Source organism: Hemibagrus wyckioides, linkage group LG16 (genome assembly GCF_019097595.1).
Source record: "Hemibagrus wyckioides isolate EC202008001 linkage group LG16, SWU_Hwy_1.0, whole genome shotgun sequence".
Classification (NCBI taxonomy): Eukaryota; Metazoa; Chordata; class Actinopteri; order Siluriformes; family Bagridae; genus Hemibagrus; species Hemibagrus wyckioides.
In genome coordinates, this window is record NC_080725.1 from 11,678,678 (window position 1) to 11,739,625 (window position 60,948).

At 38.8% G+C, this 60,948-nt stretch overlaps 3 protein-coding genes and 2 long non-coding RNA genes across 7 annotated transcripts in view; 2 read left to right on the plus strand and 3 right to left on the minus strand.

Moving 5' to 3' along the window:
• Window positions 1-9,377, minus strand: part of pdlim5b (PDZ and LIM domain 5b) — a 56,317-nt gene extending 46,940 nt beyond the window's left edge. For 2 of the 3 annotated variants that reach the window (XM_058411308.1, XM_058411307.1), the window contains exons 1-2: window positions 9,246-9,375; window positions 3,960-4,123 (exon numbers count right to left, since the gene is read on the minus strand). In XM_058411308.1, the coding sequence (XP_058267291.1) occupies window positions 3,960-4,058 (99 nt within the window). In that variant the 5' untranslated portion in view covers window positions 4,059-4,123; window positions 9,246-9,375. Of the gene's footprint in view, window positions 1-3,959; window positions 4,124-9,245 lie in introns of all 3 variants that reach the window. The other variant, XM_058411306.1, reaches the window with a different exon arrangement.
• A 112-nt stretch (window positions 9,378-9,489) lies between these two features.
• Window positions 9,490-12,965, plus strand: LOC131366665 (uncharacterized). The gene is made up of 3 exons (XR_009206850.1): window positions 9,490-9,999; window positions 11,327-11,423; window positions 11,537-12,965. It is a non-coding gene; the product is annotated as an uncharacterized LOC131366665 (long non-coding RNA).
• A 556-nt stretch (window positions 12,966-13,521) lies between these two features.
• Window positions 13,522-24,031, minus strand: opn4xa (opsin 4xa). Its single transcript, XM_058411309.1, has 9 exons — window positions 23,892-24,031; window positions 23,214-23,347; window positions 22,113-22,316; window positions 21,577-21,748; window positions 19,598-19,759; window positions 18,367-18,474; window positions 18,086-18,260; window positions 15,986-16,132; window positions 13,522-15,866 (listed from the first exon to the last, which is right to left on the minus strand). Exons 1-9 carry the CDS (start codon window positions 24,017-24,019, stop codon window positions 15,714-15,716), a joined length of 1,383 nt encoding a protein of 460 aa, XP_058267292.1. The 5' UTR covers window positions 24,020-24,031; the 3' UTR covers window positions 13,522-15,713.
• A 15,573-nt stretch (window positions 24,032-39,604) lies between these two features.
• Window positions 39,605-51,896, minus strand: LOC131366646 (uncharacterized). Its single transcript, XR_009206848.1, has 3 exons — window positions 51,622-51,896; window positions 43,314-51,240; window positions 39,605-42,695 (listed from the first exon to the last, which is right to left on the minus strand). It is a non-coding gene; the product is annotated as an uncharacterized LOC131366646 (long non-coding RNA).
• A 1,265-nt stretch (window positions 51,897-53,161) lies between these two features.
• Window positions 53,162-60,264, plus strand: gdnfa (glial cell derived neurotrophic factor a). The gene is made up of 3 exons (XM_058411374.1): window positions 53,162-53,724; window positions 54,790-55,011; window positions 57,490-60,264. Exons 2-3 carry the CDS (start codon window positions 54,816-54,818, stop codon window positions 58,026-58,028), a joined length of 735 nt encoding a protein of 244 aa, XP_058267357.1. The 5' UTR covers window positions 53,162-53,724; window positions 54,790-54,815; the 3' UTR covers window positions 58,029-60,264.
• The last annotated feature ends 684 nt before the right edge of the window (window positions 60,265-60,948 follow it).

Below are 60,948 nucleotides of genomic sequence, written 5' to 3' on the forward strand. Positions count from 1 at the left end.
CGTCCTCTCCCTAGTCAGGACACGTCAACTGTGGCCTCTCCATCAGGGACGTCCAGCAACCTGCCTCCATCAGTTACTTTATAAACTAAACAGCGCTTTCGGGATCCAGGCCTGGCTTGGAGAACTGGGAAACAAAGAGAGCTCTGTGGTGCCTGAGCTCGTGGACGCAACAGTGTTTTGCTGCAGCTCCAAGAGCAACAGAGGCAGCTGTCTCGGTGCACCTCGGACTGCACGGCTCCCGCTCGGGATGGGATAAGCAGCAGTGAGAGTAGTGTGGAAGAATACACAGAGTTTATGCTTTTCAACGGGATGTGGCTTAGCAAATTAACCGGAATTCCCACCAAGCTACTCACTGAGTTACCCTTATTATGTTGGCTTGAAAAAGCCAACATTCTGTTTTGCTTATTGAGCATTACAATTCATTTACCCACAACTCGGGATGAATGGCTTTATGTGTGTCTCATGTATGTGAAACTCCATTTACTCACCCAGTTCGATCTATACTATCTGGCCAAAAGTATGTGGACACCTGAGCACCTGGGCTTTTCATTAGATTTTAGACCATGGCCAAGTGGATTTGTCCTTAGTCCATAGGAGGACTAGAAGTCAGGCAAAGATGTCAGGCATGATGCCAAAGGTGGTCATCCTGAAGGGGTTCGGTGGGATTGAGGTCATGACTTCTTCCAAACCATCTTAACCATGTCTTAATGGAGCTCATTTTGTGTACAGGGGCACTGTAATGCTGGTACACATGTACAAATCTTAATGCTGCAGCATACAAAGACATCTTAGGCAATTGTGCGGTTCAAAATTTGCTTGGAAAAAACTCACGTGTGTTTTAAGGTCCACCTACTTTTGGCTATACAACATAGTTCAGGCTCGTTAACCAAAACATGCGAAGCAGTGGTACTCTAAGATCTAAGAAACTCTACCCTGAGAAGGAAACACAAGGCGGCCCTTCACACATTTTACTGTTACATGAGAGCTGGCTGTTTTTACTGAATGAATCAGTTTTTTTTGGTTGTTGGAATTTATTCATGTCTATCACTAGTCACTACCAAATACCCACGGAGAACTCCTCCTACTGGACCCTGTAGTGTTATATGCTGGGAAAACGACACATGTACTCACTCAGCAGTGTTATGTCATGCTGTGTGTTGAGAAAATACTTAGTCCGCAGATTATGAAGCAGAAGGAAGGTAGTGACTATTTTTCTGAAGACTGTGGCAACATAGAATGAGTCAACTGACCACACAATGACTCAGCTGATCACAGAAAGACTCAATGCAGTGTTGTTTACTTGGGTATAGACTTCACAGGCAATGGCAGGAAGTGAACACCGCACCCAGAGAAATGCACCTGAAAAAAATCATAGCACAGCTTACTGATTTTACAACCTCCATTATTTAAGGAGTCTTTGAGGATTACCGCAGGGTGCGAGTCATATTACGACAAGATGGCAGGAATCGAGTCGTATCGCTTTGCAATTGCTTGAGAATTTCGCTTTGCTGTCCTAATCCTGTCACAGCAGTTGAACCAGGTAATGAATCAAACACATTATATCTCTGTCTCATTTTCTGTAACTTACACTGCCCTTAGGACCGCACCAAGCCAAAGCCACAGACAGAAGTTAATTCAAGTTTTAATTTATCAGCAGCTCCTGTTTCCATTTGCAAAACCTTCTTCAAATCCTTATGGTTGCAAAAACGATCTTTATACTCACAGAATTATTTTTCTTGGGCCTGAGATCAATTCACAACGTGTGAAATACGAATTGGACAAAGATGCTAAATGTCACAGTGATACACTAAATGTTGCATACACCCACAAAGCAGAGACTGAAAGGTGGTTCTGGGTTTGGCACGTTTTTAAGCTGTTTTATGAGTGTGAAACTCAAGCATGTGCTTCAGGCCTTAACACATTCAGGGTGCGGCTCCACACAGCCATCATCCTGGGAACACAGGCACTTCAAACGCTGACACAATTTAACACAGCGGGTGCTGTATAATGGAGCAGAGAAAAAGGCAGAAATTTTATTTTACACATTTCCTCCAAGCTTTAAGGCCAACTGTGCACCACCAGGCCATATAAGGCATTTCAGGAGAAGAAATGAAAGACAATTTTATTTTAATTCTTCTCAGTGATCCACTCTTGAGTTTAACGCCAGCGTCTTTCCATCTTGCCCCATTTGTGCCTGTCTGGAGAGTATAAATAACTTCCTCTGACAGGAAGAGCCATTATCTTCCATACAACTCGCCTCTTGTGCGTCACAATCCTGCTTTCATGGCTCTGTGTGTCCTTGTGCACTTAGAGGGTGGGTTTTATGGCGTACAAAGACACGTTATACAGCCACAGGATGGCCAGTCACATGTTAACATTAACCAGTCCATCTGTAAAAAGGTGAAATCAGAAGTCACCTGAAAATCTTCAGAGCCTTAACTATACTAAATACTTTCAGGAGATAGCAAAGAGTAATGCTTATTTCTATAACGCACCACATTAAAATAGGTTTAATTCTCAACACAATATGCATCCACACTGGTTTTCCATAAAAGGGTTCCAGAAGCCAGTTGGTATGCTTCCACTGCTGTCCTGACCACCCTGAAAACAGGGAGTGCTCAGGAGCATGAGGAACATCTCCGTCTGGGTGGGCTATCCATGTGCAAGATTCCATCAATGAATCCCAACAACTGTGTAGATATTGGAGCAGGTATGCTTTAGCAAACATGCATGTAAATTTCCAAAATCTTTCTCTTGCCGCTTTCCCCACCACACACACACATCGTACTTCCACAGACAGATGTTTATGTAAGACCTGTCACCTCACATTGCAGGCTATTATGTTGAAGAAATGCAGATCTACACCTTTAGGCAAGACCTGTATCAGCCATGTCTAACTGAGGCTCAAATCTATCCTCCCACACTGTACAAACAGACACACTCAAACTCTAGCCATTCATCGTCCATTCTGCACTGAGAGCAAGCGTGCCAGTAGCTCCGTGCTCTCCTCGGACCAACTAGCACCGGCTGCCAGAGATGTGCTTGGATTTATTGGAGCACCCAGGCTCCTCACTGTATACAGGGTTTCCACATCAGCAAACAGAACAAGGCTGACCTTAAAGAGTTCCAGTGCTGCCTCTGTAGACAGATTCATCTCAGATACCAAAGCTGAAGCCAAGACTAAGACAGATTTAGGGCTCCTAATTGAGGAAGCCACTTCCAAGAAAAAGGAAGTTTCCTCCACTGTTTGCGGACATTAGGTGCAACAGTCAATCACAGGAATAACAATGAGCCAGATGCTGCGAGCTTGAACCTCGCTCTGAAGGTGAGAGTTTCTGGAAACAGTTTACAAGCCAAAATAAAGCCATGTTGAGTTAAAGAAACCTTCAAACATGTTCATTTTCACTTTGACTTTGACGTGCCTTATTTTATTCGAGAATAAACACCGGCTTGACAATGTCCAAAGAAACAGAACACACAAACACAAACAGGCCTTCCTGCCAGAAATCCCCTGCTGCCAAAAAACTGGCTTTGTGAGAACTCTAAAATCAGCATGAGGCTTTTTATAGTGCTTCCATGTAGCACCTAGGAAGTCCCTGAAATGACAAATATACCAATTTTCTGAGAATAGGCTTGGAGCTGTTCTTCCAGGATGGATCTGGATGATAAAAATGGAACATGGGTGAGGGGGGAGATAAATGGGAAAAGTGAAGAGTGTGATGGGAGCTGCATAATCTTTGGGATTGTGTTTGCTATTCTTGCATTCTGAGCATCATGGAGCTGGTTATGTGTGTAGCTTTTGTGTGTGAGCATCATGTTCTTATAATAAGCATTGCTTATTTAAGTGGCAACATTGAAACATCAAATGAATTAGTGAAATTACAACTGAGGTTCATCCACGTCTCAAAAGCCTCCATTGTGAATTAAAATTTAAAAGAAATGCACTGTCAGATACTCACCCTGGAGATGGTAAGAGGCATGCTAAAGTCTTTGCCCCCCTGCAGTCTGAAGCCCCAGGGCGAGGGTCCGATCAGGGACACGCTGTAATTGCTGCTCATGGTGGTCTAGTTGTCAGGGTGTGTGTGTCTGTGTGTGAGGGATCAAGCACTTCCAAACTTAAAACCTGTGAGGCAATAGGAGAAAAAAAGATTAGGTTTTTGTCAGTCAAGCAGAGGTCATTTGTCCAAAAAGCAATAACAAAGTGCCCAAATGTGGTTTTATGTATTGAAGCAAGCTTGTCACTTAAAAATCCCAACACTCTTCATTCCACTCAGACTGAAAAACTAGAAATTCCAATGTGAACAAAAGTTGTGTAATGTGGATTATTTTCCACTAGCAGCATATCCTATTTTATCCACATTTTACTCCTCTTATACTACAGCAATAATAAAAGTTTCAATTTATTAATAAACAACCTACTTTTTATCTGTGAAACATTTTTCCTTAAGTAGTAGAAACAATAATTTCCTTACCAGCCTTTCTTTATTCATTTCTATTGACATTTTCCATACAAAAAAAAAACTTTGTGGTTTCTCGCCATCTCAAGGACTTTCCCCATGTCTGAACATTTACTGACTTACTTTTAAAAAGCACTGGACACTGGAGACTCCTTCCATGTTAAATAAACCCTGACCCTTACAGAAACCTTTACCTATTCACGATTAAACTGAATCTGTTTCTTATTAGCCTTAGTCCATGATACCTCAACAGCTTCTGACCAAGCAGTTTCCAGGGGTATACAGAAAATCGAACTTCTAACAAAATACCTACAATGGATGTACGAAGCTGGCTAAAACAGTGGGGTAAGAACTGTTTATGCTTCCTCGGGTGCAACCGGGCTAGTATTTCCGGCGTGGTAGCAGCTCAGAGGTGCTGTTGTGAAGGCGAATCCTTGACCAAACATAAACATACCAGAGGGGAGGATTAGAGAAGCTCGACGAAGGAAGCTTGACGAAGAATGTTTCCTCAGCGTAATACTGATGATTATAGAACTACAAATTTCCTGTTCAATGGGATTTGGGTAGTTCAAGCCTTGGAGAGGAGTTCATGCTGAGTGACTTTATCTCAAGGTTACAACTGCAAAACGCTGCCAACCCAGGGAGCCTGTTTCCCGAATAAGCGCTAAGGGTCATGACGATATTTTAAAGTGTCTATTCCTGAAAGAACAGACATGACCTGGAGGCAGTTTCATTCTTTACAAGTTGCATAGAGAAAGAAACATAATGGTGCTGAAAATTATTCATCATCAACACACAATGTTGTTTATCATGGACAGTTCGAAATACAACAAACACAAGGACTCGGATGGCAGGTGTTGCTACCAAACAGATTAAAAACATGCAAAAATCATTTCAGTTTGTTTTCTGGAAGGAGTCTCCACTGTCAGTGTTTTGCAACAGCCCGAAGTAGAGTTACTATTAAGAAGAAAGACTACGTAGTGCGTGTTAACCCTATAAAATGTTACACAATTATCAGAATATGAAAATATGGCTAATTACACACTGCTGTTTTTGAGCAGCTGTGTTTCTTGGTGTACCAGATGTTCCTCTGTCGAACATGCCTCAGGCTTTATTGTGGCTTTAATGAGAACAAAAGTCAGCATTGACATGTGTTAGGGCTGTGGCTCTGATAAGGGTCAGAGGTCTGCTAAATCTAGTGAAGGGATTTAAATGGACGGCTCTCCAGCATCTGTGTTCAAAACCGAGGCCACGCATTCCTCAGAAAGATGCATCACCAGATATTTAGCAATTCATTTCCACATATTTTACACCATCAGTGTAGAAATGGGAAGAAGTTGCTTTAATGTCTTTGGTCATGGACTATTCAGCTCATCAGGTGCTCATTTTGTAGTTTCTTTTGAAAGAAAAAAAAAAGTTTCCCGCTGCAGTTTATTTCATCATTCCTCTTCCTGTAAGGGCAGACACAGAGCCATTGCTCTGAGAAATAAGCTGAGCCAAAATTGAATAAATGCTTTTCTGGTGTGTGCAGATTACCGGCGTCGGCTTTCCGCACCTGACTAATGATCTAACCTGCCTTGTCTTGGGTTGATCTCATCTAGATTAGGAACTCTCCTGCTCTGATGGCTATTCGGCCCGAGATGCAGAGACACGATAAGCAGCGAGCTCCACTGCGCCTCTGGGAACATTCTAGCACAAGAATCCATGTGTAATTAAAGGACAGAAAGACTAAGTGGCTTACTTTAGCTCCACAATAGAACATATGCTGAAACATGATCCAGGACATTATCTGTGGAATGAATAAATTGCTGAAAGGGTGGATTTGCAAATGTTTTTTTTTTTTTTGCATTAAGTTATCCATTAAACTGTAAAATAAATTTGACAGAGCAAAGATTAGACTCTTAGCTATGTATTGTAGACAGAGTTTTTTACTTCTATTTTTTTTCCCTAATATATTCTTTGCTAAACCCTAATTGCTAGCTATTAACTATCTACCAACCAGAGAGGGCAAGCGCTAACGTGCTTCCTCTGAGACACGTGAAGACAGCCAACTGCATATTTTCAGACTGCTATTTACACTGATTCATGCAACGTAACACTCTCAAAGAATCTTCAGCATACATGAGCTGACAGAAAGCCATGACTGTCTCTGTGATTGACAGGAGAGAGAGAGAGAGAGAGAGAGAGAGAGAGAGAGAGAGAGAGACACACGATTCTAAAAATAATAACTTAATTACGATTTAACCCTAACCCATTCGCAAATAACTCCTATACTGACTTCCCAGGCACAGGTCACGAACAAGTTTATGCTGCCAAAACAAAAGTCGTCTTCTTCCCTACAGCGTCCCCTATGATCAATCAGAAGGGGGGGGGACTGGCGTGGCCTGAAATAGATGGTTTTATGTATCTGTCACCATGGCCATAACTAAGCTACAGCTGTGTGAAAGCGGGAAGGCGCACTTACAGTTCTAATGCAGTCGGCATTTCTGGGGTAAAGAGTCAACGTGCTGCCAAAAGGCTCGCCGCAGAAAGCCGGGGCTTTACTGGATCTGAGCTTACCAACAATGACCACATTTCTTTGAGGGGGGATTGGAGCTGGTGCAGTAATGGCAATAATAACTAACCCCCGATGTGCTGATGTACAAACCTAGCCAAGAATAAAATCTGCCAAAAATAGCAGGTTCGACTGATCCGGATTCAGTAAGGCAGCGTTTCGTTGAAGAGCTGTATGTGATTAATTTCATCTTCAGATTTTAAACTATTTTTATATGATAGAGTTGTTTCAGTAGGAATGCTGCTGTTCTTAATTCCAGGTTCACACTGGTGTCATATCCTGTATCTGAATGTTGTTTGTTGTTGCACAACACAATGGACATCCCTGGTTAGTGCATAAAATTAAGAAAACTTTCAGCCCAGCAGGTCACTGTTAAATATTTACCTGGCCTGTTTCAGGCTACACACATTAACACACACAAGGACTCATTTATAACCCAAGCAATGCAACAATATGCTGACTGATAGGGGATTTTTCCAAGCAAAAATATCATCACCATCTTCCTTGACTTGCTATGTATTTGTGCATTTGCAATGCTTTCAGCCTTTAAAAAAAAACACATACACACACAGGAGATTTGTAGCAGGTTTAAAAGCAAAAATGCCTTTAAAAAGGCATTTTCTTTTCCTTTTGCCACATCCCTTTTTTTCTACTTCCTGCCACTACCTGTGTCTACATCTGTTTTAGTACTCGAGTACATCCCTGTTGTCCCTTTTCTTTGAGGTTATGTTTCCTTGTAGGGCAAAAGTTTCAGAAATAGAGAAATTGTTTGGTATATTAACCAGCAATGAAAAATAACTGTAATAATTGTAGAATCGTAGACTGTGCTCCTGTTTTGTTTTTTCTTTTTCATTCAATTAAGTCAGCTCTCCTCTATAACATGACAGCTACCAATGAGAGAAGACAAAAGACTATCATGTCCTTGCAATGAGAAATTTAAAGCCAGCATCTTTTCAACCTAAAGCACCACAAAGCACCGTGACTCACTCATAGGAAAGCACGGTCTGCCCTCTTACACATACACAAGCCTGTGATCGGTCAGTGCCACTATGATTTATAGGGAGACCACTCGGAGGGACAGTGGGAGGAATTTTGCTCTCTAGGTCTCCCCAGGATCACCCCGTGACCACAAATACCCTGTGTTCTAATTCCTGGATAATCGGGTTCGTTGGTTTACATGGAGCTCATCTCAGACTCCTCAGCTAAAACCCATCTGCAGTCCCACCTTCCTACCTCATGCTAGCCCTCTTTTTAAGGCTTAATAGGTATGGGACATTTAACAGAGCGAGTTGGAACAACACCTGGTTTACACTGTGTGCAAATACCCTGAGAATATCCTGTCGTTTGCCACACACACACACACACACACACACACCACAGTCGAGCACAGCTGGCTAAAAGAAATTGACAGATTAAGTCATTTAACTGGTCTAAATGCAGTCACAGTGTGGTCGTGTATTAATGAACCGTTAAAACGACTCTGTAAATAGAGAATTAAGCTGTTTAAACAAATTCAGGGAAATTTAATTTTCCATTTAAAGACACTTAAAGATTATGAAATAAGTATACCAGTGTGTACACAAGTATAATGTGTGTGTTGGGGGGGGTGTCCCCACTAAAATACACACAAGGTAGCACTGTAAACCTGACTGGAAAGCACTTTGCTTATTCTGTTATTTCTGAATGGTCTGCTGTCAGACATGAAACACGACAGAGGGTTATAAAGGCTTCAGATTGCATGAACTGCACTGTTTTCTAAACTGTAGTCTAAATCTGTAGTCTTTTCCGAGTTTCTTGTTGATACTGCAGGTTTATGAAGCGTTATATCAGAGGCAGGACAGTTACCTCACCTCACTTCCCTGATGGCTGCCACATGAGCTTCCTCAAAAACAAACAAAACAATTAAAAACGTGTAATAATTTATCCCCGGTTTGTATAAAAGTGTGATATATGCGTGTTGTAAAATGTGCAGGGCTTTAAAAAAAAAATTGTTTACAAACACAGGACGGTGGTTTTTCGTTGTTTTTCGGAAACATCTGTCAAGCCTGCAGCTGAAGAACTAAAAACAAAACAAGTTTGTTCTTGGCCAATTTGTCTCCTGTAAATGTTCACATATGGACTAGTTATGTTATTTGGAATAACTGGCTGAAATTCAGCTAATATTTAAAACCAGTCGTCCTAAACTCTTCCTGAATGTTTAGCGGAAACGGTAATATCGCTTCTCTCAGTCCTACCTGTAACCAGCAGAAGGAAGCCGCCGCCGCCGCTCGCGCGCTCGCGTGTAACTGAAACCGTCGATGCTTCAGAGAAGCTTCGGAACCCAGGAGACAATTTGGACTTCCGCCTCTTCTTTCTCGACTCTGATTGGCTGGCACATGCGTGTGGGCGGTCCCCCCTGTCTCTACGTCGCTGAGAAGTTACTCTGAGACCCTGGGGCGATCACGTGGAGCTAACGGTAAAGCGTTGATAATAAACACAATAGTGCAGTTTTTTTTAAGGCTGTCAATTAAACCTGGGTTTAGATTTAAAGACATGGAAGAGTATTAATATGCAAGAGATTTTTCTTTTGTTATTATTTGTTAAAACTGAATGATTTGGAAAACTCTCACTTTGTGACTGTATAAATCAGTGATGCTAGGGATTGGAAAATAATCAAGGACAGGGTGATATGATGCATCCTGATTCAAGAAGGATAACAGAAAGTGGATTGTTTCCGTAAAACAGCATGCCCTGAAGTGTTTTATTCTCACGGTCACCCATTACTATGTTGAATGGCACTGAATGCTTTTTAAACCATTTATAGCTACATTAACTTTTGTGCAATGTCTATGAAGTAACTTCCTATTTTTCTCTTCCTGAGTATGTCCTGTGTGACAGAATAGTGCAATGGTGACGTGGATGTCACAAAACACCAGTGAGTTCGATCCTCAGCACCAGTAAGAGTACTGGGATGTATGGGAACAAATTGTGTTAACTCAATTCAATCATGTGAGTCAATTCAATGAACTTTTTCACAGTGTACTTTATAACAGACGATCTGTTTTCTCTCTCATGAAGTCAATAAGAGAAAAAAGCAAATAAAATAAAAAAAGTTCTCTATAATTGTTATTAAGACTTTCCAGATGTAGAAAACTTTCTGACACTGGAGATTCCTCCTATAAATGATAAACAAACAAGCCTGTATATTTTCTTTGTTAAATAACAACACTTTTTAAGTTGATGTACTATATTAGTATTCTTAGGTTACGTAGATCTGCCATACAAGTCCCTGTGAATGAGTTGTTGCTATAGAAAGACCAGCGCATTAATATAAACCTGTGATTTGATCGCGGCTATTTTCAGAGCGGTTATTATGGCAAATTAATCAACACGTCTAGCAGCTAACCAATGCTGTGGTATATGAATTAATAGCCTTCATGGTTTGCATGAAAGAGATGCATGTCTTGGTGGTTTAGTTCTCCTTTTACAAAACCTAATATTATCATCAATTCTGAGAAAAGATCCTTTTTTTTTTTTTGTAGATGAGCACAAATAACCATGAAGCTGAAGCGTACACTGATCCATGGCCAGTGGCGATACATTCTGCTTTTAATATATGAAGTGCTTTTCACAGGAATGACTAAACAGGCAAACAAAAGATGCATAGCCTACTCCTACGCAAGAATTAAGTCACGTTCAAAGAATGCAATTAAGTCAGTTGTAGGCGTGATATATTTGACTTGACTGGAGTGTGAGAATTTTTTTTTTTTAAGAAGTGCTGCGGATGAGGAAGCTTGAAGATGTTAGAAGTGACCCCAATACCTTAAATATCTCAAATAGAAAAGCTATAAAAATCCCAGCTCAGCATTTCAGCTCTGTCTTTATATTAAATGGACATAGATTTTACATTTTCAGTTATGGAAGAAACTAAAATGAAATTAGCACTTAATCATTAATAATAGTCTGGAATCATATCTGGAATAATTAACACTATACTATGCACTATACTTCCTGATTATTGCCTATCCTGCACTTTATTGCTTATCCTACACACCCTGATCATTTTTTTTGCTCACATACATAATTTGTAAATGTTAAATTATTTTAACCAGATCTACAGAACCTGACTTTTAGAACAGAGGAATAAAAATGTTCTTAAGTTGGGGTCAAGGTCATGTTGAGAAAGTCCTACAGACTGGACGACGCAGTAATCATAGCTTATTACGAACCTTTCTATTTTCCATGCCGTATAATCGATCTCCCATCCTTTATATCATTTATATTTATATTGTAGATAATTCTTAATCGAGTTAATAACAGTAAATTTTCTCTGCAGATATTTGTCCGTGCTTTGATGTAACAGATGGATGTTGGATGTGTCCTAAACCACAAAGCATGATTTAAAATAGCCCTGGTCGCGATGAGAAAAACAGGTAATCAATCACCTCAACACATAACAGCTCAGCGAATGAAAACACGCCTAAAAAAACACACGCACAGAGAGAGAGAGAGAGAGAGAGAGATGATGGTGTTTCTGTGATCTCAGATTTAGGAAGTTGGATGGTACAGCTCTGTGGGGGAGAAATGGTTTTCTACATGCAACAGGTGAAGTGGGAAATAAAACCTGCTGGGGTTGTGTGATACAACCTGACACAAAGAGGAGTCACTTAACACCCTGAAGTTTTTTTCTATAACCTCACATGCCAAAGTTTTATTATATCACATCATTTAATTAAAGAACTGCACATTGTACTTTGTCTGCATTTACTTTTTTTGTTGTTGTTGAATGTCAACAAATCAAATCACTTATCTTATAGTTGTTGTTTTTTTTCATGAACAAGACAGACAGATGCAGCTTGTCATTTCACCAAGAAACCACAAAGCCCTCCTTCCTGAAGACTTTTTCATGGCATGAAGTATCACGTTATGGCTTTACCTTTACCATGCCTATAAAGCCCTAACACTGGAGACTCCTTCCAAAAATGTCCAACAATCCAAACATGTAGGTTGTTTCTCTGGAAAAAAAAAAAAAATTAGAATAAGTAATAAGGAGAAGCAGCACACACAATTTTATTTGTTCATTAAAAAAAATTTAAGAAGAGATGAAGATCAGATCCCAGTGCAGGAGCCATTCGTGCAGAAACCCACACAATTCCAAAACATTAACAAACTTGCCGAATGTTTTAACTTGACCTCAAATGAAAATCAGTGCTGGTCACTCCCTACATGGTGAAGTAAATCTTTTCCCTTCAGTGTTAAACAGTGAGCAGACCGGCATGCCAGCCTCAGCCGATGGCAACAATGGGGGTTTTTTTCCACCACAAAAACTGAAACATATGAGAACTATCAGCACATGTTTTATATTTTGAAATTACTGCAAATATTTTTCCTTTTTTGGACTCAATGTTCCGGTTCATTTCTCTAGAGCTGCGAGGAAGCTGTTATTATGCAGCCAAGTGGCGCCGCCTGTTGGTCAAATGAAACACTGACGAAGCCAAATACCTTCTTTGGTTTTTAAAAAAAATATATAGATAGTAAATTATTAATAGCTAAACAATAATTTACCACTCACTCTCTGACTGTGAAGTATGTTACAAAACACACTGAGAACTTCTTATTTATAAAAGGTCATAAAAGGTTTTATGAACAAATGTATATTACAAACTATAAGTGTAATAGAGTAAGAGTAAGTAAGTGTAAACTATAACTATAAATAACATTATCATACATCATATTATTGTTTTTGTAGAATATATATATATATATATATATATATATATATTTATTTATGCTGTCACAGCTTATTATTTGGAACACCAGAAATGAACCTGCTTGAACATCCTGCATATATAAACACTTGATTACAATCAGCTTATGTTCTTTTAACCAAATTTAACCAAGTTGCTTTCATTTTTATTTTTGTTTTCTTCCATAACATATAGAGTTCGTTATCTTATGCCATATAAATACTGTATTTTGTGTATATTTTGATATTTTTATCTAATATTTCATTGGTTGTTATAAAATGCCTTGATTTTTTTTTTTTTTTGTAATTTAAAAAAATAACATAGCCTTATGAGGATTTTAAAAAGGCAAATATAATAGGTTTTCAAAAATGTATTAATTTATTAATGTGAATTAAAGCTTTATATAAAAACCAAATGTGAGATTACGTCCATTGTGTTTCTCTTTGTGTCAGTAACGAGAAATTTTCCGAATTCTCATGATATCCCATAAGGCCATGTTGCGTGACTGAGCAATCAATGTGCATTGTTGTTTTTGTGCCACTTGGAACAGCTTCACATCAACCTCCACAGACACTTCAGTTTGTAGCCACCTAATAAAGCACACTGTTATATTCTTCAAGCAAGATCAGTATTTACCCTTTGCAGAGCCGTGCATTCAAACAGAAATCCATATGTGTTTGGAAACTAGACTAGGAAAGAGCAAATCAGAAGAGAAAAAGCCAGAGGTAAGAGGAGTGACACGATCAATAACAGCCCTGTGGGATACAGTCGTGTTGAGAATTGGATGAAGCTGTGATGATTCTCCGAAACGCTAATCACAAGCACCCACAGGAGTTCTACTGTGTAACATCTACAATATCTTTATGAAAATCCTGGATGTTCTCCAGTAAATGATGTTATACATAAAAAACATTTTCTATTTTATTGGTTATACCTGGGATGCTCAACAAGCACATATGGATGTGGTGGTCAGGTGTCCACAAACTCTTATAGTTTATTATGCCTTCATTTCTAAAGTAGCAGTATTTCACACCTGTTCACCTATAAAGCATGAAAGCAAGAAAGTCCTACAGTCCAGCATACACTGATATGGGTAACATATTGTCTAACCTAGCTTATACAGTGCTCCCTGATCAATCGAACCAGAAAGCAAAAGAATCAGGAGAAACTCAATAAATAATGGAAATGACATTATGTAACACATTAGATAACATGAACCTCAAGATTAAGGTACATTATATTAATGCTCATGTTCATAATGTAATGTGAAGTGAGAGCAATCATTGTATGGTTGCTTGAGTGATTCTTGGTGCATACAAAAAACAGAAATATTGTATTCACATTTTGGAATGTATTATAAAATACTTCTGTATAAACTGACTGGACCTTTAAACTAAAATCTGCAGGAGTACAAATGGTGAAAAAGCAATTTGAACATGTCACAAAACAGTCTCTGAAAAATATTGCATGCTGGTTTATCAGAACACACACACACACACACACACACACAAAATTGCAGTATTGCATACTGTATAAACGGCACTCTGTGATCAATTTACACACAGTCACATATATTACAAACATCATACAGGTGTCATCATAAGAGTGTCAAGAAAAGTGTGTTTAGTGTAAAAACGCCGTATTGTTACACCCCTGAACTTATTTCTTGTCTTTCAGTGTCTCTTTCTTGCTCCCAGAAGAGAACGAGGGAGACTGCCAGAGACAAAGGTGCCAGAATTTGGCCGGTCATCTCAGTCCCAGTTATCTGAGTTTTATATGTATATCAGTTGTTTGATGTTCGACTGAGATATTCTAGCTTGAGAGTATTCAGAAACTGATCTGATATACACTGTATATATGATATACACGTGACATACTGTATTCCAACATTTTATCAGCTCCTTTGTAACTATGGCTTTAAATATAAAATAACAGATAATTGTCACACTATAGCTGCATGGACATTGTAGGGCTGCCATTTGATTGGGTAACAGGCCTTTCTTAGCTCATAGAGAAATAGAAGTTTTTGGTTTTTGTTAGAAATAGGAAAAAGTCTTTCTTCATCAAGCTTCTTTTACTATATTTATAAAATGCACTTGCTTCAAAACTAAAAAAAAAATGGTGGCTTGTTTCTTTGCATTGTGTTATAACCAAATTGTTTTTATATATACAACCCGTCATATACAACCCGACAAAAACAAAACAAAGTAGGAATAAAATCAATTTAATTGTTTTAGTTAATTGTTCTTCTCCCTGAATATTTTGGATTTTGTGCTTTGATACGTTGTGATCCATCTTCAGATTACTATGGATTAGGAGCAATAAAATAATAAATGAAAGAAATGATCTTAGTATAAAAAACAAAAGACAAGACATAAAAAGATAATGCTAAAAAAAAAAAAAGCTATGTTATATATGAACTTCTCAGTCCCTCTAAAAGAGGATACATATATTGCCAATACTATATAATAAGAATATTGCCATACTATATATAGTATGTCTTTGTTTTTGCTGAATAAAAGCAGTGTAAAAAGATTAGCCATAGTTCAAACTGATTGACATTTCCATCATTGTATTGCTATTTAACAGAATTCAAAGCCATGTAGTGTAGGTGTGGTGTGAGATGAGGCAAAATGTTACCAAGCACACTGGATATAACTAGGGATGTAGCAATACTGACAGCAAAAGGATATTAGTGTACATGAATGTATGATACAGATATGGTATCCACAGAAATTGTGCATGAGTGTATTAGAGTAATTGAACACATGGTGGTTTCCGCTCTTCCAGCAGCAGGTTGGTCTCTCCGATCTGGGCAGTTTTCTTCACCGTCCTCTAGCTTGTATTCTCAGACAGGTCTTTCCCTGAGTGGCCTGACAACTGACTGTCTGCTGATGATATCTGGTATAACAGTGTTCTCATAAATGTCTTTGTTTTTAGGTTTTATCCTGAAGGTCTTCAACAGCTCTTGTGTTGTTAAGAGGACGCAATCTGTTCCTCCTGTTCATTATCTTTCTTGTGATCCTCTCCTGGCCTCGTCATAAGAAGGGGTATGGTGGCCATGTTTGCTGAATCAGACACCAGACCTTGGTCACAGATGCACAGTGAGACTCCATCCAAGACAGCTGGCTGTGTTGGATAAATAAATTGATTATTCTATCTGTTGCTGGTATCCAGAGATCTTTAACCAAATCAAAACTGGATAGAATGGACCCATTCTGGTAGACTAACTGGAACCAGTACATTACCTTCTCTTGAACCAGGTGGTTCTTGAAGTTGATTTCCTGCTCAAGTTGATGCCTCTGCTCCTTTTCCATGAGCTGGTTAGATGACTGCAAATTTCTGAGCAATGGAGCCTGCTGGGTCAATGGATCCAACATTACATCATTACAAACCTGCAGAACAAAATGTGTTACAAACAGAAACTATCTGTCGATGGTATATTGAATAGAAATTGAAAAAGAATTTGGCCCTAAAAGCACAATCTATTTATAAAATCTGCAAATAAATCCTATTCTGTCTACTCAAACTCACACAGTACCAATGATACAAAAAGTGAGAGAGTTGGATTCAGTGATAAGGATCTAGCTGCCCTCTAGCTAACCTGGACAACATGTTCTTACAGTTCACAAACAAATGTTCAAGATTCAAGAAGATTTTATTGTCATTTCAACCACATATAGCTGACGCAGTACATAGTGAAATGAAACAACGTTTCTCCAGGATCTGGTGCTACAGAAACATACAACATAAAGTTCAAACACAAAAAACAACACAGAGCTAGGACAGAAGTTTGTCCTAGCTACATAAAGTGCAAAGTGTGCAGCTAGGTGCAAACAAAGCAACGACAAGACAGTGCAAAAACAATAAGTACAAAAAAGACAACACAAAAACACAGGACACTTGGTGCCGAAAAAGAACATGTGCAGTGAAATGCAAATGAAATGAAATAAAATGATGATGTACAACTTTGAGACCTGACAACATGTATTGTGCACAGGTGAGAGAGAGAGAGAGAGTGTGTGTGTGTGTGTGTGTGTGTGTGAGAGAGAGAGAGAGAGAGAGAGAGAGAGAGTTTGGTACAGTTCAGTCCTGGGTGTTTAGGAGCCTGATGCCTTGAGGAAATAAACTGTTACACAGAATGCTCCGGTACCTCTTTCCAGATGGCAGGAGGGTGAAGAGTGTGTGTGAGGGGTGTGTGGGGTCATTTACAATGCTGTTTGCTTTGCGGATGCAGCGTAATGTAAATGTAATGTAAATGTAATGTAAATGTAATGTAAAGTGTTACATTTGATCTTCCAGTCTGTGATGGCAAGGGCAGAATTTCAGTTTGTGGAAGCTCCTCTGCTAGGTTGCTGGCCTTACTGTCTGTGAGCACCTTAACAATCTCAGAGAGTTTTAGACTAGAGCCACTCTAGGGGAGCCAGCTGAGGTGGTATGGGCACCTTACAACCGCTTCCTGGGGTTGGGTTATTATCTGACACTTTCCATGAGACAGAGACTCCAGACCCAGGAGGACCCACTGAAGAGATTACATCTGACACTTGGTTTGGGGATATCTAGGAATGACTATAGTCTGCCTCTATGATCCCCACCAGGAAATATGAAAAGAATGTATTTATAAAAAGCTGAGTTTATTTTACATTTTCCAGTTTCCAAAAGCATTGTAGAACAGCAGGTTCATTGCCACCTCACAGCTCCAGGGCCCCCAGTTCAAACCTGAGCTCTGGTTACTGTCTGTGAGTTTCTGAGTTCTCCAGTTTCCTCTAACCTCCTAAAAATTCCACTAACATAAATTATTTGTAGGTATGAATGAACGTCTGAATATGTGTGTGCATGGTGCACTACAATGGATTGGTGTCACATTCAGGATGTATTCCTGCCTCATCCCAGGATATGTTTCACTAGATTAGGATATGTTTCACTACATTACACTACACTACTCAATCTTATCCAAAAACCTGTTATCCATGTTAACCAAAAATCGTATCCATTTCACCTGTTTAATCAGATCAGTTTAGTCTCCCATCAATTAGGAAATTTTCTTCCAGTTAGGCTCTAATGAAAGCCTGCAGCCACACTGGCCCTTTGTAAATAAGACTGAAGGCCCCTAGCTGATAAAATAGGTTAACTTTATACAAGCTACTCGATTGATTATCCGTTTTTCTATTACCTTGCAACTGGATTAACTAATTGATTTGCTACTTGTCACAATGTTACTGCCCAGCACTGTCAATAAGTAATTACAATTCTTAATTGTGGAAGCAGACAACCTTGAATCTATCCAAAATACATCAGCCAATGAGGATGAAGGACCAAAAAAATTATTAAATCATTATGAAACTCACTGTGTGTCCAGTGAACACTGAAGACACTGAGAGGAACTTTGTCCTTGAAGTTGATGACTGCATGCTGAGCACTGAATTCCTTAATGAAAAATCACTGTTTGACCTGGGGACACACTGCTTACGGGGAGTCTTGTTCAAGAAGTGCAGACATGGCACCTTCTCAGCCAGAGTGTCCCTGTAACATTCAAGTATTAAAGAACAGGATTGAGAGAAAGAAGACCAAGAATGCAGTTTGTATTGTTCAACTGGTCAAGCTGAGATGTGAAGAAGTGGATGGGAACCTGTATTTGGAGTGGATTATGGCGTAGATGAAAGGATTATAAATGGCAGAAGCTTTGGCGATGACTGCAGGCACTGCCTTGGAATACGGTGTCAGGATGCTGCTATAACTGAAATGTAGAAATGTCAATTATATTTTTATCTGTTTAATTCTATAATGTTCTATAATGCTATGATATTTCTACATTAACAACTCATTCACATGTATGGTGGACGAGCCACATATTCCAAAGCTAATGTCTCCTGCGCCAAGTTTTCTGCTACAGAAAGATCTACCGGACAACAGAAAATAACTAATTTATTTCTATCACTGAAATGGTGGATTAGTTGTTAAAGCATTGACCTATTAAACAGAATATAAACAGAGTCCAAATCGCTGCACTGTTAAGCTTCTATGGTTGAATCAAGACCTTTAGCTCTCAATTGCTGTATTATAAACTAAATAAAAGCATCACCCAATTGAGCAAAGAAATGAAGTGAACTGGTCAGCCTTGGACGAGATGTAGATAATCATTTCACTTCATTTCTTTGCTCAATTGGGTGATGCTTTTATTTAGTTTATAATACAGCAATTGAGAGCTAAAGGTCTTGACTCAACCATAGAAATAATTCTAACTCCATTAGAAAAAGATAGACTGACTTGTAGGATAAGGAGTATAAGGAGCGCAGTGGTACACTGGTAGGTGGTAAGGTACAACTCAAATCTGTTCTGGTCTGCACGTGAGAAATGACCTTTCTTATCTCTCTACTCTAGTAAACTGCACTCCTATAAGAGGTTTAAACCAGCAGACTTTGCTGTTTGCCACCACTATCCTCCACTGCTTAATATGACAGGCTTGTTTTAGTCCCTGAAGGTTGGAATATTGGATTGGATCCTTCTTTGAATACCATGCATTTATGTTGTAGTTAAACACATTTCTGTTTCTTATAAATTATTTGCAGTATTTACTGCTCAATTTGTAGCTCAATGATAAACTGATGTAAGCCGGTCAGACTTGGTCTGTCTGACTGTGCCTCCGGTCACTGTTACGTGTCAACTCACATCACATCATTTCGACACTTCTGTGTATGAACCTGGTGTTTACCAGTTCTGGGCTCCGTGGAAGAAAAGCTCAAATGTTTGGAAAAAAGGAATGAAATAAACCAGTTTATCAATTGTACAACACAACACACTTCAAAGAACGATAGGGAGCTCTGTGTATTGAATATCAGCAAAAAAATATCTGTAGCTACCCTGCCCAGGCGATGAGAGTAACGAAGGCGTAGGGTGACCAGGACAGCACATACACGACAATGACCACAAAGGCAACCTTCGCCAGTTTCCACTCTCTGGTTATAGACTGCTGTTGACCCAGTGTGGTGTTCCTCATCTGTGTGCCCATGCTCTCTAGATCTCTGAAAACATGAAATGAAGCTTTTTCATTGTTACTGTAACCCATCATAAATTGTAAATCCTAAAAACTAGATTCTCCCATGTGCAGTTTTATATATATATATATATACACTATATTGCCAAAAGTATTCGCTCACCTGCCTTGACTCGCATATGAACTTAAGTGACATCCCATTCCTAATCCATAGGGTTCAATATGACGTCGGTCCACCCTTTGCAGCTATAACAGCTTCAACTCTTCTAGGAAGGCTGTCCACAAGGTTTAGGAGTGTGTTTATGGGAATTTTTGACCATTCTTCCAGAAGCACATTTGTGAGGTCACACACTGATGTTGGACGAGAAGGCCTGGCTCTCAGTCTCCGCTCTCATTCATCCCAAAGGTGTTCTATCGGGTTGAGGTCAGGACTCTGTGCAGGCCAATCAAGTTCCTCCACACCAGACTCTGTCATCCATGTCTTTATGGACCTTGCTTTGGTCACTGGTGCACAGTCATGTTGGAAGAGGAAGGGGCCAGCTCCAAACTGTTCCCACAAAGTTGGGAGCATGGAATTGTCCAAAATGTCTTGGTATGCTGAAGCATTCAGAGTTCCTTTCACTGGAACTAAGGGGCCAAGCCCAGCTCCTGAAAAACAACCCCACACCATAATCCCCCTCCACCAAACTTCACACTTGGCACAATGCAGTCAGACAAGTACCGTTCTCCTGGCAACCGCCAAACCCAGACTCGTCCATCAGATTGCCAGATGGAGAAGCGTGATTCGTCACTCCAGAGAACGCGTCTCCACTGCTCTAGAGTCCAGTGGCGGCGTGCTTTACACCACTGCATCCGACGCTTTGCATTGCACTTGGTGATGTATGGCTTGGATGCAGCTGCTCGGCCATGGAAACCCATTCCATGAAGCTCTCTGCGCACTGTTCTTGAGCTAATCTGAAGGCCACATGAAGTTTGGAGTTCTGTAGCGATTGACTCTGCAGAAAGTTGGCGACCTCTTCGTACTATGCACCTCAGCATCCGCTGACCCCGCTCCGTCAGTTTACGTGGCCTACCACTTCGTGGCTGAGTTGCTGTCGTTCCCAAACACTTCCATGTTCTTATAATACAGCTGACAGTTGACTGTGGAATATTTAGGAGCGAGGAAATTTCACGACTGGATTTGTTGCACAGGTGGCATCCTATCACAGTTCCACGCTGGAATTCACTGAGCTCCTGAGAGCGACCCATTCTTTCACAAATGTTTGTAAAAACAGTCTGCATGCCTAGGTGCTTGATTTTATACACCTGTGGCCATGGAAGTGATTGGAACACCTGATTCTGATTATTTGGATGGGTGAGCGAATACTTTTGGCAATATAGTGTATATATATATATATATATATATATATATATATATATATATATATGCAATAGGGTCCAGAACTATGCATCTGATACCAAGAACTCTGTATTTTATCAGAGTAGAAATTATTATGCCAGTGTTACTGGAATGGGCCATGAATCCACTGTGACCCTAAATCACTACTCACAACAACAAATTTCTATGTAATATAACATAAATAAGTAAATATGTCAACTTAATATGGTTATTCCACAACGCTTGAATTATTTAAGAAGGTAAAGATATTTGGTCTACAATAATGCACTCATTCTAATACGTCATTGTTTCTATAGTAACACCTCTATAGTAACATCCAATCGTAGAATATGGGTTTTCAAGTAAAACATATGTCTGCTTTAAATAATGTTTTGTTTTTGAATGTCAACCAGTTTAAGAGCCCTAATGAGAAAAAAAAATGATGTAGGTGCTTTCTATAGCTTTACCTGCTCGTGTTACGAATAGCTAGAAACATGAAGACATAGCAGTAAGATATGATGCCCAAGGGGACAAAAAAGACCAAGCAGCACAGCATGAGTGTGTAGCTTTTGTTAGCTGGAGTTGCTGTGACATAGTCCCAGGTGCAAGATGTCATGAGGCCTTCTGGGATATAGGAGCCTGTCAATAAGAAAACACAAATGGCAAACACAAATCATATGCTAGGGCCTTCATAGTCACTCGATCTCAAACTAATTTGAGATTTTGGAGCATTGTGTTAAGACAACTTACACCACCACCATGAGTAAAAGATCAAATGAAGGAATATTGCTTGGAAGACAAATAGAAATCCATAGACTTTTAGAATTAATGCCACATTTAAGTGAAGAGGCTTGAGGTGGTCTAACACCATACTTTTTTGTAATGTATTTGTATTTGAGGTGCATGCTTCTTGTATTGGTTTAAGATCTAACAAAGATGGCCAATGAAACATGAACCACAAATATGAAGCAAAACTGAGTACAAAATAGCTGTTAACACTTACTCCATCCAAGTAAAGGTGCTGAACTCCAGGCTAGTGAGTAAACCCACACTAGAAGGATGCTGATAAGTGTCCGCCGTTTAGAGGTCCACCTGATTGCCTGTAGTGGCTTGGTGATTACTACGTAGCGGTCAATGGAGATGGCCACCAGGTTAATCATGGAAGTGATGCCAAACAAAGCACCACAGAAGGCATAGATCTTACACCCTAAACAGCAAAGCAATGCAGAATCACTTCTGACAGCTTAAGAGAAATTCTTTCTGGGAGATTGGTATGTTCATTAAAATGTTTAAATGTTCAAAAATACGATTTCTATAGGTTCAAAAATGTTTTTAAAATATATTGCATTGTTAATATGTAACTATGTTGAGTAAATGTTATATACATGTTTCATGACCTTTAACAGATGACTTGTGGAAAAGGATGTTTGAAGCATGTGGTGTTCAATGGATTCACATATTTAAAAAAAAAAAAAAACATACTCATAAACACGCAGTTTTTGCACATAACAGTTTTTGGACATCGACTAGGTCTGTAACCTTAAACACTTTTGCACATTACTTATCTTGTTCTTCATCTCATTCTCCATATTTATTCCTAAATCTCTGTATTTAGTATTTTTCTGCTATATTTTGTTATATTGCTATATTCTGCTATATTTTGTAATATTTTATATTTTGTTATTTGATATATTTTTTGTTATATTTTATTTGATATATTTTTTTTGTTATATTTTTGTACCCTAATTTGGGTATTTTAGTATTTTTCTGCTATATTTTGTAATATTTTATATTTTGTTGTTTGATATATTTTTTGTTATATTTTATAATTTGTTATTTGATATATTTTTTGTTATATTTTTGTACCCTAATTTGGGTATTTTAGTATTTTTGTTATATTCCTTCCTATTTTATCTATTACCTGTGTTTGTGGATACTGCTGGAAACTGTGAATTTCCCTTTGGAATAAATAAAGTATCTATCTATCTATCTATCTATCTATCTATCTATCTATCTATCTATCTATCTATCTATCTATCTATCTATCTATCTATCTATCTATCTATCTATCTATCTATCTAAAAAAACAAGAGAGCTACAGTACCTGTTTTTCCAAACACCCACTCCTTATACAAACTACTGACAAAAAAGATGGGTGACTGAGTGATGGCCATGAGGAAATCGCTCACAGCAAGGTTGACAATGAAGTAGTTGGGTGGAGAACGTAGTTTCTTGTTACTGGAAGGAAACATGGAAATATACAGTATATAGGTGATGATAATTAACTGACTGCTAAAAAATAGTATTATGCACAGGCTCTTGACATCTGTTAAATCCTTAACTGCATTAGGATAGAAGCAGTACAATGGTAGGAATGTTCATTATAGTTACATGGAGCAGTAAATAATCCGGCTTTCTCACGGTTTGCCTTGACTTAGTAACTGACTGGACCATGATAACTATATATAATAAATAGATCAAAACTCAACAACAGTTGAGGTGCATTTTACACTTTAAGCTCCACCCATGTGTTACTATCACATCTCTTAAAAGCTTGTATACTGATATGCATGCATCAATGTATAATGTGCCTGTCAAACTTAAAAGTTACTGTAGAAGTGCACCACATGCACCCTTCCAGGTAAAATATTTTATTTGTAATGGCTTACCATGATCCCTGTACAATATTATGGAAAGCAAAATTGTATATTCTGTATTCTATGCTAATTTAAAAAATCCACTGCTTTGGTCATTCAGAACAGTGTAAGATAAGATGACCTACCAGAAGAATGCATACATAACCAGTGCGTTCCCGATGACACCCACAGCTCCGATGATTGCCACGAAGAAGGCCACGATGTAGTGTGCGTGATCTGGAACATCCACCTTTCTGTAGAAACCACGATCCATGTCTAAATTCTGCTGTAACAACAGATACAGATGGAAGACAATCTATCACACTGCTTCATGCTCCCTATCTAGCTAAACCTGCACTCTCCCTCTCTCTGAATGATTCCCCACCCTCTCTCTCTCTCTGTCTCTCACCCTCTCTCTTTCTCCAGTTATATAAGGCTACAAATAAACACTAGATGTTACATATGATGTTAACTGATGACGTGGAATCAATACAACCCAAACAATTATACAAATCTGTGAGATCTTTCACTTTTTAATTGGGTAAATGACAGGATGCAAGTATATATATATGTACGTGAATAAATAGCAAATCATTCGTTCATTCGTTCTTTCACTTCATCCCATTACATTGTGAGTCCCCCCTTGAAGAACTGGGATCAATCAATAACACTTAAAGGCTTTCTTTTATTGTAGGAGAGAGCAGCCACAACATCTTGCAACAAGTAGAAGCCATCACGTTTTTGCTGTTAGCAAAATTAGGGGTTGGTGGAACAGGTTGGAACATCAACAACATCTGCATTCACTCATCAAAGATGCAGCTAAATTGTAGGCAAGACACTAGAAGTGTATGGGTTAATTCAAACACGTCTTTGCCAGTGAATTGCTGATATTTTGCAAGTATCTCAAAAATGTTTGTATTTATAAATGAACATCTACAGTATTTTTATGCAAATGATTCTTTGTCTAAATAAACATGAATACCTTTGACATTTACAATCAATGTAGACATTTTTCCTTGGATCCCTCTCTTTTACATCTTGATGCACTGATTGCCTTCACCATTGTTGGCAAATAGCATTCTTCGTATTTTCTCAGATCTACACTGGCTTAAGAGGTCTTTGGGAAATGTACTCATCAACACTGCCTATATCATCACTATTATCATTACTTGTTGGCTTCCACTACCCATAATCATATCTCCAGCCAGTAGCAATTCAAAATCAAAATACTGAAGCATTTCCTTATTTGGTTTCCCAAAGGCATGATGGTCTGCACTTAGGTCTAAAAAATGGAACATTGGGTGAACTCTCTTGAATTTTCTTGTGCAGCTCAATATCAGTTCATGTGGTTACAGAGCTTGAACCCGAGGAGGACACTTACATGAAATGTCTCTTTAGTTGAACATCACATTCAGCTTTCTTGGGGTTCTATCTCAATGACAGTGGAGGACATAAGAACGGATTTGTTGTCCAGGCAGTTTGTCACAGCAATCTGTCAAAATTTTCTGATGGTCATTTCAAAAACTCCGCCATGTAAACAATTACATTCCATCCAATTCCCAGGTGCTGATATGTGCATGTATTCTTTCACACATGCATACAAACAACACTTAGGAAGAAATACTTGGAGAAAGAATTGGGAATGATGAAAAAAGAAGCCATTGCTAGGAACCAAGAAAGGATGACATGCACATAATACACAAGTAATAAATGAATAAAATTCATCTATGGTGAAGTTTCTGTTTCCAGTCTTTGTGTTGCACAAGTGTAGTGTAGTGTAGTGTTCCACAAATCCCCCTAAGGTATACTGTAAAATCTCAACCTTATACAAGGGGAATCTTCTCAAAGAATCAACTGGCTGCTCAGAGTTTCCTAAGTGAAATCATTTCAGTCCCCTTGAAAGGAGAACGCTCAAAAATGTCTTATGACCTCCTGCAATACTAAAATAACAAATTATCACACATGGCTGCAAACCAAAAAAAGCCAACTAATAAAGTAAAGGCATTATATAATATGTATTATAAAGGCACACAATGTGAGCTTACAAACCTAATTCTGTAGATATCAGACTTCTAACATCTTTTGTTATGTCAGTTTATTTCTCTAAATGAACCTTGGTTACACAAACTCCCTTCAGATTAATTACTTTCTATCAGCTTAAATCCTGACCATGTGACGTCTCATCTAACCTTTCAGTCATTACAACACACAGAAATGCATTCATTAAAACTGGACATGGATGACAAAATTAATGATTGTAAGGAGGTGCTTAAGCTGAAAGTATGATGATTAAAATGTTGCTCATGTTCCCTCTGCGGAGCGAACAGGATTTTTAATTTGTTTAATGCGTAACAGCCATATGGTCACATGTACAGCGCTTAGAAAGAGGGAAGGTTAAAAGATAAAAACACATATAAAAGAAAAAAAAACTCTCAATCGGTTTTGTCTGTGACCTTCATGTTACTGAATAAAACCTATATATCATGTATGTCCATATACACTAGCAGTCAAAAGTTTGGACACACCTTTCAATTCGATGTTTTTTGTTTAGGGATTTATTTTCTACATTCTAGAACAATACTGGAGATTTCAAAACTATGAAATAAGTAATCCATATGTAATGACAACAAAACAACAGTCAGTTGTTATTTTAAGACACGAAGGTCAGGTGTTCTGGAATAGTTCTTGCAAGAACAGTATTGTCAAGTGCATTTGCAAAACCCATCAAGCACCATGATGAAACTGGCTCACATGAAGACCATCCCAGTAAAGCAAGACCAAAACTGACCTCTGCTGCAGAGGAGAAGTTCATTTAGAGTTACCAGCCTCAGAAATCACCAATTAACAGCACCTCAGATTAGAGCTGTTATGAAGGCTTTACAGAGCATCAGTAGCAGACATATCTCAATATCAACTGTTCAAACGACATTATTGTGTATTTCGGCCGCCTTCAGCATTGTTTTACAATCTAGAAAGAAAGAAACATCAGGAAAGACCATGGGATTAGAAGATGTGTCCAGACTTTTGACTGGTAGTGTATATTGTCCAGAAAAGCAGTATATTGTGTAGGTATTTTGTACATAAAGCTGTGTGAATGTGGACATGATCGAGGATCTCATGGGTATGATTTTGAAAATAAAATATACATAAAACACAAGTTTTACATTAGTATATGATAAGAGGAAACTGCTAAAGGATAAAACACCTGAGGGCAGTTTGTTGTAGCAAAATAACTAACAACAGGCTAGTGTGAGGAAGCAGAGTTACTATTACTGTTGAAGTTTTTCCAATAACAGATCTGTTTATAGTTACATTTAATTGTTTAATTGTTAATCTGCAGACCAAGTTAGTTACTATTAGCACTTATGTTATAGTAGCTATAAACCAGCCTCTCGATTGTTGAGACAAAACCGGTGTTTGTTATGTTAAGGAGAGTCCTGGAGACTCTATACTACAGCTTTACCTCTGACCGTTGAAGAATGTTGACACTGGAGGCCCCTTTCTTTTTAAAACTATTAGTGTGGAGCGTCTGCTAAACAAGTCCCTGTGTAAAAGCTAGAATATTCAAACAAACAAAATTACACCCGTCACTGCTGTCAACTGTTTAGAAAACTAGTCAACCAATCAGAATCCGAATGTGTAGTCATCTTGTGTATGATACCAATACGTTTAAACACAAGTACACTCACTGAACCTGCTGGAAAATATAATATTAATCAAGATTTTTTATTCAGAAGCTACAGTAAATCATCCAGTCCTGGAACTATGGTGAATCGTACACAAAGTAGCAACCAGAGAAATATAAATCTTATTTTCCTCTCCTCCATGCACGAAACTGTCCGTTTTCCCATTGTGCTCGTGTCAAATGCTGTTGTTACCGATGCATTCTCCTAGAATTATGACAAACATTACACAAACTCATTCTTAGGAGTCCTGAGACACTGCGGCTTTTTCAGTTTTTCTGATGCATGGAGACGTAAAAATGTTTTTACTGTATGTGTGATCAGCTGTTGGAGTGATTGAAATGGAAAGCAGTAAATAAGCTACAAGAGCAGATCCGGAGCTAAACCTCTTACATGTTGAATCCTATTACATGTGACAGGACGTGTGATTTCATGTTATATTATTTTATCCACATCAGAAGTACAGAGTGGGAGAGAAATCTGAGGCATCTCTGAGAAATCTTGAAACCCTTTCAACATCCTCAGAGTCAGCATTAAAGAAATGATGAAGATAACTGCGTGTAATGACATAAGAATTCTTTTCACATGTGACTGAACCATAGCCAGGTTCAGTATGTGTGTAGATAAAAAAAACACTAAGCATCACCTCTATAATCACAGCCAATTCCTTCCCGCTGAGTTTACCCTCTGTCAGAAGACATTTGTGAAGGGTGAAGCTAAGCTATCATTAGCTAAAAGACTGATAACCTGTTTCTTAGCAACGATCCTATCCACATGGCGTCTGGATTCAAACTGCTGTCTGACAACAGAACAACAACACAACCATAACCATAATCTATATGGATCAAAGTTTATAACTACAGATAAGAACAGAAATAAAACACAGCATACTGGGCTGTTCTACAGTTATACAGCAGTAGTAACTCAGTGCTTAAATGTTACAGTGATGTTGAAAAGGTCATGGGCCCTTGAGGAAGGCCCTTAATCTTCAACTGTTTAAAAAAGTAAGTCACTGTCGATAGGGATGTCTGCCAAATAATATAAAAGTACACAAAAATAATTGACTGAGGAGATGAAATGAATTACTTTTCTAGAACTGGTGCATCATTCAGCTTTTACACAACAGCACATTTGCAAAGAATACAATGTTTAATGGATACAATGAAAGACGTGTCACTTATTTTTTCCTAAGGATTACAGTTGTGTTGCTGAGAGACAAGTTAGTTCATGTTGTTACTTATGTTATAGTAACGAGAAACTGTTGTTCCCTAACCAGCTCTCTCTCTCTCTCTCGCTCTCTCTCTCTCGCTCTCTCTCTCTCTCTCTCTCTCCCTCTCTCCTTTCCCTCCTATGGCTCCTGAATACTGTCAATTTTCTACTAGAATATCTGTAGAGGAAGAATTCACAGGCTCACAGGTCAGCCTGGCATCTGAAGATCATCGTCATCTCCCCCTTGACCAGCTGAGGAATCATGCCTTTTAAATAAGCAGTGATGTGTGACAGAGTACATCAAGTGTGTTCAGACAGATAAAAGCTTTCTGACTGTACCAGCTCAGGCTTTAAATACACAGCTGACCTCCTGCTCCCTGACTAACACACCCATGATTGAAGACACGACTGAAAGTGCTAAAAAATAAAGGCTTTTAAAGTGCTCCAGGGCCGGTGTCAAAGAAAATGTTGCTTGCAAGTCCAAATCAATAAAGTCACCCTTTAGTAGCTGTGATTCACGTCACTCTTTTTTCGTCTGGATTTTCTTCCTTTTTTTCCCCTTTGGTCCCTTTTGACAGATTTCATTTATTCATGCATTATTAATGTACTCTCATTATAGTATGGCTGGCGATTAAATAAATAAATAAATAAATAACATTACTGTTGTTTTCTGTTGTGAATAATAATAATAATAATAATAATAATAATAATAATAATAATAATAATAATAAAGCAAAAAAAATAAATAAATAAATAAAAACCTGCCATAAATAACTAAACATTCATGTTAAGATATTTCTGCAAATAGCAAACTATTTGTAGTCAGTTCTGTGTCTTCCATAAATATTTCCAATATTTTCCCTCAATTTATTTAAGAACACAGCTTGTCCATGACCACCAGCTGATCTTCTAAACATCTTCTCCGTGTGTCACGTACAATACATAAACAAGTGCATGTTTGTTTTGCAGAGGGGAAAAAGACAAGAAGCTATTTCACTAGGAAACTGGAATACAAACAATATGAAAAGAAGCATTTGCTGCTCTCTGTTGACAAATATTTATCCATACTGGTTAGCCCCCTAGAGCACAATTCAATTTCCTGACTGAAGAAGCATGATTAAAGAGACAAAATACTGCGAACACTCAGGCTCTCAATGGATCAGATCATAAGATTTCTTTGTAAAATCAACATTATTGCAAAAGTTTACCATGGGACAAAATAATAAATGTTTTATTTAAATTAAAAAACACACACCATATCATTATAGATATACTATATGATTTACGTACATAGTGCTATTAACAGCAGATATTCTCACACTGCAGCTTTACAGAATCAGCAAGTAGGTTTAGTTATCTACTGATTGGAGACATGGACGAGGAAAAAACTCACTGTGACCACATGAGGAGCAGCATAATGACAGGAATATAAAATAAATTATATAGAAGCTCACCATCACCATCAGTCTCTCTGCTTTTTACAGTCTTCCCTGTTTTCTGTCCTGAGCTTCAGCACAACTCTTCATCTCCTGGCGAAGCAGCACCCTTAAAAAGGCGGAGCTTTATCTGAACTTGTGACAAAAGCATCTGAGGTTTTGACCGCCTCCAGGAGCTGCAGCCATCCACAAGACCCCTGTCTTTTTTCCAAAATAAAAAAAAGAAAGCTTTTGACAGCTTCAGTAAATAGGCACCAATCTTACCATGAAGCCTGTATATGCCGATATAAATGTAGAATGCACAGATTATTCCCATAAAGTCATGATTTTAGCTGCAGAAAGCATAGAAATATCCGACCGGCTGCATAAATAAAATCTGCACATAAAATCGGTGCACCATATAAGCTGCTATTGAAAATTGCTTTGGATAAAACCTTTAGTGAAAGTGCTTCACACAAATTTGATGGGATTGTTACTTGCATAAAGTAGCGCCATGAATCAATAACTTAATAGTAAAAAATATATATTTGTAAAGCTTCTTTGACTTTGAATGAATAGTGAATAGCTGAAATGTTTTTCTGGCACAATGGCAGCAATTCCACTCTGACAAACAGCAGTGAAATTGTTTCCGTTCTTTTGAAATTTCTATAGTTTGACCTTCCACAATGTTTTCTATTTCGAACACAGAAGTGTTCAATAAGTAGAACCTCAACTAGTGTGAAAATTGCTGCAGCAGCACAATGAAATGGACAGTGTTCGGTATGTTGGTCCCTATAGTTGAATTTTATTCCACATAAAGCAAGAACATTTATTACATTCAACCAAGACCAAGCACATGACCAATAAATAAAAAGTGTCTTCAAAAATTGTATATTTAAGTTATTTATTATTAGAATCATTAACAAGATTTTTTTTTTTAGTTGTTTAGTTTAGCCATAATGCAACTGTGCTTCAAGTTGATAATGAAACAGCATGAAGCTACATGGGTGAAAACATTCAGCAAAAACTTTCCAAAACTTTTCAACTTTTCAATCACTCATTTGGAATTTTGTGCACTACTAGGAAATGTATCTCAAATCTACTCACACATTTATATATATATATATATATATATATATATATATATATATATATATATATATATATATATATATACATATATATACACTACTCACAAAAAGTTAAGGATATTCGGCTTTCGGGTGAAATTTCAGGATGTACCTAAAATGCACTATAACCTTTAAAGGTGAACTTAATTTGACCTTCTCTACCCTTTTGAATGCACATGTCCAACTGTTCAGTGTTTCAGTACTTTTTGCATAACTTGCTGTTCTCTAACAAGGTGCTTAATGGCAAAATTCACAACTGGTGTTTGATCCATGAATCGACCAATAAATTAGAACTGGTTCAATTAGAATCGGTATTTAAACAGTCCTCTTCATCATGCTGTTCACCTTTCGACATCATGTGACCAAGACCACACCTAACAATTGATTAACAATACCTCGCCATTGCAAGGCTTCAAACAGGACGTTCTCAGAGGGACGTGGCCACTGAGCTTGGAGTGTCACAGAATGTCATCAGCAGGTTGTGACAGAGATACAGAGAGACTGGAAGAGTCACAGAAAGGCATAGAAGTGGATCTCCTTTGGCCACATCCCACGTTGATGACCGCTTCATTGTGAACAGTGCCCTGCGGAACCGGATGATGAATGCCACTCAACTCCAGGCACATTTAAGGGAGGCACCCAAGTGTCACACATCAGACCATTCGAAACCATTTACATCAGTGTGGTCTGCCTGCTAGACGACCTGCAAGGGTACCTGACCACATCACCAGGCACAGGCATCGGGCCAGGGAGCATTTACGCTGGACGGGGGACCAGTGGGCCTCAGTGCTGTTCTCTGATGAAAGTCGATTCACGTTGAGCAGAAATGATGGCTCCCAGCGATGTTGGAGACGTCAAGGAGAGCGCTATGCATCAGCCACTGTCGTGGTGGTGTTACAGTCTGGGCAGGTGTGTCTACCCAATACAGAACTGCCCTAAATCTTGTGAATGGTACAGTGACAAGCCAATACTACCTGAATAACATCATTAATCCAGTCATTGTGCCCCTGCATGAACAACAATTTCATCTTAATGGACGACAATGCTCCAGCTCATCGAGGTCGCGTTATTAGGGAACAGCTGCTGGAGGCTGGGGTACCTCAAATGGAGTGGCCTGCACTTTCTCCAGAAAACCTATGGGATCAGCTGAGTCGGCATGTAGAGGCTCATAATCCTGCACCCCAGAACTTCAATGACCTGAGGGCCGCCCTTCAAGAAGAGTGGAATGCCATGCCTCAGCAGACAATAAGTCGACTCGTGAACAGCATGAGACGTCATTGTCAAGCTGTAATTGATGGTCAAGGGCACATGACAAATTATTGAGACGTTGATGTTTTTTGTTGTGGTATACCCACCACTGTTGTTCAGCTTGAGATTATAACCGCATTTTTGCTGTCAGAAAGGCATTACTGCATAAAAAAGATCTTGATGTGGTTAGATTTCGAATTGTTTTGGTAGCACCATGGCTTCATTCTGCTGTTTGTTTAGGTAGGTTTTCTAACACATTCAGATGACAATACAACCTTTATGTGTCAACAATTATACATTTATCTTTTTATAAAGATAAACTTTTAGACAACCCTGTTGATGAAGAAGCCTGGGTGAAATCTGATATCAGCCACACAGTGATGAGATTGACAGAGGATGGAGGATGAGGAATAACAATATCTGCTGTGTTCTTGGTAAGATTAGGTAATTATTAAGTTAATGCTTACTATATTTTTCATCTTTACTATAATCCTAATAAGAAACTTGTGGAATGCAAACAGACAAACCTTGGAACAACTGGAAATCAAATGAAGCTGCTTTTCTTCTTTCAAAAAAAATATTAAAGATTGTGAAGGGTTTTATTTTTAACTTTGTTTATTATACTTAAGTATTATTTTTGAGCTATTATTTTATTATTGAGAATTATTGAAATGGAATACTCTTACTTAAGTATATTTATTCTTCTTATTTATTCTTACATTTTTATTTATATCTCAAGTACTCATTACACATCACGAACGTCTCCTCTTCTCTTAATTAGTCAATGACTGTGTGCTACACATCGCTCGAATTGGTTCACTTAGCATCAGAACAAATGATAGTAAATACTGGTTACTAACAGGATATTTTTACCTCTGATTAATTCATTAACAACATTAGTCAGGCATGTGACCAACAAAAGAGAATGTATGTAAAGTGTAAACACTGCGCAACACAGTGTTTAGATAAACAATAAAATTTGACCTACTGAAAAGTCATGAGTTTGAATCCCAACACTGCCAAGTGGCCACTGCTGGGTCCTTCGACACGGCCCTTCATGCTGCATCTGTGTACAAAACAGAAGACACTGTAAGTCACTCTGATTAAGAGAACCTGCCAAAATGCCATAAACATGTTAGTTACTTCTCGCATGAAAACATTAAATCTTTCAACTGGGTACATTTATTAGTAAAGATTCTAAAAAATCATCTCCAATTTCTATTTAAATATCATTTCTCCACCCCTGACTTGTTGAAAGACTTTGTAGTGACAAGGCGTGATATGGTTGCCGCCTCACACCTCCAGGGTCAGTGGTTTGATCCCAAGCTCGGGTCTCTTCTCTGTGTGCACAAATCCATGCTCAGACTAGCCTCGGAAGAAACTATAAGACTTGGGCTTTAACTGGTTATGGGATATGCCATTTTTTCATTTTGGATCATAAACAACCACAGAAAGTGAGTCATGTGTACAGAAATAAAGCATCAGGATGAATCTGGTAGTTGTGGAGGATGAGAGGAATCACAGCTGAACGAAACAGACACTACATCACACCACACCACATCACATCACATCACAGTGCGGTCACTGGGGCAGAAATGCAAAACGTTAAAACATGCTACAGTGAATGACCACATGATGGCGTAAAGTTGCATAAACCAGTTAAATGTTAATTGTACCCATTTTAATTAAGAGAAAGATGATTAATCCATTAGTTGTGCTTGACAGGTTGAAACAAGCATAAAAAGAGGCATTTGTGGGGAGGAAACATACATTAGTTGTCACTGCTCCATTAGTTCCCAAACAAATTAGTCTAGATTGGTAGGTGAGTAAACTTACTATAAAAGGAATCTTTTTTTCTCTGTCAACTTCCACCATCCAACCAGTCCAAGCAACCATGAACACTGATACAGAATAATCTGGGAATCTCTGAGAACCAATCTGGAAAATGGCATTTTTATAAAACTGCACTCCCATGTGCTACCACCAGGGGACACTGTCAAATAAACTGCTGTAACACCCTGCCTTTTATTAGTCTGGTGTTACAATTCATTGTAAGGTACTATAAAATTATCTAGAGTGGTCTGTTTGGGTAATTATGACTAAAGAGGATTATACATGGTTTTACCATAGGCTAAAATTATAAAGTGAGGGATTTAAATAGCACAAACACAGAGAGCCTGAGGATGATGAAGGAATGGCACCTTGTCTATTCACATGTTTGGACCAATGGCATCTAGAATTAGTCACAGACAACAATGGCATCTAGAACATAGTCACAGACAACAAACAATTCACTCACACTTCAACCACTTTCTAACACACTAATGATAACAGCTTTAAAGCTACTAGTCTGTAATTGTATAAAATCTTAGTGGAAATAAAACAATACTAATAATATCCATAACCCTACGATCTGCTGTAATCCAGCCTCAGAGCAATATGAGGACATTAGCCTGCAGGTGGTAAGGGTCAGAGGTTAAAGGTAACAATACACACAACACACAATCCAGGACTGGGTGATCACTGACTGCTGACCCACACACAGGTTGCACCACAGGACATGACCTCATGTCAGTCATCCTCCAGTTAACCTACAGTCTCTAATACCACACTGGAGGCCTTGAGGTGGTCACAGTCACCTTAAACACAGAGTCAACCTTCTGGGTGAGGCCGAGCGTGGAAAACGATATTAGTGAAAGGATGAAGAAAAAGCAAAAAGAACGGAATTGGGTTACAAAGAACCAGGGGTTTATTAACAAAAAGATCCAGTGTAAGAAGTGTTGTCTTTTAAACAGAGTTTATTTAATTGCAAGAGTTACTTTGTAGGTAGGATGTGTGTAGTCATGTGGTGCTTTTGATGTTGCAGAACTGTGTGTAATTGTGCACATGGTCAGGTTTTCTGTAAAGAGACCTTTGTTCAAGTTTTGAAAGGGGTCTCCAGCGTTAGCGCTTTGTAACGGGGGGTAAAGCTAAAGGATCTCTAATCATTATAGTAAACCTTGTCAACTACATTCCTGATTATTTTTCTAGAACAGCATGTCATAGTTTATCCCTTAATTATTCAGTACGCATATTAATTAAGGCTTCCCTTGACTTTATGTATTGCCCTGAAACCCAGAACAGAATAAAATGCTTACTGAAGATGAATAAATGAAAGATTAATGATACAGTCATGGAAACGTGTGAGGCTAAAGACCTTAAGTCACTGTTTTTGTTTTACACGATCTGCTTTACTATTTTCATTAACAACATACATCTAACTTCTTGTTCAAAAAAAATGATACATGTCATATTCTTAAACAAGCTTCATTTATCAGACGATCTCTGATGTACTGCAAAAGTTTCCGCTGCCTGCATCTGGCACACCTGCATACTGAAAGGCCATAAATCATAGCTAGTAAGTGTGCGTGCTTCTACTTTGGTTCTTTGAAAGCCTAATGTAGTTCCACGAAACGAGCGACAGTCATAGGTCAAACATGGACACCAAGATGGAGTATGGGTCGAGTGCAATTACGTTTACATCTTTAACGCACATCTTTAATAACATGGTATGTGTTTACAATGTCAACTGGAACATTTACTACGCTATTCACTATTGTTTCACTACTGTAAAAACAGTACAGTAATCATTTTTATTTACTTTTTTTTTATGTTCACTACCCAATTATTAATTAAATTCATGTTTATTAGACCTGCCTTTTAAAAACTGAATGCCAACATTAATGTATATCCCAAAATCCCGTTTGTAGAAGCTTCTAGAAAAGACCACAAAACTGTAAGATGGCTAAAAAGCTAATAAATCTGCTGTCATTGACTTAATAAGTTAAATAAATAAATAAAAACTAAAGCTGTAAATAAAAATTAAAGCTGGAGATCAATAGAACTGTATGAAACGATATTGTGATCAATTCTTTTTAGTAAAACACCCCAATGATGATAAGTAAGGAATAATAACAAGTAACAAATCTAATGTATCGAGACTTTCGACTGTATACAATTTTACACCGTCATTAAAGTATGTTTTAACATCATATACACGTTCACTTGCATAACCTCATAATCCTGGCATTTTATAACAGCTGTGTTACAGATAAATCCTTTTGCTTATAGAAAAATATAACATAATTAACCAGGGTTTATTTGAGAGTGGCTACACTGTCAGAAAAAAGGGTACTGCTAAGGTTCCTAGGGCAACAAAAAAATATAATGGTACCTTTAAAGGTACACAATAGGTCCTTAGGGTACAATTATGTTCCCAACACGAGTTATAAAGGTATAGAGGTACAAAATTGTACCCTTCAGGGTACCACCCCAGCGACGGCCACTTGTGCCTTAAAAGGTACAGTTTAGAAGTTTTCTTTCTGAGAGTGTATAGCTTATACAGATGTCATTTGGGCAGAGATTTCCGCTGTCAACTATTTTATTTTTTTTATAAAGTATAGATTATTCTGACAGACAGAGGAAAATAAGAAAAAAACGAGGAGTTATAATGCTGTTAATATTCTTTTATAACAATAAGCAAAAAATAATAATCTTTCAGATGTTTATGAAGAACTAAAATTCACAAATGTCATCGTTCAGACTTTCAGAAAAAAACTCAGATCTTTCTTGCAGATGTTGCATTGAACAAGAAGCTAGAAACTGTGTTTTTCCAAAATGTAATTTATTGTTGATCCTTTCTCTCTGTCAATGCTATGAACGATAAGAAAGAGTTCTCTTTCAGTGCATGAAGGGGAGTGCCGATTAATTCAGGAAACTGGGAGACAGACAAGAGCTGATAACGTGTGTTCTAGAGATTGCTGGAGTGGAGTGGAGGCTGAGAGGCCCATGTTTTTTAACCCCTGTGCTTTTAGAAGAACATATTAACCATGTTCAGGGTCATTACTTAGCCAAGGCTGACTCCATAAGAAATCTGAAAATGATTAGGGTTATAAAGTAGACACAAAAACATGCCCATGATTCTGTACAAATACAAGATTAAGGAAATAAAACAATTCCAAATTTTAATGTTGTAATTTTCTCTCTTGTTCATTCATACATCATCAGTAAGCACTGAGTCAGAGTCTAAGAGGTTCTGGAGCATATCCAGGGAACACTGGGTGCGAGGCGGGAATACACCCTGAATGGGATACCAATTATTACACACTCTTGGTGATTAGTTTCCTAAAGACTCACGCCCTGTAAGTCATTTATTCCTTACTTGTTATTCAGTCAGAAAGTCTGTATACAGTCATAATCACCACCTCACAGCCACACCAGTTCACTTTAGCTGAAGTGTTTACTGCTACTCCATGCAGTCAGTGTAATTGTTGAACATTTGCATACAAATTTAGCAGTGAGACAGGAGTGTAAATAAATGTGACGTGTCCTGCAGGTTACATTCAAAGACATACCTTCATAAACCACAGCAATACACAAGTGTCATAGTGAAAAAAGATATTTATATATATTTATATATATAAACCTCTCTGAGACAGGGACACCCAGCGAGCCCAGTCATCTCTCCTCTCCCTGATCCAGGCTCAGACATTTGTGCTTTTATCTCTGTGGTCAAATTTCTAAAAGTCTTTCACTTTTCTTTTCATGTTTTTTGTGTCTACACAACTGGAGATGAAGCTTTCAGACAGAGACACTGCGCAACACATTCGGAGTAGATGAATGGCAAATTTCAGATCCTGAACCTTTGTATTCGTGGCTCAAGGCGACTTGAATGCATTCCATGTCTTTTCCCTAAAAACGACTCCAAAACATGACCCTCACTGAACCTTGACTTTCACATGAACCCAAAGGTCGCCCGCATGCTATTTCCATTTCACCCAAACCTGAAGCCCACACACACACACACACATACACACACACACACACACTTACTATCCTTATTCAGACCATCCATTGTCATAATTACATAATTAATAGAGCAGCTAATTAACTTTAATAAACAAAGAACAAGTTTTAGTTTGCTTTAAAAATAAATACATACAGACAGATATTTCTTTCTAGCAAGGTATAAAAACACCCCCTCACACACACACAAACACACACACACAAACACACACCTGCTTTTTCTTTACATTATTCTTATCAGTTTTTTCCCATTTATGGTAAATGGATTAATTCTCTCACTGCTTGATTGCACATTTGATATATTTCACAATACATCTGCAAACTCACTGCCATCCTGTGGACACACAGGAAAAGCACCATGACCACAGACATGGCCTGGAGAAACAGCGTTGGCGGTCCTGAGCACGCCTCCACAGCTGCAAATAATATTGTCTTAGTGCACGTTTCTGTCTCTGACTCCTCCGGGACCGGCGCACATACAAGTTTCTACCTGGAGTAGACCGAGCCTTGATCTTACACCACTTTCCCTGTGCTACAGTGGGGATAGTGGGGGCTGATGGTCCACTTTACCTCACTGCCTCCGTAAACAATTTCAGCTTGCATTAAAACTTAAAGCTACAGGCAAAACACATCGACTACACATTTATCTGGCTAGAAATGTGGATCAACTTCCATAAATAATCTGTGTTGGGAATCTGTCTTAATGAATCCCATGACTAAGGAGTGACTAAGGAGGTAAGCTGATATTATGTACCGTGTCTTGCATAAGTATTCAGCCCCCAAACCCCCCCAACCTTGAACTTTCCTCCATTTTGTAGTGGGACTGTAATGAACTTAATCAAGTCTGTATGTCCTGAATATGTACAACAGCTGATGATACTGTACAATAGAAAAGTGTCACTTCGTCCTACAGAGATTGCAGGGTTTGAATCCCGATAATAAAAAGATGCAGTTCATAAAGTTGGCCTCACGTGTTAGCCTTCATGCTCTCTGCTTGGTTGCTGTCATGTGATAGAGGAGAGCTGGCTGGTGGATGGAAAGACAAACTTGAGGGGAAAAAAGTATTCAACCCCATTTCTGGAAAGCTATTAAATTAGTTCTGGTAACAAGTAGTTGCCATCAGAAGTCACATTATTCCTGGAGAAGGTTCTGTAAAAGTATACATCAGGATTTGGTTATAAAAAGCAGCATTAAATCCATTATTAAATAAGTACACATTTACAGCAGATCTTTATCTGTTCATGCAACAAAAACATGTGTTTAATATTCAATTACTAATACAAGGCAGAAATGTAGGCCTCCTAACAGAGAGCTGTGAGATCACCTGTGAACAAGCGTGCTGCCATTTGATAAGCTTAATCTTTATTATTCCCAAAATACCCATCAATATAAACCTGCCACTGATTCCCTTATGGTTCACTTTATTATTGTGATCATTTTTTGCTATTATCTGTCAGCCCCTTGCCAAAATACTGGATAGTTCAACCTGGTCTACGCTGCCTCCAAGGCTCTGAAATCGGATGACACACCAAAGGCCAAGCGAGTAAAGGCAACCTAGCTAGGACATGTGTCACCAACGGGGCCCTTCATGCGGTCTCTCGCCTTTTTCTGAGTGTTGCCCTCCAGCGTCAGCCCGAAAGTCCCATCTGCTTTTAAGAAGCTCTGGCTTTTCTTTAGCCTTAATGATCCCTTTAAGCCAACTCTCTTTGTGGTACACAGGGATCCCATTTCTCTTTTGAAAACCTTTTTCTTCTTTTTTTCATTCCCCTCCTATGCTTCGTCTTTATTTTCCAGTCAAAGGAAGCTCTATCGCTTGTTAAAATAATGTGCAGAAAACAGTTCAAATCCTCGGCTGTTCTGAGAGAAGGTTCTGGAGTTGTCTGTTTTTTTTTGTGTTCGCCTCAGGTGACAGAGTCTCAGGGTGAAAAAAAAGAAAAAAACATGAAGAAAGGGACAGATAATTGACCCGTCTATTGCCCAAGTAGAGTAAAACAAAGAACATCACATTTGCTATGAAAATTTTTTTTATTCTATCTTCAAAAATCAAGAAGAAGAATCTTAATGAATGCGTCAGTGTTTCTGTTGTTACTCTCTAACAACAGCTGCTGCACCTCAGTTTAAGATCGAATCTAGAGGTTAAGATCTGTGCATGAATGGGGTCAGTGGTCCCCTTCATCTTCAGTTTTCTCAGCTGTCTGAAGACGTTCGGGGCAGCTGTGTTGTAAAAGCGCATCCCTGCACCTCCGTACGAATTTGTTACTGGCACGTACGTGAGACGACAAGCGTTTGCAACATGAGAACGCGTTTCAAAAGAATGGCGTGGGGCAACGAAGCATCAGTGTTGAACAGGTGGATATCACAGGCACTGCTACATTCATTATACCCAACAGTGGCAGGCAGGTGAGGCTGAATTTCACACTGCCTGTCGAATCGGGATGAAAAGTTGCAGCGTGGCGTTCTGCCATTTTGCCACAGTGTGGTTTAAATTACTCTAATAGTAGCAGCCACTGCAGGTAAAAAGAAATCAAGAACTAGATACTTCAATTACTTCAGCTACTAAAAAAATCCTAAATGTACATATTTTTACATATTTACTTGAACTGCTAATCACTTTTGTTTTCCAGGACTGTGACAAGGCTCTGAGCTTTCCCATGTGACTCATCTTTTCTCAGCAGGAACTGACTGAATTCAGCACAATTTATTTTTGTGAGACTATAAAGATACATAGCACATCTGGAAGCTTTGTAATGATGTGTTAATGTCACAGGAATGCTCATTAATTAAGTAATAAACAATTAGGTATAATCAGAAACCACTAATGTATGTTTAAGTGTATTTACAACCCTTTACAGATACTGCTATCTAGGCATTCATTTATACCAGTGAAGTCAGTGTTTGTTAAGCCTCTGGTAACAAAGGCTTTTGGGAAACACTCGCAAAATACATTTCATCATAATCAGGCAAAGTTCTCTAACTCTGAACTCTAACTCTGGCTTTGAACACTGGCTTGACATATGGAAAAAAATAATCATATTACCTACACTGGTACCTCAACATTGCAATCTAACACCCATAGCAACTGTAGTTTAAGACACAGCTGTCCACAGAGTCCCTGAGTAAGCAGGAGGGCGAGAGACACTCAATCAGGTGACTGTGTTCCTCAACAGTATACTTGAATCTAAAACCCTGCACAAAATTCGCATTAGCATGAACGTATGCAGTGACTATCATATATTGCGTATGATCAATTTTCAAAGACCCTGTGTACCGAACGCTGGATTTCTGTAGGATAGGAATTTCTCAAATCAAGCATTGTGTGTTACTGAAATGAAACAAAACAGCCTTCATGGGAATAATGTCCAGTATTAAAAATCTAAAAATAATTTGTGTCTGGTCTGTTCATGCCACTTTTTTTTTGCTAAGTTCTCAGTTGAGGACTTTAGAGTGCTTCATTTCTGAGAAGTTCTAACACATCGTCTGGGCTCTCAGTTGCTCACTTGAAAGGTATGACTCTTGATATCAAATTTGAATCCTGGTTTTGCCACAGCCATTCATAGCAAGGAGACCAAGAAAGCAAAACTGGCCCTGGGCTCTTCAATAGGCATTTTCCTATCAATCAGAGAAATCGTGACCACAGGCATCATGGAAGGTGGCATCATCATATTGCATCATCAACAGATCTGTTCATTCTCTCCTCAAACCACAGGAGCTCTTGCAAGAGGGTGGTATCATGCAAAAGAGGGCAACTCAAGCATGTGGAAAAGTTCCGCTCCCTTGTGATTTAGTAGTTTGATAAGATGCTGAAAAACCCAGTTACACTGACCTCCATAATCATCAAAGTCATCAACTTTCTGGTCTAGGCTAATCTGAAGGTTATTACACATCTCTTGCAAGAGCTCCTGTGGTTTGAGGAGAGAATGAACAGATCTGTTGATGATGCAATCAATATGACCTTCATGCTACAGCAGCTTGACAGGCATTGAAGCTATGCAGGAGTTCAGTTTGTGGATTTCAGCTCAGATTTTAACACCCAGTGCTGCTGCAGGTCGAGTTCTACTAGTTGAGTTGCCAGATTCCATCTGTCAAACAGGAGAAGGAAGGTTTTGCTAGGAAAGCATATAGCAGACTTTCTGACCCTCTGCACAGGAGAACGTCAAGGATCTTGCTTCATCTCTTTTATCAATAAACGATTCCATGTCTATGGACCTGTCGGCGAAGTTTTTGGATGATCCCACCGCATGATCAGTGGGTTCTCTTCTGTAAAGGAAGTTAATCACCTGGTGTATAAGCGCAGTTTCAACCATCTGGTGGATGAACACCACAAAGACTCTTGAGGCGGTTGTAGAAAGGTTGTAGACGTTATTAGCCGTGTGATCTGACTCAAGTCACACACATTACTGCACACCATCATACCCAGGGACCTGGAGAAGGAAGAGAACAGAGCTCAACTGCCCAGCAGATGATCTTAGTAATTATATATACTAGCAACATTGGTCCAAATGGTACTTGATTACAATGGTACAGGAAATAGCTAAATGTGTTTAGTGAACAGGAAAGTCAGACAGGCACTAATTGATGAAAATGAAGGGTATGAAAACTTGTTCAAGTCTGTTCAGTAACTGGAAGTACCTGGTTCTCTGATTGTGCTCTGATTGTCCAGTCTGACCTTGTTTGATCAGTGTAAATGTGACCAATGTTAAATTTATTGACCTCCAGGAGATGAATTGAAGGTCTGGCAGAAATGTATTGATTTAACACGAGGGGTTCAGAGGTGATTTTGTGAAGCTATTCTACAAATGTACACAAAAAATACTGAATTGGAGAAAATTGGGTAGCCAGAGGACTAGAAAATGAAGAGCTCAGGATAAGAGAAATGTTTATAAATCGTCATTTTTATCTTTCTTCTCATTATTTTGAATTTATTCCAACAGATGTTATGTTGATTTTACATTGTCATGATATTTTCACTTCAAGACAATGTACAGTATATATTGATATTAAAATATAATAAAGAGATAAGTCAAAATAACATTACTCACGGTTCAAGGCTTCTGTCCATCAGAAGCAGGACACCATGAAAGGGATCTCCACCGCAGAAAGTTAAGCAAGAGAGGAACAGGAGCAAGAAAACGTCAGGAGATTCCTCAAATACTATACCAATGGAGCTACAAAGACACATTAGGTGCTTTTCTCCTGAAAAACGATATAAAACGTCTGTCATTGGAACATCGGTTTTGCGGAAATTCGATTTTCATATTCTTTTAAACATTACTACAGTATGTTGCTTGGACTTGGTTTTGTTTTGTGTTTTCAAGTATTTACAATAGCTTGTTTTGTTGTATATGAAAGAACTTTGTTTCCAGGATCTGGCTTATGTGAAGTGCACTGTGTTGTGGCAATGCTAAGGAATTCTATGGATATAGAGACATATCTGTGAGTCATACATACAAAATAAACTGTCCTTTCATTTTCTTCATTTTTTGTTTGCATTTCATTTGTATGTGCTGGAGGAATTTTGAGTTTGTTCCAAACGCAGCACGCGCAAGATACCTCGCCTAAAATAATCCAGGTGTGACATTTGACTTTAATTTAGGTCATGCCCTCTGAAACATTCTTCATTCTTCACACAGACACGGCATTGCTACACTCCTGTTGATCGTGCTGGAACTAAGCCCGTTAAAATGTCATTACTTCCCCTGACCTTGCAATGCAATTAACATTATCATGTACACAGTGAGCTTCAAGGCCACAGATTAGCCGAGGTCCCCTCATTTATTTATAGCTCATCAGCAATCTGGATGATACGGCGTGCATGTTGTATGTGCCATGATGACTGGAAGAGTCAAGGACATCACTGTCGGTAGTTGTTGAACAGGAGATTCCTGCAACATCAAGAGGAAAACAAATTATTCACACAGCAGTACAATAGAAACATTGGCACAAAAACGGGCGTAGATAATGAGCTCTGCTGCTAATACCATGGTATTACACAAGTATTTTCACTTTCACTCATTCTTAATATTGGATTTGAACCCGTAACATCTAAACATGAGGCAGATGCCAGAATATACATGAGGAAAAGAGATCCAGCTGTGGCAAGAAAAAAATTAGTCTTCAAGGACCCCATTTAAGGCCTCTCTGTTAAACCGTACTCTACACCTTTGATGGCTGTTTTGTTGAATGCTGCTTTTGAACTTGCCTTTTTTTTGTTGTGTGAGTGATTGATGTTCAGGGAGTCACTTCTAAAGTGGATTCAGTTACTTTACCTGCACTCGCCGTCACCGATACCCTAATCTATTATCACGTAAGTATTACATTTAGTGCCATATGGAGGAGGATCAGAGACGTTAAGACAGATACTACAGAGGCACGACAGTAAAGAAGGCCTGAGGGAAGAGACAGGTTTGCATTGTGCGTTTCAGCTAGCAAACAGATACCAAAACAAATCAGAAATACAGGTTGCATGACTGTTCATTTTTACTTGTCAGCCAGTAATGCCATAAACATGTCTGTTTTCTAAACTGTCTCAGGACATCCCTATTTGTAGGCTGTTTAATTTGTGCAGAAATGAAGTTCAATAACAGCCATACACAGGTTTCACATTTCCAGTATCAACCCTGGTAACAAGCTAAAAATAAATAAATCAGTCCAAAAACATGCACGTTAATAAATCTGTGAATCAGATCACACTATTTAAGGATGTAACAATTCTTAAAATGGAGTCATGTAGACGAGCTGATCACCGAGTCTGAAAATCATCATGCAATGCTTATATTTTAATAATGGATGAAATACACAATGTCAATATGTACTAATGTTCAAAAAAAATGCTTTAAAGAACAAATGAAAGTTGAGAGGAATTTTTTAGCAGCGTTGAGCAGATTGATGTGCAATTAATTCTTGCCCACAGAAATTTTCCAGTTCATGCAAGATTATAAAGGTCCATTAAAGTCAAACATAGTCTTGAGAGGTTGACTGTAGAATTAGCTTCATCTAGTTTAATATTTTCAGATTAACAAAGTTGTTTTCTGTCTGTCTCACTGTTTTTCCCCCCTGACTAGTCAATGTATTAGTCCTAGTCAGAACCCCTAGCAATGATGCTCATTACCTGTGACAGTTTTCAAATTCTGCTTAAGCAAGGCAAACTCTTCTATGTTTCCTAAGCTTGTGGCCATACGTGATCATGACAAGTTCAGCAGGCCAGCTGCCACATTATATCCTCAGGGTATAGAGTGACACCAATCCAGCGAGGGGATTAGCAGCCTGCCTTTTTTGATCCATTGCATTACACAGGCAGCATGGCACTGCCAATTCCCTGTGCAGCATGGCCGGATGGACACCCTCCTCCTCCTCCTCCTCCTCCTCGAACACATGATTGTGGTTGGATTAAATCGGGACTTGGACGAATGGAAGCAAGAAACAGTATCCTGACTTACGCTCAGATCGTTCTCCGGGCCTGAGAAATCCACGGCACTTCCTCTGCCAATTAGCATGACCTTGTTATGTTGAGTCCTCATGGTGAAAGTCGACTCTGTACTGTGTCAGGCTTTTAGAAATGTAAAGAGCTAAGAGTCATAATTACACTATGTGGATGAAGAAAATAAATGCATGTCACAGGTTTATCACAAATAACAAACATCATCGACTCAAAAGAAGAAAGGGTCTGAAGAACTGATACACGCAATAGAAATAAAACTGAATTGTCATAAGTCAGGCGAAGAATAATGTCTAGACTCAGCAAAATATAACCCTTGACTAATGCTGACTGGAGGAATACAGTAATAATGACTCTTTACAGCTATGGTGAGCAGAAAAGCACCTCAGAGTCCTTTTTGTTTTAGAATCATAGTCCTTACCCTACTTCTGCAGTTGTATTCAAGCTTCACTTTGGTTAGGCTTGTAATAAATTCACAGTAACAACGACAACAACTTTGATATTACATAATACCGCAATAAAACAATTCAAATGAATAAATAATTCAAATTGACCCTCTGGTTACACGTCACAGACCTCAGTGGAACTTAACTGATTTAAGATTCATTAAGAGTTCATGGTTAGAAAGAATGAATATTTTTGTATGGATTACTGCATGCAGGTGACAGTTATCAGTGCTATAGCTTTACATAAAAGCATGCAGGTTACAAGTGACACATCCAAATTGAAACCCTGGGGGCCAGGGTGTGACTAGCAGGTGGTGGGTAGACAAAAGTCCCCTCATGGCTAACAGTATCAACTCAAAGGCATGACATAACCACAGTGAGATTTTTAACACAATCAGAACTATTCAAAAAGCGTGAGTCAGACTCACAGCATTCAGTCTTGTGGGTGGAGTGTTAGAAAGGTACTATATAAATGGAAAATTACTAATAACAATAATAAAACAAATACACATGTTTTTTGTTGATTATTTTTCCCCAGTTATTTTCCAAATTAAGTCATGGTCTATTCCTTCCATTATGTTAATCACACATCTATTACTACTCAGTACAGATGAAGGCTCATGCATGCTTCCTCCGAGGCATGCGAAGCCTGTTCACCACATCTTTTTGACCTGCTGCTCTGGGTGGCAGCATAACACAATTGGAGGAAAGCGCTATTTGCCCACTTCCACATGTATGAGCTCACAGATGCCCCATGGTGGGCTAGTGTGATTGTGATTGATAGGGAAAATGGGTGTGTCATCCCTCCCACCCAGCAAGCATGGCCAGTTTTGCTCTCTTGAAACTCCTGGCTGTGGGATCTTTGGGATTCGAACTCACAATAATATATGTGTAGGAATCACCTGGGAAAGACCTGTACATAGTGAATCAAGCTCTCCTGACGTGCTGCCAGTGTCTCATGTTCTTACATCTCATTTAAACAGTCAGAATCTAACCACAAATGAAGATTGATTGTAGCTGATTTAGGCCACGCCCACCAAATACAAATGAACATACCTGGAGCACCAGAAAAATAGATATACAGATAATGGCAATGCTTTTTTGTTTGGCTGTTTCCCAGAATTCAGCCACAGCAACATCTCACCACACATTTCATACATCTAATGCTTTTCTTATCCTTTCACTGGCTTATAGATTCACCTCAGGCCACTATTACATAAACTCCTCCTTCTCCATTGATGAAAGTCCAGGTGCATTTGTGTATCCAAACATTAGTCACGTCTTATCTGCGTTTACCACATCGAGCCGCCACACCCCGGGTACATGATCGAGTGGAAACTTCACTCACTCTCTCGTCTCTGAACTCTGCAATAAACCAACCTCTACATTTGGCCTTCAGTGACTTTAATAACAGTGGAACTGCAATCCTGCAACATCGTAGCCACTACAGTTGAGTCCAGATAATAAGTTCAGACTGGCTGAGACTGCTTTATCCAAGAGAGGCAAAGCAATAAGAGACTCTTCTGCTTCACATAATATCCAGAAGTAATGTTATAATGTTAATGTTAACAAAACAGAACACCGCTAAATTTTACTGTATTTTTTTCAAAAATTTCTTTACAGTGTTTGACAGTGTTCACTGTAAATTACTAAAAAAAAAAATCCATATGGAAGAGGCGCAAGAACGTTTTCTATTTCTGGGTTCAGCTTCAGGCTTTCAGCTTTTCAGTGAAATGGTCATTATGATTTAAAGAATGTTAGGACATGCTGTTTACAAGACATGGGCAAGTGTCAAATTTTGCTTGAACATTTAGCAGTGGATTGAAATTAGAAACACAAATAATTTCCAGTAAGTTATAAAAACCTGGCTTTTCCTGAAATATATATAAACAACGATATTCAATTGTTTTTTTTTTGCTTGGGAGGATACATGCTAATGTTAGCGTAATATTGATTGGTATTTTCTTAAACTGGAACATGCCAGAAACTCAGAGCTTAAACTGCATATGAGCGTGTTTTTAGGACGTATATACAGCTAATCTGTGACCTACAGTAACTACCTGATTACTCTGGATACAAAGACACAGTCCAGAGGTCCCTGGTAGTATGAATGAGCTCCATGAAGGTCAAACCACATGCTGTTATACAGTATGTTACCTCTGAAATCCTGACTCAGTAAATCCAGGTGAAATGCTTGCCAACACCAAGACACAATGAATTGTTTACCTCATGCTGGGGAAAGAAGCCAACAGAGTATGAGAAATTTCAACCATATGACCGGCATCGGTGTCGCGTGGCACTCTGATCTTTGGTCACTCTTGTCTATAACCGTGGCGTGAAAAGAGAACAATTAAACAATTTCCATTGCCCAAAGTTCCCTGGTGACTCAACCATAATTTTCATATTGTGTTTTGCAGCTTAAAGCACCAGCAGCCTGTCATGCACAATGTCACCACATAACCAGGAATGTAATAGTAAGACATTTAAAACACTTTCATTAAGAAAAACTGCAATGTGTTGCTGATTATGACTGCAATGCATAAATATATCTGCGCTCATTTATCTTAATGAAGGATCAGTGAACAGTTCACACTTACTATGGAATGAGAAGCTCAAAATAAACCGCTGACCAAAAGCAACAGCGGCTTCACGGCTCTTCGTTTACACAGTGACTGTCAAACCAGGGCAGATGAGTCAGATGAAGAAGAAAAGAAGAAGAAGAAAATGATGAAGAAGAAAACACATGGACCACTGACGTAATAAATATGTAATATATATATGTGGATATCACAGCTGGTGATTTTTGGAAAACCAATGCTTTAGAAATCTATATTTGTGGGAACAGGGCAGGGATCTATTCACACCAAACAGCACAAGTACAAACTGAAAAAAAAAAAACAGATTCAGGGAAGAAGAAACTGACATTGGTACTCTTGGTACAGGAATAGCTGGATTTTTTTGATCCAATCATATGTAAACCTGCAGCATGTACAAAAACCTGTGAACCTTCTAGGTCTACCTGAATTTCTGTGTCAGTGAAACTTATTAACATTTTTCAATGTAAAGAATCTTGTTTGACAAAAGCACAACAGATTATAAAAAAGCTCATGTATTTACAAAAATCTGTGTTATTGTTAGTGGTATTTGATCCTTTATTAATTCCCAGTTGAGAAAAGTGTAACTAGAGACAGATAGTCTAAACGGTTTAGTTGTGATCTTGACCTGACTGTGTTATATAAAAATCCACTTTTTTTTGTTTGTTTGTTTTGTACATATTTGGGGATTATAGAAAACACATTTACCCCCTTTCTCAGTGCTGTGTCTTGCCATGAATATGTGATCTAAAACCTTCACAATGCTCTAAAGCTATGGAAAAGTCAGACCCTTAAAGGGTTACGAAAATCCCTACACAGTCAGGCCTCCACTGGTCCACAGTCAAGCAAACAGTTCACACATGGAAGAAATCCAGCACTGTTTCCACCTTCCAAATGTCCGTAGATCTGTATACATCGACAAAAAGTTCCTAAACAACTGGCAGGCAACCATGGGGCTACGGTTAAGGGTCTGTGTTGTAACTGATAATCTGATCATCTTTTTATTCATGAGTGAACCAAAAGAAAACTAATAAGAGCCGTGTTTATGGGAGTTTACCACACAGGAAACCACTGCTTTCTAAAAGAAAATATCGTCCCATGAGGCAGCTTCCTAGAAAGTAACGTGAGAACAATGTTTTTTAGAGAGATGACACAAAAGTGGAGCTATGAATGTTGATATCTGTATCCTGTATATCCAGCCCAGTTAATCAGCCTATCATAGGGGCAGCCGCACAGAACATCACATCATGGAGGGACAGGTTACGAGCAAGAAGTCACCAAGAACTGGGATCACAGTCTGGAATCACCTCTTTACAGTCGAAATGCATCTCAGAACGTATTGAAACTTGAAGTGAATGGGCTCCAGTACTGTATTGGGTTTCACTCCTGGAAAACTGGACAGCTGAAGATTGGAAAAAGAGCAGATGACTTCAACTCTTTAACTGTCCAACTTTCATTAATCTGGTCCTTGATGTGAATATTATTTGAATTATTTATCTGCATGACGTTATGCGTAGACAAACATTTCAGTTCAGGATACGGTCCAAGTTTCACCATGTAAATGATTTTCTCACGGCTGCCACTATATACATATCTGAACTAAACAAAACACTGCATAGCAACACCAAAACCTGGTGATGGGAGTAAAACATTGTGCGACTTCTCTTGATTTCTAAGGATCTGGAAGGCTTGCCTAAATGAGTCACCAATAAACACTAATAAAGTCATATCAGGAAACTCCACCGCATCACATCAGGGCATCTGCCTACAATCTAAAAGTTATGCAATGTGACAATAATCCAAAACACAAGCGTAAACATGAGCAGCTATTTACTCAAACAGAAGATTATTTGGCCACTGACCTCAATGCTGCTGAAATGCTATAAACGGATCTGAGGCAGACCATTCAAACAATATAAATGTAGAAAAACAATTTTGTAGAGATGTAGGGATTAAAAGGGCTGAAACGCTAATCAGAAACAAGAGCTGGAAGGCTTTTGTCAATAAATCAGGTTCTGCTCAGTAGCAAATGTTGACCGTTTAAATCATTGTTTTGATAAAGATGACAGATGTTCTGAAAGAAGTCTGGATCACAGGTTAAGAGCCATTCACTCTGAAATCCCGATAAATCCCAAGGATCTACAAACTTTTTTCCTCCTCACATATTTATGGGACTTCGTTATAAAAGCCAATTTAACACTGAGCAAAGAAACATACAGGAAATGAATACACAGCATAACTGCTATAAGCCCAGGCCACAGATTCACCCCCGGAGTGACAGACTAAATAAAGACATGCATTAGAATGCAGTTCACATGACGTAGTTCAGAAATGTTCACCTTAATTCCCACTGAAAGCTGAACAAGCCAGGCCTCGTCTTTGAGGATTTGAAACCGTTTAATAGCTGAATAGTAAACCATCCACAATGAAACCAGTTTAGTGAGGGTGTGTTTTCGTTCCTTCTTGTTGAAATGCTGTTGTAGGGATGTAACTGAAAAAAAAAAAAAGGATACATTATTTTGTGTTCTAGACAAATACGGATATGTATAGGCGGCAACAAGAAAGTTTCGTAGGAATGTTCGCATAGGATCTGGTTAGATTAGCGGTTGGATTAGAGGGGTGCAACGGGACCGCAACAAACACACACACAAAATGTCACCAAGAACGTTAAGAAACGCCCTTCCAGTTTAGGCCACACCTACAGCTTGTTTTCAATACAGATATGAATATTTGGAGCACTAAACAGATACAGATAGAGATCTGGTATTGCATTACACCACTAAATTATATATAACTTAGTGGTCCAGAATATAAATGGTTAAGTACAGAACATCAGGAAAAGATCAAAAGGCGGCCGGTGGTGTTACATTACCTACAGAATGGTTGGAGCTCCTCAGGTGCCAAACAGTAGTAACAGAAGGAGCAGTGTTGCCTTACTGGCTCTTGTCATCAGTGTAATCCCCAACAGCTATTTGTGACACTAAACACCTTGGAGTCGACCGTCGTATTTCACAGATGATAGGTGTAATTCATGTAGAGTTAAGAGTTATGGCCTGGGTCATGTTATATTAATTGATTGATCTGCAGTTCAATTCAGTTCACAACACACAAAAGCTGCCTCTAGCATGATGGGTGGGGGACATTTGTGTATTTATTTTGCCTGCATCATTTGTGTCTACTTGTCTATGAGTCACTACAAATAAAAAAAATAATCATTATTTTTGATCAACTATATCTTCTGATAAAACATTTCTATCTCGAAGGGCGTGGTCTCTTCCGGACTGACTCCGCCCCATCCACAGGGGAATCGAGTTTTCACTTAATGGTTTGATGAGTGTGTAACTGATAAGAATCATTAAAAGGCTAACTTGCATCATGTCACACAGCTGTCTGCATATGTGTGTATACTGTATATAAAAATGACTCCTTTGGTTCAGATAAAAAATTTGTATATATATATATATATATATATATATATATATATATATATATATATATATATATTTATTTATATATATATATGTATGTATGTATGTATATATATGTGTGGATATAAATTAATAATAAAATACATTCTCAAACTGTACTATTCCTTCTTGGTGTCATGGTACCATCAAGTATTAATTTTTATCCTGCAGCACTGCATGCTGGGTATTTTAAATTAGCTTATAAATGTCTATAAGTCTAATTATTTATATGATAATTTAACATAGTTCCCAAGTAAAGAGAAATGTAAATATAGTACGCTTTTCAAACTAACTTAATGTACATACTTACATACTTAATTACCACTGATGTAAATGTGAAGCACTTTTGCTGCTCTTGGATAGTACCAGCTGTTACAGAGGCTCAGAAGTGGCCCGACATTCGAGACCTAAAAGCGTTCCTGGTCTATCACGTTTACAGTTAAGCCCATGAGACTGCAAATTAACCTCAGATTTAATTTAATTTGAGATGTTTTCTACATTCATTTTTTTCTGTCTATATGATTTGTAAAGCACTGTCTTTCCCTTGTGCATGAAAGGCGTTTTGTAAATTCATTTGCCTTGCCTTTACGCTAAAGTCTCATGAAAGGTACGAAGGTATATTAGATGTAGCTAAAAGGTACATAATTGCAAAGGTATATTGAAGACATTAAACCTTGCACTTGAATGATTTCTGTCCAGCGACAAGGTAAAGTTCAGTTTGCTGCCTTGATTTTTGGGAGTGTAGTTGGTTTTGGGACAGGGCTTATTTTTTGATGTTGCAGTGTTCAGTGGTATCAGAACGACAAAAATCTAAATATATATCGCGATATCGATTAACAAAGAACATATCGCGCTGCTCTAGTCGCTCCTCGTATGATTTAAGCTGTGAGGGCGGACTTAGAGAAACGTCAGAGCTATTAATCTATTTAAAGCGCGTGCGATCAGTGGCACAGCTTCACGCGTAAAGGCGCATCTGTGTTGAGAGAAGCGAATGGATCTGATTAACGCGGGAATATCGCAACAACTGCGACGGGAGAAATGAAATGCGCTGCGGCTGTGCGTCTCAAGTTCACACGAGGAATTTACTTGAATTTGTGACCCTGGGCGCAGGATGCCCCTTTCGCTCTTCCGGAGGAAAGATGTGCGGCGCTCACAAGTAAACAGTAGACTGATCCGACGCCAGCTCGGAGAGCCCTGATGTCTTCATTTGGTTTTTGGCATTCGGTGATGGTGGATTTCTCTCAAATTACCTGCACGGAGCTCAGCAGCATCCGGTTATCGCGCGACTCCGTGCGCATAGACAAGACTTCTCTGTAGAGACAGAAACACACAAACACGACAGACTTCACTTGGATACTGTGGATAAATGGATGAGGAACGGCTATATTTTTGGGGGAACCCCTCACGGATACAGTCACGCTGAAGCTTTTTGGATCCTTCAATGCCACCCGAGCCATCTGGAACTGCGTTTATATGTGAACTGCAGGTCTGCATGGGCCCAATTTAAGGTGAGTCAGAAAAGCTACAAATATATATATATATTTTTTTTTTTTTGAAATGCAGAAAATTATTTGGATCCGATTTTAGAGCTTGCTTAGCTGAATGCACAGAAACACAGCTCAGCAGTATCGTGCATTACGCGCGTGTTGTTGTGATTGCAGAAGTTGTTATTTGCGTTCGTGGCACCAGCGCTGCATGCTTCTCTACATTTGAAAACATCTCAATCCCTGCCGGGACTCTAGGTCATAACCTCACGTGCAATCTTGGGCTTCACCATATTTGCATTTCAGTCCTTACCTAAGGGCTAATTCTCGGTGTAATTTCGTCAGACGCTTTCCCTATATACACTCCTACTTTCAGTGCAATCAGATCTCATACTGAAAATATGCATTTACAAACTGCATCTGATATTTTCTTGCATATTAAACAAATCGACCAAAACTGTCACACAAGACCAATATCCCAACACCTACATTTATACCCAACACATTCCATCCATTTATTTATCAAGAAAACATTTTTATCTTCGATTTTATATTTCCTCTATAAAGCTATATGAAGTGTGCTTCTGCTGAAGGCTGGAACTGTAAATAAGGAACAGAAGTTGCTCTGCCACATAGCATTTTCTTCTCAGCCTGTATTGACAAAAATCTGTTAAGCATTAACTGAAATTGTGCTGAAATAGTGCTGCGTTTTTCTAAGAAGTTATAAATAATGCATCTGGAATGAAGATGCTTTAAATCCATAACATTTTTAAGAACTTTTGGGATTTGGGAGATTAAATCACTTTTAATATGATTTAGTGTGAATATTTTGGAGCATGTTTTGAACCACGTACTTAGCAATGTTAAAAAAATAAAATAAAAATAAAAAAAAAAAGGGCAGAAGGGAAAACTCTAAAATAATATAAACATAAATATTGTGGTTGTTGTTCCCCAACTATGTGAAATGAACTTGCTTTATCATCAGAAGAGGAATGGAAAGAATTTCTCACTGTGTGACTTAAACGTGTTGCATTCATATAAGTTAAGCATATAACTGTATAACCTTCAGAACTATGTGTTTTGTTACAGCTCCTTCCATAGGAACTGAGTCTAAAATGAAGTTATGGGATGTTCTAGCTACGTGTTTGTTGCTCCTGAGCTCCATATCCGCTCGCCCTCTTTTCAACAAGCTGCAGCCTTCCAAGAGTGCTCCTCAAGCCGAGCGTCGCAGTGAGCTGCTCGTCCTAGATCCGGTCATAAACTCACATCTCGAAACAGCCAGCCTGAAACAAGCCTCCATGGAAGAACAATGTAAGTCAGTGCCCTAGAAGAGCCGTACTTTACTTTACGCTTAATACTAAATGATTTTATTGTGAGACGTTTCTTTGTTTATCATCTGGGCAAAACAGCAAAAAAAGACATATTAGTATGATATTGTGTTTTAGAACTGGATCGAATTGTCATGTGAATTTGTGTCAGTAACAGTTTATTTTCTCAAGCAAAAATTATATTAAGCCATTCTTGTTGTGCCGTGGATGATCGTGCAAAATTGTCCCACAACGACACGACTGCCAAAACACTGCTGTCCAAATGTGGTTGCAGGGAAACTAGAGGTTGTAAACCACTGTGGTTAGCATCTATTTAGCAGAAACCACTTAGAAATGATTTCTCTTAGTAGAGGTATGTAATCGTATTTTTCAGCGTTTTGCGAAGCCCTAATCTGTACACAATGGTCAGAGGTGGTTTAATTAGTATCATTCCGCAACACGATAATGACTTTTCGAAGACGAGAGGAGGGGTCAGGAGCCAGAGCAATGGCCAAAATGACATTCCTTCTTTGAATGGTTGGTCCTCATTAGTGCTTTGTTAAGTAAATGAGAATGTGTTTACTATAAAATACCCACCTCCGTAACCACAATACTGCTGACAGTCTAGATTAATGTGTGTCCGTGGGGAAAAGTTTTGTAGAGGATGGACGTTTTAGGCAACAGACTCATACTTCCATTGTGTTTATGTCCATTTCAACAGCTGTGTGGGAGGCATCTCCATTTGTTTAACTAAAGATGACACTGGCTTGTCTTTACACAGTAGTAAACCTTTTTTTTTTCTAGATAAGGTATGGAATGCTATGTGAGAGATGTCTTCCTAAATGCTCCACCTCTTATCTTAAGAACAACATCTAATACCATTCCAATGTTTAGTGATACACAGTGGCATCAGTGTCTGGAACAGGATCCATTTAAATGCCATTATGTCTGACTGGTTATCCTGTTTGGATTTCACAATACACCAATATATTGAAACCAAAGCTCTTGAATCAGGCTAACTAAATCAATTCAGTGGTTTGATGAACACCCGGTCATGGTGCCTCAGAATTAGTGTGCAACTCTGGAAGACCAGTTGTAAACAGCTCGACTTTTTCATGTCCCTGGGCATCGTAGCCTGTCATTCTGGCCAACGAAAGACAGTTCTTTTTGTCAAAGGGCAGTGTGTATATAAACAGTGTTCACAATCACACCTGATACTGTTGTATGGGACCAGTCAGCCAGGCATTAACACGGATTGTATAACACATCTGGCTGCAGGATCTACAGGTGACAGTTAATGAAGTTCAGACAGCTCCACCCGTCTGAGGGCAAAGCCAGTCTGTTCGCTACACAAAGTGAAAAAAGTAAAAGGATAATCCCTGCCCATTAAAAATGACACGTCTTATCACACCCATCACATAGTGTGAACCTATAGTCAAATACCTTGGCATACCTGGTTCCATTAAACCATTCCTCAATTTACCTTGAACAACCTGGTGCTAATAGACTACTCCTTCTCTCATCTTATCTGCCCTCAATAAACCCTTCCTTACCTTCACTTACCTGTACCAAGTAAACCTTTCCAACCATGACCAACTTGCCTCCAGCAAAACCTTACCTTGACTTACCTGGCCCCAGTAAACCACTGCTTACCTTGACTTACCTGGCCCCAGTAAACCACTGCTTACCTTGACTTACCTGGCCCCAGTAAACCACTGCTTACCTTGACTTACCTGGCCCCAGTAAACCACTGCTTACCTTGACTTACCTGGCCCCAGTAATCCACTGCTTATCTTCACTTACCTGGCCAATTTCTGATCTTGACTTATGCAGTAAACTCTTCTCCTACTTAGCCTGACTTACCTGGCTCTGGTAAACATTTTAGTACCTTGACCTACCTGGAATCACTAAACCTTCCATCCCCTGACTTACAAGTCTACAGAACACCCTTCCAACCCCCGACTTGCCTGTTTCCAGTAGCCCTTCCTTACCTCAACTTACCTGACTCAGGGTGTAGCTTAATGGAATTTTAAGGGCTGTTGCTTTCTTTTGATTTTATTACTTGTTGAATCATAATAAAATTAGCTTCAAGAATACCTATTATAGTCTCAGGAGAGCTTTTCCAGATGCCATAATGCAGTCTGTTTGGCGGACATGTGAGAGAAGGAACTTCACGGAGTTCCTTCTTTAATGAAATCATTGTGTATTACATGTAGATCAAAGGATGCTACATTTTTCTCAAGTGCAGGACAGTGCATATGTTTTGAGTTTGCGGTCAAACAGATGTATTCTGCTGTACCTCAATGTCATAACCCAAATGCATTTTCCATATACTTGAGAAGAACAGAATATCGAAAATACAGTAAAATAAGAAATCACATTGCACCATTGCTCCTTATAGAAATATGTAACCATGTAGACACAGTATAAACAATACCATGGGCACAATTATGATCATTTCTCTGTTTTATCTGTTAAAAAGATGACATCAATGGACTGCACCCAGACCAGTTTGATGATGTAATGGACTTCATTGCAGCAACCATTGGCAGACTGCGGCGGTCTCCTGAGATGGACTCTGAGGGCAAGGGGAAAGAAAAAGGGAGGCAAAGAGGAGCAGCAAACACAGAGAGAGGAGCGAGAGGACGAGGAGAGAGGAAGCGAGGTCGAGGACGAGGCGGAGGCAGAGGGGGTAAAGGGAATCGGGATGAACTGATCAAAGGTCAAGGGCGCGGGTGCCTTCTTAAAGAGATCCACCTCAACGTGACGGACCTGGGGTTAGGTTACCAGACCAAAGAGGAGTTGATATTTAGGTACTGCAGTGGTCCCTGTTACGATTCGGAGACCAACTATGACAAGATCCTGAACAACCTCACCCAAAACAAGAAGCTTGACAAAGAGTCGCCTTCTCAGACCTGTTGTCGACCCATAGCGTTCGACGACGACCTCTCGTTCTTGGATGACAGTTTGGAGTACCACACTCTCAAGAAGCATTCCGCCAAGAAGTGCGCCTGCGTCTGATTTGTGCGCTTGGACAAGCGAAAAGACACTTGGACAAAATACAGAAGTCTCGCACTCCAGAGGGCTCGAAGCCAGTGCAGAGATAAATGCTGCTTCTCAGAGGAAAAGTGCAGGTCTCGAGTGTGTCATTGTTTATTCTGCACAGAGGTGCATGAATAGAATTGAAGGAGTAAGATTTAATTTAAAAAAAAAAATAAATAAAAAATTTCAGGAAAAGTACTTCAACAACAGGAGCAACACCTCAGTATTCACTGTTACAAAACCATGTCAGAGTATTCTAAGCAGGGATTGAAATGTAAATGCTGTCTAAGAGGCAACAATAACACACTCCATCAGCAAGTCACAGAGAAATCGCAACCTGACAGTCAGGGTATATACAAACTATAACTTCAGCTGTGTGGAACTGCTAGAGATGGGGGCAAGGGGTGTCTGCATGAAGGAGGCTATGGACAGCACAGAACTGTGGATCTTTATCTGAAGCCCTTCTGAAGAAATAGCTGAAGATGCCTGTGCGGACAAGGCAGAGCACCACAGCAGCCAGAACAGACTCATCACAAAAATGTTTAATATTCAGAAAATTATCTATATATATATAGTCTATATGGAAAAATGTATTTATTGAAATTTAATTAACTTATTGTTATTTATTGCAATCCATTGTATTAGAGTGTTTTTCCTTATTTATTTGTGAAGCTTTTTTCCCCCCTCTTCACCTTGGATGGTGCCAAAGTGGAGCATGGGTTTTTTTAAGAAAAAGCAGATGATGTGATAATCACATATTCTCACAGTTTATCTGGGCTGGACTTACTCATTTTAGGACATTAGTACATTAGTGTCTCTAGCCACTTTTTGGTTTAAAGAAAACGTCTGGTCCAAACAACAACAAAAAACTTAAAGGCAAGTGGACCAATTATGCTTTGGGAAAAAAAAAACACAGAAAAACTGACATCTTAGTTTGTAATACAGACACATCCAACACCTCACTATATCTGGCACCACTGGAAAAAATATCGTCTAAATTAGAAAAAAAAAAAATGCTAGGTCTGTGGTAGACCAGTATCGTGTTTACTCAATCAGAGCAGTTTGGGGGAAAAAACGTTAACATCAGTCCTCCAAATGCTCTCTCAACCAATTATCTGTTTGCAAGAAAATACAGCCCTTGCCCAGTGTTTATTTTCAACCATAATAAAGTCACTACAGCAAAGGTTTCTAGCACAACTGGGCTGTGCCCCATGGAGACGCATCATCACAAATAGAAAACATCCTTTTTAGTTGAAAGTTGTAATCCACGTCCCATTAGACAGAAAGGTGTAGATGTGACGGAGGTCCCTGGGGTACCTCAAAAACTCTTCCAGTAGATTCTGTGCTAAAATTTTGTTCCACTGTTAAATCTGGCCTCTCCGTAGTGTTTCAAACCAAGATTTTGTCTCAGGTAAACGTTAACAAACCTCATTCAAAGAAATGTGAGCCATCCAACCACATGCCCTAAAAAAAGCAGGACAGGCGCAGTACAAAATCCAGACCCAAACTTAGACACAAACACTGAAACGAGGCTTTCATGAAGAGTCACACACACACACACACACACACACTAACAGAAACAGCTGGTGATGTGTATGTCATGGGATGAGAGAACTGATTTTGGTCTCGATACTGTAGCTCGCTGCCACATGGAAAGGCCCTATGGGAACGGCACAATATTTCCAGAGCAATAATTACAGAGCGAAACCAGGTCTCGTGCAAACAACAAACACAGAGCTCGAAAAATCCACACAATTCAGATGTTCTGCTCAACATGTAATCCAAACATAATCTCCTCAAATCACAAGTCATCTCCTTTTACCTGCTCAATCCTGATTAGCTAATTATGAGGGAAATGATACAGTCTGCCCCGTGGCTCCATCCTCAAACACGTACCTGTGTCTATGTCGTGTCCTGGTGTAATCCTCTGTCCTGGTGTACGACGCTTTGTTCAACTGTATTGTTGTGATGAAGTTTGTGGAAAAAAAATAATAATAATAACTGTACACATGCAAATTACCATTTTTAAAAAATGTGGTGAAAACAATTTGCAGTAAGATTATAAGGGGAAAGTTGACTGTAAGAATTCCACCCTGCATTGTGAGAAAAAAAAACAAACAAACTTGTCTTACTTGTTTTGTGTTACTAAACCAAAGCTCTCTACAGACTTTATTTTTGTACAATATTCATTTTATAACTTTTTACAGAATAAAACTTGTTTCTATCACTTAAATGTTGGAAGAAATCAATCACATAAATACACAAAAGTTTCAGGATATTTAAAAAAAAAAAGAAAAGAAAAGAAAAGAAAAAAAGTGAGTAATGTATTGAAACGCTGACCGTGTCCGCAGATGATTTATGGTCATTTTTATAAGCGGATAAATGTCGACGCAGTCAGGACAAGTTGAACAGAAAAGCAGAAGAGTCTCACTGCAGACCCTCGGTGGGTTTCGAGCTGCAGAGCGACTCGGAGCCGTTAGAATAGATTAGGCAGAAGAAATCTGTTTTACATTCCTAAACACAGGCTCAGGATTGTACAGTAAACAATTACGGCTTGTAAAGACACGCAGTAAATCTGGGCACTTGGAAGAAATGTTTCCACCAAGCTGAGTGGATTTGGCTCAAAGTAAAAAAAAAAAAAAAAAAATGTGCTGCAGAGTGAAGCTTAAACGCTGCACCGAGTCTCTTCGACCTTATAGCTGGCCTCCACTGGCTCTTCTCCACAGACGGGGTGCTCACACTGGTGCTGTTAGAATCTGATTGCATAATGGCTTTGTTTACAAACCAGTGGACCAGTTCCTAAAAAGGTTTGCTTAACTAGCATCCTATGTTTGTGGTCACAAGCCGGTGAACCCGATTTCTTTAAGTCGTTTCTGACGCAACAATCCTCTGAACCAGA

Bases quoted from the DNA above. Each gene is read 5' to 3' on its own strand.
- opn4xa (XM_058411309.1), bottom strand. From the start codon at position 24,019: ATGGATCGTGGTTTCTACAGAAAGGTGGATGTTCCAGATCACGCACAC. The intron at 18,261-18,366 runs GTTCCCATCCAC...TGAATGTTACAG, and splicing joins ATAATCCACTCCAAATACAG to GGACACTCTGGCTGAGAAGG. The intron at 16,133-18,085 runs GTGAGTTTCATA...TTTGTTCTGCAG, and splicing joins CAGTGTTCACTGGACACACA to GTTTGTAATGATGTAATGTT.
- gdnfa (XM_058411374.1), top strand. From the start codon at position 54,816: ATGAAGTTATGGGATGTTCTAGCTACGTGTTTGTTGCTCCTGAGCTCC. The intron at 55,012-57,489 runs GTAAGTCAGTGC...TCTGTTAAAAAG, and splicing joins AGCCTCCATGGAAGAACAAT to ATGACATCAATGGACTGCAC.